The following is a 72,089-nucleotide window of genomic DNA, read 5'->3' on the forward strand; positions in this document are numbered from 1 at the left end:
ACTTCAATGGCCTACGGGCACTGTTGTTGCCTTCGGGCAGTGTTTTTAGCTTATTTGCTCTTGAATTTGTTATGTGGCTTTGGCCTTAGTGTATTCCCCTTTGGGGTTTCTTCTCAGCAATGAAATTTCAGGAGCTTGTTCAAAAAAAAAAAAAAAAATGAAACGTGTGAAAAGCAACATACTTGTATGGTTGTACCACTCGAGGTCTCATAACTTTTGTTAGATAACATTGAAATAATATTGTTGGTAGAGGTATTACAACTTTTACTATAAATTTTGAGTCTATAATTAATTATTTAAATGATTAAACAAAAATTTAAATTATAAACTCTCTAAATTAAACCATTTCACCAATTAATGTTTGTTTATTATTGTAGACAAGACTAGCTAGTCATTAAATCCTGGGCTCACTTTACCTCCGTGTCGTTAACCATTATGCAAGGCCTTTTCCATCAGATTTTTTTTCATCCTTTATTTTAAATAATATGGTAAGTGATCCTTTATATATTAAGGGTCGACAGTGAGCCAGCCCCCAAGTTGGGGTTAAATTAAAAAAAAAAAAGTTTTGGAGGGCCAAAATTAAAAAAAATAAAATAAAATTTGGGACAAAATTTTAATTTTTTTTTTTTTTTTAATTTTTTTTTGGGAGAACCTTGGGACTTGGGGGGCAGGGTGGCTCCGCCCCTGGTCGACACTGTTCAATGTTCATCCTTTAACTCCTAATTTATTCATTTTTCCCTCCTTTAACTTTAAAAGAACTAAACTTAATTTCTCTCATATCTCTATGATTCTTCATTCTGCAGGACCTATTCGATCTCCAAAATAAATAAAGAATGAAACTTCCAAAAAGCTTTGCACCGTACCCCAATTGAGCCTCTTCCATTTCTAAGATATTAATACTATATATGTAAGTTTTGAGCAAACTTTCTTCCCTTAAAGATGTCTTTTATGAAAAAGTACTAAGACTCAATGGACTCTATCTAACATAAACTCCAACTCTTAAACAATCACTCACTGGTAGGAAGGTCTCTACTAAAATGATTCAAAAATAGACTAGTCTTAACACTTCAGAGTTCGATCATTCCTCAAATGGCAAAGTTACATGAACGTACAAGTTGGGTCTCGTTGCTTTGTAAGTGGTCTTCAGCTTCCTGGTTGGTGGCCTAACCTTCTCGAACACCAACGGGAACTTGATTTTGGAGTTGTGGAACTGTTTGCAGCTCTCCCTCTTGCAAAGCTTTGCGGGGATGGTGGCAGTCTTGAATATTATATGGAAAATATTATATACTACGTACATTGTATTTAACTTCTTTTTTTTTCGGTTACCTTTACAATATTACATAGGCCGGTCTCTATTTACAGAGTAACAATGAGTAGTGAGCAAAAAATCCTAAACTACATATAGTAGGAAATAAAACTTATCAATTATTATATGCCTATATACAATATATTCTTTCATATATAACTAAACTAAATACGGTAGAATATGTGTCACACCTAATGAGCCGTCAATTCTGCTAACGTCGTTATTCCTCCTTTTTTTTGTTTCGATTAGTTTCCAAAAAAATAAAAAATCATAATACATTAGCATACGTAGCGTATTACATAAGGCAAATTAATGAACGAAAAATAAAATAGGCCAAGGCCTCTTAATTTTATTTATCTACTGTATGACATGTCACGTGAAGCTGACGTGCAAAAACTTGTTAGTTTTTTGTGCAATCAGTATGCTTGAATGAGAGCGTCATTTTTTCCTTATCATAACCGATCAAGTAATTAGCTTGAGCAAAGTTTCCGATTATTCCCATTCCACCCTCAGCAGGCCCATTATTCTGCACCGCAAAGCAGAAAAACCCAGCTTTCGGCGGTGGTATGAAGAAATTTTCGGGCGCTAGCTTCACGTCGGCACCTTCGAAATGCAGCGTCAATATTGGTCCTTCCAGATTCTTTTCACTTTTATAGCAAAGTTGTGTCCCCAAATCCTGGTCATCCGTAACGGCAGCCATCGTAATCTACTTCTTCACTTCTGCCTCCAAGCGTTCGTGAAACTCTTTTGGCAAAAGCATTGGCGGAGTTCCTGAATTGAGAAACATGTTTCCCTCGGAAACTGCACCAGAAAGGTCATACGACAAATACTTATCTCCAACGCTAATTCCTTTTACTGTCACAAAATATAATGTAGGGTCTCTTATCTATTTGTTGGCATCGTAGAAGGGAGATTTAACAGAGTCTCTTCGGATTAACTCAACGGTAAACCCACCATTACTAGCCGATGTAGCCAAAAATCCTACAAAATAACTACATATAATAAAGGCAACAACAAAGCGTGATTGAAAGCTGATTACATTACTGCCTGCCATGATGATCAGTTTACCCGGCCCTAATTCTGAAATAATTTCTCACATAAATCTACTACATATAAGGTCGTAGGTTTACGTTGGTTGCCAAATATAGAGAATACAAAATGTGATTCACTTGCCATATTTAGTATAATTTAGTTTCCACATACTGATGTGTTTGGCAACCGAGTGGAATAAATATTCCACTCGGATTTTTCCTAAAACCCGCCTACCCGCCCGAATACCCGAATTTGACCCGAATTTTGTTTGAATTTTAAGCTGATAATTTGAGTACTGGCTGGGCCCCACGCGCAGAACAAACTGTCTCCCAAAAAGCGCGTGGGTCCCACATATAAATAATAAAATAATACAAATTTAAATAAAATAAAAAATAAAAAAAACTTAATTAAAAACACAAGGGGTGGCTGCCACGCTGGTCGGGGGTGGTCCGCGCGGTCTCCCCCGGCCAGCGGGGGTGGCCGCGCGGCCTCCCCCGGCCACTGGGGGTGGCGCGCAGCCACCCCTGCATCATTTTTTTTTTTAATTTTAACTTTTTTTAAAAAAAAAAAAAATTTATTTATTTATTTTTTAATTAAATAATCAATATATAATAAATTATTATTATTTAAATTATTATTTTACACAACTTTTCAAAATACCAATCATTATACACAACTTTTTAAACTTCCAATCATTTTTTACCATTAAAATATAATATTTTTCAATCTCAAAATTCAACATCCAAACACAATTTTTTACCTCGATATTTGTAAATACAATTCTAATTCTCAAAATTCAATACCCAAACGCAAGATATGCTTATCCTTTGGAGTAAACCAAGAGATGACAACCATCAGTTTTCATATCTGAGTAAATTAAGGAATATATATATTGACTATAAATGAGGAGAAAATACTTAATTATAATATTACAACGATCAATTACATTGATTCAATATTTATCTGTGGTTAATTAGTAGTTGACTATCTATTTTCAAATTAATGAAATTCCATTACAAATATAGGTCCTTATAATCTTTCATGGAGCCGAGTATTTCTAAATGTATGTTAAGTGTTCATCAAATATCCATTAAAAAATGAGGTAGCTTTTAAAATCGCCTTTTGAGGTAATTTTAAAAGCCACCTTAATTTTTTATAAACACTTGATGTACATATAGAATTAGTCTTATGGTCCCTCCTATTTCTTCTCTTTTGTTTTCTTTTCATTTTTTTGAAAAAGAAACAAAAAAAAAAAACCGATCTATGATGTATTCAAATCAATATAACCAATAAGAGAGTTTGAGGACCTTCTATTTTCGGATGCCATGTTTTAAAAAAAATTCAAAATGTGAGGATTTAGTCAAGTGACTCAATCCTATTTTTATTAATCTTTCTCTAAGAGGAATGCTAGAGTTTTTTTTTAAGGGTGTACAAACGAAACGGTTATAATCGCTTATAACCGTTAACCACATAACCATATAACCGCTTTCAAAAGCGGTTATAAATAACTTCTAACCGCCTAGGCGGAGGTGGTTAGCAGTTATAGGATTTAAGAAAAACGGTTAATAATCGCCAACCGCTTTTATATATATATATTAAAAAAATAATTTTGGATTTGTAATGTTTAGGTTTTAGATTTGTTTGTAATTAGTTTTTTGGATTTGTTATGTTTGAGTAATTCTAAATGTTATACATATGTTATTCTTGTGTCCCTCTAAACATGATGTGGCTTTTAAAATCACCATATGATCAAAATTTAATTTTGATCAACCACAAGCCCAACGGTGATTTTAAAAGCCACCTCATTTTTAAATGGACACAAGAAAGGCATGGGTATGGTATCTAGCATTACTCGTTATGTTTTAAATTTGTATTTGTATTAGGATTTGGATTTGTTACTATTTTGAATTTTGGATTTAAAACATGCACTAAGACCGGCCTAAAAGTGGCCAAAACCGATCTAAAATGGGTCCAAAACCCAAATTGAAAGCGGTTATATAACCGCCGGTTATCTCCTTAATAACCACTAACCAACAATTATAAAACTAACCGCTTCTGCCTAGGCGATTAGCGGTTGCGGTTGGTAAAATGCAATAACCACCTAAGCGGTTAGCGATTAGCGGTTTTAGCCAATAACTGCCGGTTATAACCGTTTGTACACCCCTAGTTCCTTCTAGTATTCTTCTGATGTCCATCTGGAATGATATAAATGTAATAAAAAAAATTACATATATGTCCTCTTGGATAACATGAATGCAATTTTTTAATTTTTTTATTATATCTATATTATTCCAAATAATTACCAAAAGAACACTAGAATGAGTTATAGTATTCCTCTTTCACCAAATACTATACAAATTTCAAGATAAACCAACATTTTTTTCTTAACTCAACTTATAAAACTCGAATATCTACGTGTATTTGTGATATTGGTTTTTTTAGAGCAAACTGCTCTAATTTCCTGATTAATGAATGATATTCAAAAAAAATAAAATAAAACTTGAATACCCCATGAATGACACATATGATCATATAGTACTTGTTGGACTTCCCACATTTAACATCGGATCACCTGCCCGTGACACATATTAACATCATGATGTAAGACATATATATAGTACTGCGTGAACACAATTGCATATATAGTGCATATATACTATTAGCTCATAAGAAACAATAAAAAGAAGAGAAAGTCTCGTTTTCCTTAGCTTAGAGGAAGAAAGTTTTTCGGAGGGCTGCTTTTCTCCGGGGGAGGTGCCTCCCTCCTCCCGGTGTTGTTTTTCACCCTCTAGTTCCTTTGGGAGCTAGGGTGGTTTTTGTTTTGTGTCCCCTGGCTTGTCCCAGTGGGAGTTTTGTTCCTCCCGGCTAGTTTCCGGTAGAGGCTGTTGTTCTCCTAGCTGTTGGAGCTATGGAGTTGTTTATTTGTCTCTTTGGTTGTTGTTTTTATCTTCTTTCTGGTTTTTGACAGCGACTTTTCGTTTAAGTCGTCCATGGGAGTGTTCTTTGTTCGTGTGGTCTCCAGCAATCTTCTGTGTTAGATCTACTTCGTTTCGCTGGAGTTCTTGAGACACGACTCTTCCCGTGGTGCTCGCCGTCAGTCTCTGATCCCGTCGCCTCATCCTCCGGCGGTGTCGAACTTTCTCGCTCGGAGCGTGGCTTTCACGCGCTGAGATGTTGTTTGTGTGTGAGGGCCACGCGCCTTTCTCTGGCCATCTGGATGGAACATTTCGGGAAGATCTGTTTCAGGCTGCAACAGGGGAGGCCCGGATGCGGTGCGTTCTGGTTTCATTTGATGGTCAGGGAGGATCCTCCGATTGCCGACTTGCGATTTGTTACTGTCTTTGTATATTCTTGTTTCCTCTCACAGCTGACTTATGTAATGGGTTAAATTTACATGGGCATTTTGGTGGCTTCGTTTAGCTAGACCAGGCTCTTTCACATTAGGTGGTTTGTTCCTTATTGCTTAGAGAGGGTCAAATGTTTGTTCTTGTATTTTATCTTGTTACATTAGTTAGCTGCTTTAAGTCAGGCGTGTTACTGGCTTTGTGTTTAGGGATTCTTCATCCCTATTCACTACCTTGGCCCTTGGGGCTCTTGTTCAGGATTTGGGATGTTGTGTTGCCTTCGGACGTTTGTATTTGCCTTCGGGCGTTATGCTATTAATGAATTGCTCCCGTTCAAAAAAAAAAAATATATATATATATATATATATATATATATATAGGAAATGAGAAGAAAAAAAGTTGCTTGATATTTTTCTTAAAAAAAAAGGGGGAGGGGAACTCGCCTTAAAATTATGATAAAGAACTAATTAATATCTTTTAACTAATTAATTATGGCGTTATCTTTTCCAAGTTGAAAAGTGTTACATCGTCAATGTATGTCTGGGTTGTAAGCTTTATAAGTCTTGAGCAAACCTCTTTTTTTAAGGTACCTTTTGTGAAAGAGTAATGCTCAATAAACTTTATTATGGTATCAGAGTTTCAGGGTTTTTGACAATATTGAGCATTTCCTCTCGTTGTACATATGTTTGAACAATAATGTAATACGCGAGGAGGCGTGTTAAGAGTCCTACATTGCTAAGGCATATCTGAATTGTAGGCTTTATAAGCCTTGAGCAAACTTATTCATTTAAGGTATCTTTTAAAAAGAGTAACATCCAATAAACTTTATCCAAACGTCGGGTTGAATCCATATAAATATCAAGAGTCATTACATCTAATAAAGTTCATAATAATACAAAAGCTACCGTAACTGTTGGCAACTGCTACTCCGTAGCAATGACTGGTACCCACAAAATCCAGTCATACCTCAAAAGCTTAGGCCTGCAGCCAATCTCAAGGTAAGACCAGACACCAAAAATCAGACAGACACGTGAAATATTGAAACGTAAAGCACAACAGGATTCATCTTGATCAGCTCAAAGACACACACGTCTCCTTCTTCTAAATTATTGTCCCTCCTAAACTCTTCCCATCCATTCGTGATATAATATGATGAACGTGAATAACAAAAGTGAGAGCACCGGGCATGCCATTGTTTTCCATCACAAGTCTGAAGCGAGACAAACGGCCGCCCAATAAGATGCTTTTTAGCAAATCTAACAGGCACATACTGCACAAGAAATAAGGATTGAAATTAATATTTGGAAAACATTATCTCATCAAGTAGAATAATTAGAAAGCTAGCTAGGCTCACCAAACGACGTTGTTCCCGTATATGACATGGCAAGATGGACATGAACGAAGGACTTGTAGGCTTCAACATTTTGGCTGCTTGGACTGCTCTCTCTCTTCCTCTGGACACCATGGCTCTGTTTTCTTCATGTTTTCCGCCGGACAACTCATCTGAGTTAGACATTTCATTTTCTTTCAACTTGTCACGCCTTGATCTTTTTGCATCATCTGATTCCATTATGTCCACCTTATCTTCCAATTTACGCTTCTTGCTCCATGTATACTGAATCTCAGTTGCAGTGTTATCAAATACAAGAACATGGAATTTTGAACTTCCTTCATACCTGAAGACTAAAAAGTAGCCGTAAAGAATAGAATGGGATTCCATAAAATCCTGCCAACCATTTTGAAACCAAATCTCCTTGTTGGCCTTCTCCAATCCCACTTGCCAAAAATGACCATTATTGGGAACAGTGAGTGTAGCAACATCAGACAGTTCATCCCCAAATTCCCTTACAAACTTTTCAGGGATCCTCTGCAGCCACCAAAGTGAGTTTATATATTGTCTCAATTACAATATTGTGTAATCAAAGTACTACAAGTTTTCTAGCAAACTCATGACATATCAATCTATAATTATTTAAATGATTAGGCAAAACATTTGAATTGTCAATTATAAACTCTAAACAATTTCACCAATTAAAGTTTCTTTATTATTTTTTATTTATTGGTAGAGACGATTAGTCATTAAATCCTTGGCTCACTTTACATCCCTGTCGTTAACCATTATGCAATGTAAGAGCATCGATCCAAGGATGCTTTAATCCTTTTCCGGCCATCAGATGTTTTTTTTTCATCCTTTATTTTAAAGAATATTGTAAGTGATCCTTTATATATAGAAGATCACTAATTTATTCATTCCTAAACTTTAAAAAAACTAAACTTTCTCTCATCTCTATATGATTCTTCATTCTGTTGCAGGACCTACTCTCCAAAATAAATAAAGAATGAAACTTCCAAAAAGCTTTGCACCCAAATTGAGCCTCTTCCATTTCTAATATATATATTAATAGTACATATGTAAAAATTTTAAATTAAATTATTCGAATTTTGTTATATCAATATCTCTCATTTATAGCAATTGCTCTGAAATTCGTGACATATAATAAAATAAGATAAATATTGAAAAAAATAAAATCTGATTCATTTAATTTAAAATTAAACCAATGATTGAGATTTAAGAAATTACACCTCCCACGCACGATATATACTTCATAAATTTCAGAAGTGGTTTATTTTGCACCTAGCATATGTTAAAATATTGATTAAATGGTTAAATATATTTCCTATATAGTTAATTAATTTAGATAAACAAAATAATCTATTTCCATCATGTTTGAACAGACAAAAAATGTGTCGTAAATTGAAACAAACAAAAGACCCGTTTCTCTCTATTGCAAGTGCTAAAACAAACAAGAACTAAGCAACGACGTACCCCATCAATAGTTAACTGCATGCAACGGCACCTAGAATACTACAAAGAAATGAAACCTCAAAGAAGTACAAGCAGAAAGCAAGCAAGGTAGGGAGAAGGCATTACCAGTTTCTTGTCGTCCATGGTAGAGGGGAGTATAATCTTGAAGAAGTGCGAGGGTCTCCTACCCGCCATAGAACTCGACGGCCGGCGCTCAAAGCTCCGGTTCGGCACCACTCTGTCTGTCGAGCAATGCATTGGGATAATGAATACCGTATCTGAGAGGATGTGTGATTTATAGAGTGTGTAGGGAGAGGGGGAAAACGACGAGCCGTGTTGGAGGGAGAAGGAGAATAAGGGTCTTTCAATGCATGGAGGGAGTGGGGGAAAAACGAAGAGCCATTCTGGAAGGAGAAGGGTCTGTTTTGGGTTTGCTGAGTTCTATGCATGCATATAGGGTATAAAATAAACTGATTTTTAGCTGGTAAACATACAATTTTATGGAGGAAAAATAATATAAAAATACAACAAATCTTGATTTCTGTAAAAATAATTTCATTTTTATCATGGATAATTGTTAAGGTTGAATTTGGGATGAAATAGTAAAATTCAGTCGCATATGCAGTATCTTGTATCCATCATAAGATAGAAATCCTTTATTGATTATATAGGTGGTACGTTTCATATATTTATTTAGATTAGGTATCCAATCAATTTTATGGTTCTTTATTTTGAGGTAGAGAAAAACTAAGAGTTAATATATATGCATGCAAATCTTGTCCTTATCTTGAGATAAATTAAGAATAAGTTGAAGGTGTCGGTCTATCGCTTTTAGCTACTTGATATTGAATTAATTTTAAATTCCGCCTTTATAGGCTTCGTTTGTTTAAATGTAAAATAATTTTTGTTGTTGAAAAATATTTTCAGCTAAAAAATGTCGGTGTTTGTTCGTACAAAAAATCAGCGACAGGGACGACAGTGAAAAACAACCGACGATCGGTGGACAATGGCTTTCAATGACTTTCATCGGCAACCTCCAACGACAGCAAAAAATGTGTACAAGAAAGAGAAGTTCAAACTCAAAAAATTGTTTACGGAAATTAAAAAAAAAAATTGAAACTATTTTACGCATTTTACAAGAAAGTTTTCTAATCAATCGAAAATGTTTTTTGATCTGACCAAAATTTTCAATCACACTAAACAAATAAAAAAAAATCAATGGATATTAATCATGGAAGAAATCAAAATCGAGGATCGAGAGATCTACTCTTCTTCTTCTTCTTCTTCTTCTTCTGTCAACTCTTTCTGAAGCCGATCCAATCCATGTGAATTGGACCTCTTGTTCTTGGGCCTAGTATAGGTAACCTTAGACATGAGATTTGGGCCTGAGCTCGCTTCAGCCCAAACTCAAAGCAAACTATTAAGTATAAAACCCACTGGTATTTGTTAGATAACATCTAATGTAACAAAAGAATTCAAGGAGTAAATGAGAACCACCCTCTCTTTTTTAGCCTATTTATAATAGGTCAAATAACTCCTTGACAAAAAGAAAAGAATTGCAAATTCTCTACAACCAAATTTAAAACAATGAATAAAAAAATCTTACCTTTTTTTTAAAAAAAAAAAAAAAACAATAAAACAGCAAAAAAAAATTGCTCAGTTTTACATTTTTGTATGACCCGTAAGTCTAAAAATAAAAAATAAACAATAAAACTTCATATAGTTTCTATGAAGGGTAATAAGTCCTAACAGAAATTAATTATTATATTAATTACAATTTGGTAATGGCCAAGGAACTCTAAAACTAAATGAAATATGAAGCAATTGAGTAATTAATTAGTTAAAACAAACTTTCAGAAAACAAAAGATTATGCGATGATTTATTGGAGCTGGGCTTTACTTGCGCACATTAGGTAATCACTCACTCAGGTTGGCTTTTTATCCAAAAACAAAAATCAAAAAACATGAAAAGCTATCATCATGTGTCGGTCCAATGGCCATAAAATGGAGAGATCCTATGCATTCCATTGCTAAAGGAAGAATTATCATAAAATGGCCATAAGACGGCTGGTGTCTTCCTTGAATTTTCTTACACGAGTCTTTTTAAAATTGATGTAATTTTTAAAATTATTATTATATGTATAATAAATTATTATTAAATTTTAATTCAATGATAATTTTAAAAGTCATATCAGTTTTAGAAAGACATAAATCATTTTTATAAGATATATTACTCGTTTCTTACACGTTAAAAAATACGTATCACTTTTTTTTTTAGAGATTAGATCGTAAGAATTCTTTCAACTTTGTTCAAAACCAATTGTAATATCAAATATAATTAATAATAATGAAGATGGTGCGCTAATGTCAATAACCAATTAAGAATGATGACAGCGATGACGACCAGGATATTAATAAAGTCTAAATAGCCTATTTCTCTCTGGGATCTAGCAAAGTAATTTAAGTAAACCAAAGAATTAAAAAAATAAAAAATAAATAAATAAATAAAAGGCAGGTCGCATGCTCTTCTTGTGGTTTTTCCTTGGCGTGGCACGTTTTCTATCATATTTTCATGTCATGCCCAGTTCGGCAAAATAAAATGTTATATGTACTAAAATTTTTACAATAAGAAACTTACAAATTGACGTGAAATCATATAGCTCTACATCAGTTTGATGGTCAAATATTTTTTAATTAATAGACAAAAATGCCCTGCCCTTCCCTGTTAAAACCAGCCCCGACCACCAGCGAGCTTCCAACACCGTCGGAAACCCGCACATCCCGACCCACCAACCCACGCACACCGGCGTGGGTTTGAGAGATCCAGCCGGATCTCTCAAAAAGAATCCACCGTGCAACAGAAAGAGAGAGAGAGAGAGAGAGAGAGAGAGAGAGAACCAGAGACCGGCCGGATTCTATGTCGCTGTCGCATTCCGACCCACCAACCTATGCCAATGTGTGTGGATTTTCGGCCGGAAACCCACGCACACCGGCATGGGTTTGAGAGATTCTACCAGATCTCTAAAAAAAAATCCACCATTCAACAAAAAAAGAGAGAGAGAAACAAGACACTGGCCGGATTCCATGTCGCCATCTCTGTCGGAGGTTCGCCAATCGTCGAGGGGTCGGGGTCGTGGCTGGATGACCCGCGGAAGTGCTGTCTGGAGTTTTCTGACGTTGCTGGGTTCGGGTAGATCGACGGGATCGGCATTTCTTGGGCTGTAGCTTTTTTTGAATTTAAAAGGCATTTTCGTCTTATGTAGAATACCACGTCAGTTTGTAAAGCTTCATTTATAAAAAAATTGGTACATATAGCATTTCTCGTTCGGCAATGCACTAAAAAGACCTCAAAAGGCATTCAACTAGTTGGATGATTTTTGTCTATAATAACATATGATCCCTAGCTTCTTCTTTTTTTAATTGTGCTTCTCGAAATTGAATAGTCCGTTGATCACATTAGTTGTTAACCAGTTCTCACTATATTAGTATATTATTATCCTATGGTAGGACGCATCAATTCACTGTCAATTAATGTTCTTCAAAGTAATTTCGGACTTTCAATAAATTTGGTACCAAATGGTTCACGAACTCTGCAGAAATCAGTAAGATATATATAGTATTCATGACCGGTAGAAAATGACTCCTTTTTATGGATTAGGATCGCCTATAAATTATAATTATTTGTCTGAATTTAAGAGAATTTGGATAAGTGATTGTGAGAGACCACTTATAAGACCCATCTGACTGGATAAGTAGTTGGGTAGCTCCATTTTTATTTGGTCAACTGGATCCCATAAGTGATCTCTCACAATCACCTTCCTAAATTCTATCAAATTCAAAAAAATAATTGTAGACGATCTTAATCCGATAGAGAAATAATACACTTACACCTCATATACATCACGTATACATCTACATATAATCAAGTTTCAAATCTACTCTTGAATTTATGGAGTCCAATGTAGGTCCCATAAATCCAAAGGTAAATTTAAAAATGAGATGTACAAGAGATGTATAGAAGATGTAAAAATATAATTTCTCAATCCGATATGTACCTATATACTTTATGATTAATTTGTGCGATCACTTTAATACTTCTTTTCCTTATTCCTACGAAAACAGGATAACGATCGTTTACAATTATTTGTTCGAATTTAAAAGAATTTAGGCAGGTAATTATAGACGATCCTGGTCCCTATATATCTCTCTTACTCTTAGCTTTCTTTTTCTTTCTCTTTTTTTTTTTTTTTTTTTTTTTTTTGAGTTTGTTTAACGAAATAGAAAAATAAATACATAATAAAATGGATGGACTGCATCTTCCCCGTATGCCACTGACGCAGGGCAATAATCTCATTTTTTATTTAAAAAATAAGGTGGCATTTAAAATCACCATTGGGTATGTGATTGATCAAATGATGATTTTGATCAAATAGTGATTTTAAAAGCCACCTAATTTTTTAATGAACACTTGATGGACAATTTGTGTACTATTAGAATTACTCTTTTTCCCTACCTCAACTCATAAAACTCGAATACCTACGTGTAGAATAAGAGAAATGATAGGGGTACCAAATTCTTTTACCAAAAGATGGGTACCAAATGATGTGGAGTTTATTCATTGGTACTTGTAGCATTTCTTTTTATTAATTGTTTTGATCATCTCCAATGAATAAGCTCCACATCATTTGGTACTCATCTTTTGGTAAAAGAATTTGGTACACCTAGCATCCCTCGTAGAGTAATTCTATTAGTATATTAAGTGTCCATAAAAAAAATGTTGTGGCTTTTAAAATCATCATTGGACGTGTAATTAATCAAATGATGATTTTGATCAAATGGTGATTTTAAAAGACACCTCATTTTTTTATGGACACTCAATGTACTAATAGAATTACTCGTAATTCTAGGAGTACATTAAGTATTCATCAAAAAATGAGGTGACTTTTAAAATCACCATTTGATAAAAAAATGAAGTGGTTTTTAAAATCACTATTTTTTTAAAAGCCACCTCATTTTTTATGAACACTTAATGTACTCTTAGAATTACTCCTACACGTATATGTCATATTGCGTTTTTTTTTTTTTTTTTTTTTTTTTAAGAGCAAACTGCTCTAATTTCTTGATTAATAAATGAGATTCAAAATTTTATTAAAAAAAAAAAATTAATATAAAACTTTTTGAATACCCCGTGAATGACACATATAATCATATAGTTGTTGGACTTCAAACATATATATATAACATCGGATCACCTGCCCGTGACACAATTGCATAGTGCATATATACTATTAATTCATAAGAAATAACAAAAAGAAATATAGGAAATGAGAAGACAAAAAATTGCTTGATATTTTTCTTTAAAAAAAAAAAGAAAGAAAGGAAAACTCGCCTTAAAATTAAGGAACAAAACTAATTAATACCACAACTTTGCATTTGGCATCTTGTACAATATTTTATTATTTAGGCTAATATATCATATGCTAGAAACTTCAGCATTTTGGTTACTCCCTGAATTATGGGCCCGGCCCTGGCCTAAGTTAAGCCTACAGGGCCCACTCATGTCCGTATTGCAAATAAGCTCGATCAGGTTGAGCCCAAGAAAAGGAATCCACCAAGCTCAAGCCACGTGTAGCCTTAACCCTCATGATAATCTAGCTCGGGTGTGACCGTGTGAGGGAACGCTTGTCTAGCGGAGGAGAGGATTATGATAATTTCAAATTATTTATTTGAATTTAAAAAAATTCGAGTAGATGATTGTGAGAAACTACTTATGAGAGTTATTTGATCAAATAAAAATTTAGTTGCCCATCTACTTATCAGGTCAGGTGGGTCTCATAAATCGTTTCTCATAATCACCTGTTCGAAATCTCTCAAATTAGGATATGAGAGGATGCCGATTCCTAACAAAGCGAGTGTAAGAGCATGCACATCAACTTCTCTTTGATTTTCCTTAAATTTAAGGAATAAAACTACTTTTTTGTTTTCCTATCCAAATGCATTCCATAATAACTTCAATTATATTTCTCTATATCAATTAAATATTTTTTCTTTACAAATATAAGCTCATACCTACCTAGGCTACCCTCACATTTTTTTTCACAAAATTTCAACACAATATCCAATAAAAGACAGAGATGAGAAATAAATATTTTGTATTAAAATAATAAATAGGAAAGCTCATTTGATTCCTTACATATTGGTTAGAACTGTAGCATTTTCAATGTTTAAAGAACCGATATGATATCTATTGTAAGTATTTTTTTTGGCATTTTTTATATATATATAGAGAGAGAGAGAATAAAATGAACTATAAAGAAGCTGCCGGAAATGCTATAACACCTGCCCAATGTTAGAATGGCAAAACTGAAATATTCACATCTTTGACGTGGCCCTAGCTAGCTACTACAAGTCTACAATAACTGCAGCGAAATAAGCATGTATTTTTTTATTTTTTAATTTTTTTAATTTTTTTTTCTTTCCCTTTTAAAACCACAAATTCACCCTCCTAAAACGACAAGTGAACATGAGAGCTTTAACTAAACAGACATCTTTATATAAAAATGTAGAGTCATTACATCTAATACAGTTCATAATATATAATACAAAAGCTAGCGTAACTGTTGGCAACTGCTACTACGTACGTACTTACCTTGACTAGTCCCCACAAAATCCAGCCATACCTCAAAAGCTTAGGCCTTCAGACAATCTCAAGGTAAAACCAGACACCAAAAATCAGCCGATCGATCCAGAGTTTGGATTAAGTTATAATTAAATTTAATTAGTTCGCTGCTCAGATAGACACGTGAAATATTGAGACGTAAAGCACAACAGGATTACTCTTGATCAGCTCAAAGACACACACGTCTCCTTCTTCTAAACTATTGTCCCTTCTAAACTCTTCCCATCCATTCGTGATATACCATGTTGAACGTGAAGCACAAAAGTGAGAGCACTGGACATGCCATTGTTTTCCATCACAAGTCTGAAGCGAGACAAACGGATCCCCAATAAGATGCTTTTTAGCAAATCCAACAGGCACATACTGCACAACAAATAATTAATGATTGAAATTAATATTTGGAAAAACATGAGATCTCATCAAGTAGAATTAGAAAGCTAGCTAGTTAGGCTCACCAAACGACGTTGTTCTCGTATATGATACGGGCGCAAGATGCCCATGAACGAAGGACTTGTAGGCTTCAACATTTTGGCTGCTTGGATTGCTCTCTCTCTTCCTCTGGACATCATATCTCTGTTTTCTTCATGTTTTCCATTATGTCCACGCCTTGATGATCTTTTTGCATCATCTGATTCCATTATGTCCACCTTATCTTCCAATTTACGCTTCTTGCTCCATGTATACTGAATCTCAGTTGCAGTGTTATCAAATACAAGAACATGGAATTTTGAACTTCCTTCATACCTGAAGACTAAAAAGTAGCCGTAAAGAATAGAATGGGATTCCATAAAATCCTGCCAACCATTTTGAAACCAAATCTCCTTGTTGGCCTTCTCCAATCCCACTAGCCAAAAATGACCATTATTGGGAACAGTGAGTGTAGCAACATCAGACAGTTCATCCCCAAATTCCCTTACAAACTTTTCAGGGATCCTCTGCAGCCACCAAAGTGAGTTTATATATTGTCTCAATTACAATATTGTGTAACCGAAGTACTACAAGTTTTCTAGCAAACTCATGACATATCAATCTATAATTTTTTTCATCCTTTATTTTAAAGAATATTGTAAGTGATCCTTTATATATAGAAGGTCACTAATTTATTCATTTTTCTCTCCTTTAACTTCAAAAAAAACTAAGCTTTCTCTCATCTCTCTATGATTCTTCATTCTGTTGCAGGACCTCTCCAAAATAAATAAAGAATGAAACTTCCAAAAAGCTTTGCAACCAAATTGAGCCTCTTCCATTTCTAATATGTTAATAGTATATATGTAAAAATTTTAAATTAATTATTCGAATTTTGTTATATCAATATCTCTCATTTATAGCGATCGCTCTGAAATTCGTCAAATATAATAAAATAAGATAAATATTGAAAAAACAAAATCTGATTCATTTAATTTAAAATTAAACCAATGATTGAGATTTAAGAAATTACACTTCCCACGCACGATACTTCATATATAAATTGCAGAGGTTGTTTATTTTGCACCTGGTATATGTTAAAATATTAATTAAATGGTTAAATGTATCTCCTATATAGTTAATTAATTTAAATAAACAAAATAATCTATTTCCATCATGTTTGAACAGACAAAAAATGTGTCGTAAATTGAAACAAACAAAATACCCGTTTCTCTATCTCCATTTGCAAGTGCTAAAACAAACAAGAACTAAGCAACGACGTACCCCATCAATAGTTAACTGCATGCAACGGCACCTAGAATACTACAAAGAAATGAAAACTCAAAGAAGTACAAGCAGAAAGCAAGCAAGGTAGGGAGAAGGCATTACCAATTTCTTGTCGTCAATGGTAGAGGGGAGTATAATCTTGAAGAAGTGCGAGGGTCTCCTACCCGCCATAGAACTCGACTGCCGGCTCTCAAAGCTCCGGTTGGACACCACTCTTGTCCGTTTATAGAGTGTGGAGGGAGAGGGGGAAAACGAGGAGCCGTTGTGGAGGGAGAAGGAGAAGAAGGGTCTTTCAATGGATGGAGTGGGGGGAAAACGAAGAGCTATTCTGGAACGAGATCGAAGCCGAAGGGTCTGTTTTGGGTTTGCTGAGTTCTATGCATGCATATAGGATATATAATAAACTGATTTTTAGCTGGTAAACATACAATTTTATGGAGGAAAAATAATATAAAAATACAACAAATCTTGATTTCTGTAAAAATAATTTCATTTTTATCATGGATAATTGTTAAGATTGAAATTGGCATGAAATATTAAAATTCAGTCGCACATGCAGTATCTTGTATCCATCATAAGATAATCCAACTGCCACTCAAGGTCAGAGCGAGGAATTACTAGGGCTCATAAGAAAGCCTTTATTGATTATATAGGTGGTACGTTTCATATATTTATTTAGATTAGGTATCCAATCAATTTTATGGTTCTCTATTTTAAGGTAGAGAAAAACCAAGAGTTCATATATATGCATGCAAATCTTGTCCAAATCTTGTCCTTATCTTGAGATAAAGATTAAGTTGAAGGTTTCGGTCTATCACTTTTAGCTACTTGATAATGTATTGATATTAAATTTCACCTTTATACGCTCTGTTTGTTTTAATATAAAATATTTTTTGTTGTTGAAAAATATTTTCAACTAAAAAATTTGTTGGCATTTGTTCGTACGAAAAATCAGTGACAATGACGACAGCGAAAGAAGATTGACAATCGGTGGACAGTGGCTTTCGATGACTTTTGCCGACAACCTCCAACGGCAGCAGAAAATGTATACGTGAAAGAGAAGCTCAAATTCAAAAAATTGTTTACAGAAATATTTTTAAAAAAAAATGAAACTATTTTATGCATCTTACAAGAAGTTTTCCTGATTAATCGAAAATGTTTTCGATTTGACCAAAATTTTCAATCGCACTAAACATTGAAAAATAAAAAATATTTTCTCTGAAAAGTTTTATGGCGAAACAAATGTAGCTTATGAAATCGAAAAGGACTTGGTATTATAAATTTTAGGGTTAAATACCCTATTGATACCTGAATTTTAAGTTTTTTTTTAAAATTTAGTACCTGAGTTTTTATTTGTTTTATAAGTGGTACCTAAGTTATGAGTAAAAACTTATTTAGTACATCTATTATATTTTCCGTCTAAATATTAACGCCCTCCATGTCCAAATATTGCGATTAGGACAAGATCAGCAACCGAATTACGACTTATTGGCATGCTGGAGCCATGACATGATGTTGCATCGAGTTACACACGCATTTGCGATTAGGACAAGATTGAAGAATAGTTATTTGTTGTACCCACTGCCCCATTCCCAATATTTTTATATAGTCGTTGTACTGACACATTAGTTTTTCTAGCCCAGTCGGGGCCTATGGGTTTGAGCTTGATCAAGTTGGCCCAAAATGCGAGCTTCTAAACTTGTAATTTTGACCTGAGTTGGTCGAGTGTACAGTCGATATATCACGTTATACTTCAAAGTTCAACCAAATAGATATAAAAAATAAAATAAAAAAATCAATGGATATTAATCATAGAAGAAATCAAAATCGAGGTTCGAGAGATCTACTCTTTATTTTATTTTTTTTCTTTTGTTTTTGAGATAAAGAGATGCACTGTTTTAAGTGGTATAGGAAAAAATTTTGATTTGGGCAAATTACTGTCAACTCGTTCCGAAGCCGTCCAATCCATGTGAATTGGACGCATTGTTCTTGGGCCTAGTATTGGTAAACTTAGACTTGAGATTTGGGCCTGAGCTCGCTTCAGCCCAAACTCAAAGCAAACTATTAAGTATAAAACCCACTGGTATTTGTTAGATAACGTACATCTAATGTAACAGAATAATTCGAGTAAATGAGAACTACCCTTTATTTTTTAGCCTATTTATAATATGTTAAATAATTCATTGATAAAAGAAAATAAATTACAAATTCTCTACGACCAAATTAAAATAAATGAATAGAAAATCTTACTTTAAAAAATAAAATAATAAAACAGCAAAACAGTAAAAAAAGATCGCTCAGATTTACATTTTTGTATAACCCGTAAGTCACAAAAAATAAAAAATAAAAATTCCAATAGTTTCTATGAAGGGTAATAAGTCCCAACAGAAATTAATTATTATATTAATTAAAATTTGGTAATCGCCAAGGAACTCTAAAACTAATTGAAATATGAAGCAATTGAGTAATTAATTAGTGAAAACAAACTTTCGGAAAAACAAAAGATTATGCGATGATTTAATTTGAGCTGGCGGGGCTTTACTTGCGCACATGAGGTAATCACTCACTCAGGTTGGCTTTTTATCCAAAAACAAAAATCAAAAAACATGAAAAACTATCATCACGTGTCGGTCCAATGGCCCATAAAATGGAGAGATCCTGTGCATTCCATTGCTAATGGAAGAATTATCATTACGTGTCGGTCCAATGGCCATAAGATAACTCGTGTCTTTCTATGAATCTTCATACTCGAGTCTTCTTAAAATTAATACAACCTTCAAGATCATTATTAAATGTATAATAAATTAATTTAATAATAATTTTAAAGATCATATCAATTTTAAAAGGACATGAGTCATTTTTATGAGATATATTACTCGTTTCTTAGGCGCTAAAAAATACGTATCACTTTTTTTAGAGATTAGATCGTAAGAATTCTTTCAACTTTGTTCGAAACCAATTGTAATATCAAATATAATTAATAATAATGAAGATGGTGCGCTAATGTCAATATCCAATTCAGAATGATGACAGCGATGACGACCAGGATATTAATAAAGTCTAAATAGCCTATTTGTCTCTGGGCTCTACCAAAGTAAAGTTTTAGAATTAAAAATATAATAAATAAATAAAAGGCAGGTCGCGTTCTTGCTGTGCTTTTTCCTTGGCGTGGCACGTTTTCTTTCGATCTTATTTTCATGCCATGCCCAGTTCGGCAATGCACTAGCTAGAAGGACCTCAAAAGGCATTCAACTAGCTGGATGATTTTTGTCTATAATAACACATATGATCCCTAGCTTCTTCTTCTTCTTCTTCTTTTATTTTTTTTATTGTGCTTCTCAAAATTGATTAAGCCGTTGATCACATTAGCTGTTAACCAGTTCTCGCTATATTAGTATATATATTATTATCTTAAGGTAGGACGTATCACTTCACTGTCCTTTAATGTTCTTCAAAGTAATTTCGGACTTTCAATAAATTTGGTACCAAATGGTTCACGACCTCCGCAGAAATCAGTAAGATATATATAGATATTCATGACCAGTAGAAAATGGCTCCTTTTATGGATTATCATCTTTTATAAATTATAATTATTTGTTTGAATTTAAAAGAATTTGAGTAAATAATTTTGAGTAACTATTTATAGAAAATACCTGACTTTATTTTTTTTTTTTGACATGTCCATACAAGGAGGAGAAGGAGATTCGAACTAGTGACCTCCATTTGATTGAGTTACCTCTTGGGGACATGACTTACCTGACTGAATAAGTAGTTGGGCAGCTCAATTTTTATTTAATCAAATGGGTCTCATAAGTAATCTCTCACAATCACCTTCTCGAATTTTCTCAAATTTAGAAAAATAATTGTAGACGATCATAATCCTATAGAGAGATAATACACTTACATATCTTATACATCATTTATACATCTACATATAATCAAGTTTTAAATCTGCTATTAAATTTATGAAGTTTAATGTGGATCCCATAAATCTAAAGATAAATTTAAAAATGAAATGTACAAGCGATATATAGGATATGCAAAAATATCATTTCTCAATCCGATATGTATCTGTATATTTTATGATTGATTTGTGCAATCACTTTAATACTTCTTTTCCTTATTCTTATGAAAACAATATAATGATTGTTTACAATTATTTGCTCGAATTTAAAAAAATTTAAGCAAGTAATTATTATAGACGACGTTAGTCCATATATATCTATCTTACTCTTAGTTTGTTTTTTTTGAGTTTGTTTAACGAAAAAGAAAAAAACAAATTAAATGGCTGGACTGCATCTTCCCCTATGACACCGACGCAGGGCAATAATCTCATTTTTTATTTATTTATTTAATAAGATAGAAATAATATCATTGAAGTTATAGGTGAATGTCAACTGGCCGGTGTATTTAAAAATTAAAACTGAGTTAACTGCGTGAGCCATGATTGAAGCATTGGCATTTATGGGTAAGCTTTGGATGTGGAGTTTCCCACCAAACACATGATATTTCTAACAATTATTAATTAAACAATGACCCGTTAAACCCGCCCACTTCATAGTGTGGAGTCAGACTATGCTTTAGTTGGGGCTAAACCTACTTATTGACCATTTTTGTGCTTATTCTATGATGCCCATTTCGTTAATTACTATGAGGCAACGAGTGATTGGGTGGAAGCACCCTCAGGGTCTACGGTCCTAATTAACCAACGTCATTACTGGTTTCTCCGACCTTTACGTACAAACAAATTTTTTGTTATTGTGTACACGACTAGGAGTCTAGGATCGAATTGGCTAATCCCAAATTTCATAGAGATTAGTAACCTTTCTTGTTTTATTTTATTTTATTTTTTAAAGTCTTAATTAATTAATTGTTTTTCAGTTAAGAGCATTTTTTGTTTCCTTTGAAAAATGTGTTATACAGGGTGAAGTTGATTAGGTAGTACTAGGAAATGGCCCAGTAATCGCCCACTGTCAATCTGTCATTAGCTGAAAAAACAAGGAATTAAGATTGAAAAGACCGCGGGAATTGCGTGTACACCTATCTCACATTTTTCCCTACCAATAAAGTTTCTTTCGAGTTGTCCTTTGAAAAATAAAATTTACTTTTAATTTATTATGTGTACGATAGTGTACAATAAAATATTTAAATCGTAAAATTTAAAAGAGATAAATATTTTAGTGACGAGATGAAAATTATGTAAAGAGAAAAACTACTCTGGAACAGCTAAATTCAGAATATCCACTATTCAGAAGATAAAGATAGTACATATAAATTAACACTCACATACTCCGATGCAGCGATCGTCCTTATGACCTTGATACGAAATTCATCGTGAACGCTTCTCAACCAAGTCTCCTACTTGAAGGGGTCTTCAATTGAATCATTTACCTTATGACCAACCTCTAAGATAAACTTCACACAAACAGTTAAGCACACACTGACAACGGCTAGAGAGCTAAGAGAGCTAGCGGATCCTTAATTCTCCTTAAACACCATCTCTAAGCACTATGGAATTCTATACTGAATTCTTGCAAATTACAAACTTAGAGCCATCTATTTATAAGCTTATAGAAAACTTAATTCTGCTTAAAATCTGACTCGATCTGGCAAGTAGTGTCCGGATGGTCTTCCGCAACTGCCTTTTTAGAATAGGGCAATTCTTCTCAAAACAGGACCGCGTCCGGACGGCTTGACCGAGCATCTGGACGGTCAATGCTGTCACTCATTTCCGCAACCGTAAAGGAGACTCGGAATATTCTAGAACACTGTGTAGTGTTCGAACGTGTTGCCACGTTGTCCGGACGTCTGGCAGAACCTTCCCAAATAGTGTCGTCTGAAATCCAACTCCGTGTCGAACTCGGAGTAACCTGACCTAGTGTCCGAACGGTGTAGCTCGATTGTCTGAATAGCTGCAACACTTAAGCTTCTAGACACTACGGGGTGTCCGGACGCCTTCAAAGGCTCGTCCGGACGATTGCACAGGAACCGACTGTTTTGACTTGGAAATTGCATGAAATCTTTATGGACATCTTCTAGAAACTTGTGACCAACAAGTGGCATGAAATGAGACACTGTCCAGATTACATGAAGAATCTAAATATAACCGATAATCCTGTCAAAAAGCAATCGTTACATAAAGTGTTTTTGTCAACCAGAATGTTGTCAATACAAAATACTAACACACTTTAAAAAAAAAAAAAAAAAAAAAAAAACTCCAAATTGAATTTGAGCAATTTGTTAATTTAATTTATTTAATTAATATGTATTTTGAACACATAATTTTAATATACTAAAATTGAAGAAATTCTTCCAATTTAATTTAGATATTTTTGTTTATTTATTTATTCTAAAAGCGCGAGTGACTTTTTGATAAAGCAATTTTATCTGCTTACAATTCCTACAGAAGGCAATCAAATCTACGTATACCTATACTCTATCATCCATACGTTTTCTCTCCACCTTTACCGGTATACTTTTGTCCACTCTATGCATGGCTCTTGTCCTTGGCACACTTGGGCTACACACGTCTCTACCACCGTGGGTCTTTTGTAATAGATCCATCATCCATGTCCTCCTCCGGATTTTTTCAAAAAGCACTTATGCCCATATGGACTGCATCATGAACCGCAACCACCAGTTTTGCTGGCTTTATTTCCACTCTACTTTTCACCTTTCAGGTCTTCCTTCGTGTCAGTGAAGTGCTAGGCATATGTTTAGATTGGGTTCTTTTGTTGATTTACTTGTATTTAATTTTGTGTTTTTTTAATTTTCGCTGCTCTAATGTCTGTTGCCTATCGTTCGTTTATTTTGTTATACCTTAAAAAAAATAAAAATTCCCGCTGAATGCATTCAGTTTCATTCTTTATGTTGATGTGACAAGATGATTGACCAACCTTTAAATTTAAAATTTTATTTCCAATTTGCTACTTTATTCCTTCTAATATTTTCTCTCCCTCGTACATGTACATAAATTAAATTATCACTTGTGAATATATGCCTTTTTTAAAAAAAATAAAAAATAGTAGATGTCTAAAAACTTATGTAGTCGAAGCGTCATTTAAATTTGATATCTCATTTTCTAAAGTCAGTATTCAATGCTTAGCTTTTTTCGCGAATTTGAAACAGGTTATTTTATCCATTTTTACAACCACTGTTAGTATCACATCAATATTTTAGCCACATCATTTTAAAATATTAATTTTTTATTTAATTATTAATTTAAAAACTTAAAATATTATATTAAAAAAAAATAAAAATAAAAAGAAAATAGGGGGTTTGAGGTTGGGGAGGGGTGGCCTGCAAGCCACCCCCTAGATCTAGGGGTAGCGTGCAGCAGCCCCTAGGGACCTGGGGTGGTTGTGCTGCCATCCCCAGGGCCTAGGTGGCCATCGGGCCACCCCTAGATCCATCTAGGGGTGGTGCGCGGCCGCCCCCAAGAATCAGGGGTAGCCACGTGGCCACTCCCCAGTGATCAAGAGTGGCATTCGGGCCACTATCCATCTAGAGGTGGCCCAAAAGCCCCCCCAGGTAGCGATTGACCAATATTTTGAATATCAAAAAATCACAGAAAGGAAAATGGGTATGAACATCAACGAACAAGCTCACGGCCGTTGATTTCTTCGTTAGAAACCGATCAAGGTTTTTCACAATGATGATAGACTTGTTCGTCGTTTGTAACAAAACAAAATTCAAATTAGAATCATTCATAACCTTTGAAAGATCAATATCATAGACATCGAAGGATAGGAAATTAGCCATGTCCACGTTCGGAGAGGTGGGAACGAGTTCGCCGAGCTACAGGCGTGCATCATGCCCAACAACAATGCTGGAAAGAAGCAGTACGTCCTCTGGTCGATCGCAATATTTTTTAAAAAATCAAAAAAATCAAAAATCAAATTTTAGTTTTTTTAGTTTTGAATTTTTTGATTTTTTTTGAATTATTTTTTAATTGAAAAATGATACGTGACAGTGGTATTATGGAGATATTTCGTCAAAATTGACATTTTTCAAAGGTTTTGGTAATTTGTGGACCAGAATGCAAACCTTAGTAGTTTGGGGGCCATCCGAAAAAATGATAGTAGTTTGAGGGCTAAATTATATTTTTCCCTAAAATAAATATGTTGATTCAGCTAGTCTTTGTCTTTTTCGGTTTCAAAGATAATTATTGAGCAAGTTTTTTCATATGTAAATATTGTCAAGATTGAAATAAAATGAATGATGATTTTTTTTGGAGATTATCCTGTGAATAATGTTAGAAGTCACTCTTTTATTATTTTTGTGTCCCGAAAAAAAATGATGTAACTTTTAAAATCACCATTGAACTTGTGATTGATTACTATTGAATTTTGATCCAGTTGTGATTTTAAAAGCCACATTATTATTTTAGGAATACAAGTATGACAAAATAGTGACTTTAGAATTATTCTTATCCCGTTGTCTACAATGAGAAATAAAATTGTTGAAATATTTGAACCATATTGGCAAGCTAAAAACTATTGAATCATTTTTCAAGAAAAATGTGTTGATTCACATAGTTTTGACTCTTTCTTTTCAATGGTAATTACTCGGCCAGTTTTTCATTTAATTTTATTTTTTCATATATAAATATTTTCAAGGACACAAATTTTTTACAAACTGATTTATAAAAAATTCATATAAACCAGTGTCTAAAAACGACATGTGTTCTTTAAGCTTTAAAAAAGTACGTGAGAAGCATATACAATTAAAAAAACATGTGCAAATGACATATGTCATTATTTGAAATTTATTTGTAATAAATTTGGTACAAATTAGTTTGCAGAAAATTTAATCTTATTTTTATTTTTTTAAGACAATACTTTAAAATTGCTCAAAGATTATCTAGCAATTTTCAAGACTAAGACTTTTGCATCTATGAATGATGACTTTCATGGAGATTATCTAGTTGTCTAATTGTGAAATAAAATTGCTGAAAGATTTAGAATAGATATGATAATTGACGACTTTTACTCGTCCAAGGCGTACGGCGTACGTGTCGAGTTCAATCAGCATAATTGATGTTATTTTTTACTTTTCTTTTTTTTTTTTACATATAAACTTGAAAATTTACTTCATGTATTTTGAAGGTATATTATACTTTTTGGACATGAATATATTATATAAAGCATAGTTTATATAAATTTTGAAGGCTTAGTCATAAATGAATAATTGAAAAATATATTTTTAATTTTATTTTAGAATTATATCCGATCTCTAAAATAAACGTCGTGATTTCGTCCTGGGTTACACTAAATAGTCATTACCATTATAAATGAGTAAATGACCACATAATTAATCATATAAAAATTTGTAATATATATCCCTAACATCACTCTTTTTAATTTTTCTATAAATTTCTCCAGCAACATTGAAAATTATCATTAAATTTTGAATTAATTACTATTAAATTTTAAATAAAATAATATTTTTTTCTGTCGCATCAAAAAATATACATTTCAATAAAAGTGTGAATAGTATTTCTCAAGTAAAATAATTCATTTGTAAGTCGAATAAATATTTAGAGATAGACGTCGAAGAATAAACACTGAACAAGTATTTGGTAATGGCTCCCGTCCTTTCTATCATTATACACAACAATATGATAGGAGAAGAAGGTGCTTTCTAAAAACGCGTGGTTGACGGACAGACGGAATCTTGAAAATAAGCACGAAGATTCCGTCAAAACTTAACGGAAATCTAAAAGAAAGGGAGATTGAGTGAGAAAAGAAGGAAGGTAAAGGGCGTAAGGTGTGGGTACCGTTAGGTACTACTAACACGTACGGGGTAGGTGCGGACCGAGGAAGCGAGGCTGTTGGGGCGGTTAACGTCCACGCGCACATTATTTAAGGAGTTGGGCGCAATATTGCGAACAGAGAAAGTTACCGCTCCCTCTCGCACACTATCTGGCTCTCTCTACTGCTCTTTCCCTTGTCAGGTTGCATCATTGTATGGCCGCCAATTCGAAGAACCGAGGGGTCGCTCTGAGCTTGGGCAAGCGAGTCGTTAACCAGATCTGGACCTCCAACTCGCCCGTTCCCGCTCTCTCCTCTGCTTTCACTCTCAGGTTTCTCTCTCTCTCTCTCTCTCTCTCTCTCTCTTCCTTTCTTTTTTAGTGAAGCTCTTGCGTGTTCCTTGGGCTACTGTGTGTTTATATTACGGCTTGTATTGGTCCTTTTTTTTTTGTGGTTTGCTGCGAAAATTTTCTGTGTTTGGTTTGCTTTGATTTTTCTTGGGAGATTTTCCGACGCACTGGTTAATTTCTGACATGATTAGAGCGATTGATCGTTGAAAAAATGTACTGAAAGTTCGTTTGAAACTCGGGGGCTATCTTTTTTCATCTGTAGTGCTCTTTGTTGAGATCTGAGATGCTGAGGATTGAGGAATGAGAGACTATGGAAATTAAAAAAGTCTTTGTTTAGAAATCTTTCTTGTTGACTGTTTTATGGTTCATTTCCTAAGACCGACGTGCCATTTCCTGACTAATTTCTTGCAGGCCTTGTTCGTTTTGTAGTTTAAATAATAACAACTCGTAAGAAAGCCACTCATTTAGATGGTTTTTCCGAGATAGTTTGGTTGCCGGAATCAGGATTTAGGAATCAGTTTAGTATCTCTGTAAATTTGTTGGTAGCCGATTTTTTTTTTTTTTTTTTTTCCAGAAAATTCAGTAAAATTTCTTTTAACGACTTTTAGAATTAATTGTATGTTTCCTGATCTTCTGACCGACGGGTGAGAATCTTTTGCTTGATTGCTAAATCTCTCACACTTTGCCTTCGTCTTCCGCCATCTGCATCTTTAATGTCTTCGTGGATAACTTTTGATTTTATTTTTTTATTCTTTTCAAATCTGTTGGCGAATACCTTTTTTTTTCTTCCGAAAAACAACGAAAACGACGTCATTTCGAATTGTGTCGCTATGTTTTCGCACCCCGAGCTCTTGGGGCGGTATTTGCTATTCGGTGATTCGGTGCCCGGTGGATGAGGACAAAAGCTTACATGATCCGTATCGGTATTTTATAGTACAAAATCAAAAGAGTAATCCAATGAGTCTTACAAGATAACTGTGCATGGAATATAATTTTTTTTTTTATGAATAAGTAGGAATATTATTAATCAAAAGAATTGAATTAGTACAAACAAAACTTCAAAAACAAACAGGACACATTACACACCAAGAACCACCCAACTAAAATTTATTTGCACAAATATATATATATATATTCCAAACCACCCATGGGGCATGGATCATGATAGAAAAAAAAAATTGTTTTGGAAATATTGTTGTATACGATTATATATATACTCACTTGTTAACCACCAAGACAGCTGTCCTATGCCTTGACCGTTTCCTAGTTATTTATGCTCATATTTATTCATATTTCGAACTTTGGTTGAGATCATGTCTAACAGTTGAAATTAGATCCTTTTTTTTCTTTTTTTAAATTATATATTACCTATTTTTTTTTTATTTTCTTTGAGGAACTTTCCTGCTCACGCGTACTGGCGTACGCTTATATGGTTTAACAATTGAATAATTATTAATTCCAAGATTTGGGTGGTTTGACTCTCCCTCCACCATATCGCTTATCACGCACATGTGTGCGAAGTAGATACAATGGCCTGCTCTTTTCACTGCTTCTTCCTTGGACCTTGTGCTGCTCTTAAGCTTAATTAATATATCACAAAGCAAGACAAGATAAGCTTAATGTTCATTGGGGTCGTCTAGTCAGCACTTCTCCCTTGGATCTTGGGCTGGCCTTATCCTTTCTCCACTCTTCTTACAATTATTTAGTAAAAATGAAAAGATAAAAAAACAACAAGAGAGAAAAAAAAAATATTAGAAAGAATTATTACTCTAAAAAAAAAGAAAAGAAAAGAAGTTGTTTCTGACCATATTATTTATGAACAACGCTATTCCCTCTCTCCTACGAAGATAACCTGACTCTTTTTCCTAACTGCGGGGAAGGAGGGAGTGGGAAGGAGGGAGTGGTTTTCACTCCTCCCCCTTCCCCCTTACTCCCCTCTTCCTCCTTTTCCCTCCCCTCCTTGTCTCTTTTGAGGCTCCACCAACCTCTTAGGAGATCTTATCTATCGCCGATGGTGAATTATCCTAGATCAACACCTTCTTTGGCTTCTACCCCTATGTGGAAGGTCCGTTTCAACCTCGACACGCTGCTCTCAGCCTCGGATCTTCACCTTCTTAGTGGATTTGATAAAAAAATCTATCCACTTCAAGAAGCTTCACCACCTCACGTGCCTCACCATTGTGATCTGAGCTTCCTCCATTCTGCTTTGTCGCTAGCTGATTCCCTATCCGGCCACCACGCGCTGGAGCATGTCCAACACGTACCTGCGAGTAGATCTTACTCGTGGGTGTGTGTCCCACTCGCCGACATGTGAACACTGCAGAACCGCACGTGATAGCTTCCTCCGCCTTCCACAGCTGTCACTGCCCCCCGCCCCCCAAGAATTTCTTGCCCCATTGCCGGTCGCCTGACATCAATCACCATCACGCGCCAGCGAGCAATCATCGACCCATCAGATTATTTTTGTGCTTTTGCTGTTTTTATTTTATAGTTTGGATTACCGTCTCTCAGTTCCTTTGAAGTCTGACCTGTTAGATATTAGATCAGAACTGGACACTTCAGGGATGATTTTAGATCATAATTGCACTTTCTTAGATCCTTTCTTGTATTTCATGTGAAGAAAGAGGTAAATTATATTGTCTATGTTTTAGCAAAGACAACTATGTTTCTAGTTAAGGAATAAACTTGGTTGGAGAAAACTCTACCTCTAATCTCTTGGCACTGTTTTTAGGGTGTCTTTGTACCTCTAATTTTTTGACCCATGGGTCTCATATTTATAAGAATGGTTCTTTGTAAAAAAAAAAAAAAATGGTTTGACAACTGTGACGGCAAATGGACACACAGCAAAGCGTGACAATTAACTCTCTCAACGCTCCATCACCATGTGATGTGTCTTATGGCTTTGCTTCATGCTTTTGTCTTTTTTGGCTTCTTTTGATACAAAGCGTAGGAAATGCGCAAACCGATATCCAAATAGCAAAAAAAACTGCGCCGTCCTTATCCTATTAGCTCATATGCCGGTCACGTGATTAGGAATGAACCGTGGCCTTATAATGATGGGACACGCTGGGATATCTTAAAAGATCAACCGGTGACACCTAACACCGTGAATGCCACCCACATCAGAGCGATGGTTCGATTGTCTCTTTATCATTCCGTACTCGAAAGCCTAGTGGGACTGCGACGGGATTATAGAGTATATAACAAAACACATGGTGGGACATGTCTATCCTTTACACTTGACTGTAATGAAATAGGTCCAAAGTCCAAACTAGGCCCTTCTTCTCTCCAGAAATGCCAAGCATGCCCCTTCCCCCTTCTCTCTCTCTAATACGTAGGGAATTGGCATATGTTCAACGCGTCTGTTCTCTCTGAATTAAGATGTTTATAATTATTTATTTGAATTTAAAAGAATTTAAATTCAGGCCGTTGATTATGAGAAACCACTTATAAGACTTACCTGACTGAATAGTCGTCCAATTTTTATTGGTTATTATCTGTTCTCCTTTTTTTTTGGGGCTTTGCTTGATGTGCCAAACATGCTCCACCGTGCAATCTCAGCTACTTTGCTAGACGCTATTAGTTTGATTGTATGGATAGAATATATGTTCTGAATTCTGATTGTAGTGTAACTGCTAATAATGTGTACAGGAAAGCTGCGCACACCTCAGTGTATGACAAGAACCCTGATGATCATCACATTTCCAACGTGGTGCCAGACCATGTAATCCAGCCCCAATCTGAAAACTACTGGGAGCCACACCCAAAAACAGGGGTATTTGGACCCCCTGCCGACGAAGCATCGATCGCAGCGGGCAAGCCCGGCTTCCAGCCTTCAACTGTGGATGGTGCTGACTCTGTGCTGGAGCAGAAGGCCTGGTACCGCCCCACCGGTCTTGAGGACTTGGAGAAGCCTCACGCTCTCTGAACGCAAAGCACAAGGTGAAGGGAAATAGCTATATAAATAATTGTAGGCGTACGTGGCTTTCGTAGCCTACGTAGTAGTTTGGTGTAACAAATAACAGTGGTTTTATGTTCATAGTATAGCTAGTGGAGCTGGGAGTGAAACGCATTATATATGTATATGCGACTTGCATATCCTGTTAAGAACATAGGTATGTGTATATGGTCGTGGTTTATGTTTCCACGCTACTTATTTGCTATAAAAGGTTTGGTTTTGTTTAAGTGCTTCTCTCTCTCTCTCTCTCTCTCACTCTCACTCTCTCTCACCTATAGCCAATGCATGTTTTAAGGGTTGCCCACCCAAGGAGGGTTTCCACGGCAGCGATGAGGGTAATCTGCCCTAATCACGGAGGATAAGGATCTCTAGCTACGACTGCTGATGAAATCCCCCTCTGGCCCTCCCCAAAACCTTTAGGCTCAGAAAGCTATCAATAGCAAGTTAAATTGAAAAATAAAAAATCAGTTGTTCATAACAATTTTAGAGCAAAAGTGGAAGCCTCTAATTTTAAGGCTCCATATTCTTTATTCCTCCCGACCCCCTTTTTTTTTTTTTTTTTTCATTTTTCTTTATCTAATTATACTTTTCCACTTTTCAAACTTCACAAACTAAACAAAACTGTGTATAAAACAAAGAGCCAAGCCCAGTAACAGAACATCTGAGCCACAATTAGATTAAGTAGAAAACCGTTAATGCCGAGTAAGAGAGAGTTGACAAACATTGTTCACTCTCTCTCTCTCTTTCTCATGAAAAACTTAAAATTAAATTTAGACGGTAGAAAAAATTACAGGAGAAATATTATAATTTTTTTTTACAGCAACTAAGCCAAATTCCTTCGTGACCATGTTAAGTGATGCCATAAAGGCTGAACTCATCTGATCAAAGCTCCTGAGACATACAGTGACGGCTTTAAAGTGTCATCCAACACATGCTCTAATGAGTGTCAAACTCATCTCTTGCCCACGCGTCCAGGGTTTGTCTAAGGAAATAATCTTATTCTTTCCAAGTCACTCCTATTCTTCTCCAAGCAACAATGACTTACCTTGGGGTAACTCAAACTTCAAAAGTTCATGCAGTCATTGCAAGCCTTTTATATTCATATGCCATTTTCTAGGTCATGCAGATCTGTGAAGCATCTGCGAGTCTATTCCTCATCTCCTTGATAAGGTCTTTTACCTACCAACAATTTCCTATTCCATCAAAATAACTGCCTCTACAGCAAGGCAAGCCTCAATAAATTCACAGTTATCAGCTGTATCGAAGATGATATGCCGTGTGGATTTGAACTTGAATAATCCATGTTTAAAATTCTGTCTAAAGTCAAAGAAGAGAGCGATTTAAGCTCAGCATAACCAATTGGTTCAAGAACCCTTTACGGCTTTACCCAGCATAATCCATTATCCAGGTCAAGGTCAATCCACAATAAGCATCCATCTTTCCCTTGGTTTCCACTCCAATTGTAAGTGTTTTCCACCACATCTATCAATCTGCAGCTCTGTATGCTCTTTCAATATTAAACCCAATTCTTTTTTTCTTTTTCTTTTCAGATTTCTTACAAGCTTAAAAACCTGGTTGAAGTAATCAACACATAATAAAAGTCCATTAGAAATTGCAAATCAGCTGATATTTCCCTATACACTGTGTCTGCATATCAGCCTCAGATGATCACAGCAAGCACAGATATAAATCTCTTCATGGAGTGTAAGGGATTCTCGAATTAATTCTGCAGGGTAAAGAACAGGAAATGGCTGGCTTGAGCCCCTAAATTTCTGACTAAAAAATGTCTAGGTCATATATGGATGATTGAGACGAAGCCTCCAAAACCCTCAGAATAGTTTCAGCTAATATAATTCACTAGAGAAGGAACACTTCAGGAGATCCGCTGCCTAAATAACTCCTGCTAACTGGAGCATCCTTCACCAGTTGTTTACACTACTACGCAAGATTCAGCACATTATAATTCCAACTGTGGACAAGGTTTTGAAGTCCCAGAGAAAATATTAGTTTCCATAACAAGTGTCAAATCCCCATCATTCTGAAAAATTATACAACAACCATGTCAGGATAATAGTCGGCAAGGTTTTCAAATGTAAAAGCAAGTCTATCCAGGTATAAAGTCACAACTGGAAGTGTAAGACATATAGAAAGACAAACATATCATGAGCAAAAAACAAATCTATGACATCCAATCTCTAAACTAAGAGGGGAAAAGAAGAGATCACCTCAGCTCAAGCAATATTCATTCCATTTGCGAAAGGATTGTGATTTACAGGAGTATCACATGTCATCTGGATTATCATATTATCAACACCTTACCAAACATGAGCACATTGAATCACACAAGAGTCCAGACCGGCCTAATACTTATGATGTCTCTGTTCAATAACCATCAATGCAACTTGTAACATCTCTCGAGCCTTCCTATCTGGAGTACATCCAGCATATTCCATTTCCTTGTACATTTCAGGCACCTGGCCAATAAACCATTACATAAATTAGGCAAAGAGATAGAGAAAAGGAAAGAGATGGAAAATGATCTAGATTATTGAATTGGGATCAATGATATCCCTCTCAAATTCGGAATTAATTAGAAGTTGCAGAACAAATAACCTAAAACAGTGCATCAATTTTCTTATCTTATATGGATGAGAAAGATTAATTGGAAGTCACTGAAGGACAGAGAGTACGCACCCTATCAAATTTCTTTGCTCTAATATATGCCTTCATAAGCGTACTATAAGTTACCACATCAGGACTAATACCCTTCAGAAACAATACGAAAATTACCATTAGAACCATTTTAAATAAAAAAAATAAAAATAAAATAAAAAATTCTTGAAGAATGAAGATGACAAAGAAAGTGAAGAGTCTACAGTGTAAATTATCATGCCTAACTATATAAATGAAAAGCTACAGAAAAAGGCTTACACTTTCTTTCATATGTTCATAAATAGATAATGCCTCTATTTGTCTCCCAGCAACACCAAACGCATTGATCAACACATTCAACATTATAATATTTGGCTCAATTCCCTCTGCTTCCATGAGCTGAAGCACCTTCAGTGTCTGTTCACATAATCCCTGCCAAAAATAAAATTACTATTAATGCTGAAAAGATTTTCAAGTGTTATATATATATATATATATATATATATTAAAAAAAAGGCATCAGCAAATGATCTTGAAAAAGTAGCAAAATTCATTTGTATTCTACAAATCAATCCTAAAGAGTTTTTATTTGTCATATTTAATTAATAAGAATGAGTTGGAAGTCCATGCCTAGACACAAAGCCAATAACATGAAGAGATACAGATATTATTATAGAAGTATATGTGTAATTGCTCTGAAAAACAGACATGCTTTGAAAAGTAACAAGGGCAGCTTATGTACATGGAGACGACAAAGATTAAGGATCTTCCACTGTAAGAGGCAGCAAAAGGAATTGTATATCAGTCCCCAGTTCATAGTGCTTTCTCATTTTCTCTCTTAAAACAAAGCTTCGCAAAAGTCTAAAACCGCCATTTGGGTTTCATCATCATCTCAATTAAATAGATTCCAACTACTCACTAGACATTATCTTAGAAGTTGTGACACCCCTGAAAAGTTTGTCTCACATCTGGGTGGGTGATTTGCCCAAAGTGGGTGGATTGTAAACGTGTTGTGTGGATGCTAAGTCTCAGATTAGTTCTTTAATAGATGAGATTGGATAGATTTTAGAGAGTTCCAATTGCAACTTAACTAGTCATTTTAAAGCAAAGCGTAAATGTAACTAGCGCTTTCTCTATGTCACTACAAATGTTATCATAGCAACCTAGTAATTCCATGTGACGCTTGGGCATTGCAGCATGATACGAGCTCTAACAAGAACATCAGGGATTTGAGTGGAGGAGATTGTAACACCCCATAAAATGTTAGTCCCACATTGAATGGATAGATTATAAAGGTGTTGTGTGACTGATAAGTCTTACATTGAATACTTAATAGGTGAGATTGGACTTTATAAGTCATTCTAGAGAGCTCCAATTGCAACTTAGCTAGTCCTTTAGGAGTGATCCCCCCCCCCCCCCCCCCACCCCCCCCAAAAAAAAAGAAGAAGAGGAAAACAATAACGGTACAAGGAGAGAGTAAAAACAAAGGAGGTGTGGAACAGAAGACCTGCTGAGCATAAGCATTTGCTATGATACAAAACATGCTAGCTGAAAGTTGAACACCTTCTGACTTTAGAGCAGATATACACCCCTCAGCATCATGAAATCTCCCATATTGCCCATAAATGTCAACTAAAACTGCATAAATGGCGGCACTTTTTTTATGTCCTCTATATTTCATAGTCTCAAAATTCTTCTTGATCACGTGCCATTTTCCCTGCTCTCCCAAACGACTAATAATGGTAATAAAGATCTTTGGGTCAGGATATAACCCTTGTTCTTGCATTTCAGTGAACAACTCAAGGGCCTTAGATAGATTCCCAGCCCTACAGTGCCACCGAATTAATGAGTTCCATGTTGTTATATCAGGTATTATACCTTCTTGTTTCATTTTCTCAAACACTTCCAATGCTTCATCTAACTCGCCATATTTCCCAAACGTATCTATAATGCTGTTATAAATCTGTTTATCTAATGACATCCCCATCTCCCTAATCTCTTCTACAATTCCCATTGCTTTCTTCCACATCCCATTATCCCTGTAAAGACCAATAACTTTGCTATACACAAATGAGCTCAGCTGAAACCTCTTGCACCTCATTTCATTGATTATTGCCCAAGTATCTTCCAATCGCCCGGCATTCACATAGTAATCCACAAGAACCTCATATGTTTCTTGATTCTTATGAATACCCAAATCGCCCATTACCTCTAATACCTTAACTGCAACTCTCAGGAGGCCTTTCTTTAAGAAAACTCTTAGCAAAACATTGTACATTTTCACTCTAGGCTTAAACCCAGAACATATCATTTCTTGAAATACTGCTTCAGCTTCTGAAGTCCTGCCAATACTTCCAAGAGCTTCAATCAAATGAGTGTATGATATTAAGTTTGGATGAAAGCCCAAAGCCTCCATTTGCGCAAGAAGAGCCAAAGCCTTGTCAATATCTCCTACCCTGCAACAAGCACATATTAATTGATTGTATAGCTCACCAGAAAGTTCCTTTCCATTTCCAGGACCATTTTGGCACTCTGTAATCAATTCCTTATCGTCAATTGCTCTTAAACTGACTTCTTTGACACCCTTGTGCTTCAATGAATAATCTAAGGAACTAAAGATCTTGTATTTCCTATGGCATTTGAGACAACTTGGGCAGAAAAAGAAGCAAGAGGTGACACCACGGATGGATGATAGGGAAGGCAATTTGGGACAGAAGATTGACTGCATCTCCATGGCCATATCATATGATTTCTACTTCTGCAACAAAGAAATCACATGAGATGAGAATTGGAACAAGAGATCTGAACCAGGAACTTTATGTAAGCAAAACTGAAAGTAAGCTGTTAACTTTTTGAGAAGTGCCAAAAACAGCACCCCCATCCTACTGGGCAGATGTGCTGACGTGGCAGTACCCAACAACCCTTGATTTTTTTTTTTTTTTTTTTTTAACAAGGGCTTATGTTGGCCAGTGGGATGGGGGTAAAGCATTACTCTTAACTTTTTCTATAACCATAATCAGTACATTGATAACAAATTTATATATTTGCTGAATCATGAAGCAACCTTTTTTATGTTTTTATTTTTAGGTGGTTGGGGAGGGGGATGCTAAGGAATATCCCACTCTAACTCAATCCTTGAATTTGAAATATAATATTCTTTCTACTGATTTTCAAAAACCATATATTACAGAGACATAAATCCACATGTGGATTTCACTAACATAAAGGAATCTATACTAGTTAAACCTCATTCAAGCATTTTAAGCCCCGATATCCCTTCCTCTTAATTAAGAAATTTAAAAACATCATAGAATTTGTACCCGTTACTCTGAAAGTTCTATAGATACCTGGAAATGTGATATGTCTACCACAAAGGCCCAGTAACTACACGCTCTACAACAGTCATTATCCATTCACATCAGAAGAACTACTCAAGATATAAAGAGACCCATTATAATCCACCATATCTAGGGTACATTTATCTATCTTATAAAACTAATAACAACACCCAAGAATCCTTAGTTTTTTAACATTTGCCATACCCAAAACAACATCCCTCATGTAGAAAAAGAACCTTGAAATTGCCACTTCCACCTCTCTTCTCCCCACCCCACCCCAAACGCATGCTGGTGCAAACAGGCCACGCTCCAGGAATTAAAAGGCTAAAAATTTTACAACAAAGATAAGTCTCAAAATCTTCTTTTTAATTCCAGTGAAGTTTCCATATAATTTATTATTCAAAGAATCGTGAATGCTCCTGATTTGGATGAAGATTTGGCAACTGACACTCTGCCACAACAAGAACAAGGACCATAGAAACAAGTTCCACACGTCTTGCAGTTGCCTCTAGTTTCTCAGCAACAAAACCGAACAAAAATGAGGTAAAGAAAACACGCATGAGAGCAACCACTTGCAATCAGTATATGTACCTCGTTCTATGCATTTTGTCCACTGTATAGAATTGAAAAGCTTTCCATTTGTTTTTCTTTTCTTTTCTTTTTTTAAAAAAAAAAAAAAAAACTTTAGTCCCCGTTTCCTCCAGCAGATAAGCCTTGATTTTCAACTGGGTATATCCCATATTCGAAATAAATAAATATCACAGAGCAAATAGATAACAAGAGAGGCCATTGAAACAAGATGCACATAATATACACCATACACATGACAGGCAAATTGAACAAACAACAATGGAAAGCAAACCCAGCAAAAAGTAAGCATATTCACCGACCAGTTCATGCATTGAAAAAAAAAATGAAAACAAGTAAATCAAAGATAAAACTCACTGATAGGAAATGGTGAAAGCAAGGGTATGGAAACTGCGGGCCTAATTCAAAGGACTGAAGAAGATATCTTTTTTGGCATATGAGATTATGGGTTAACTTTTCTGGTTCAAGGAGGATAGCCATTAGCCAGTGTCGAGCAAGTGGTAATTTGTGGCTCCGGGCTTGTGGGCTACTCCATACGAAGGTCCCATCCGCGGCCGCGCTCCTGAGATCCTAACAATAGGCCCATAAAGGTCTCCAATTTAGTACTTTCATACCCTTAGATATGATTTCAAAATTATTATTGGATGAAAAATCTAATAAGAATTCATCATAAATTTAATAATAATTTTAAAATTCAAATAAAAAAACTATAAGAATAAGAGTATAGGGGTGCCGGTATGTGTAGCCTATTCTTTTCTCATTCCCCAACCCTGTATAACTTGGCTCATATTTAGTGAGTCGTTGACATTCTTATACGCCTACTTTCGAATAATGTTCCGTTTGTTTTGGCGTAAAATGATTTCTGAAAAATGATTTCGACATTTTTCGCTGTTTGGTAGGGGCGAAAATAATAGTTAACCGGAAAATGATTTCTGTTTGACCAAAAATGCTTAGTAAATTTCGGAAAATGATTTATGCTTTTTAAAAACGTAAATCATTTTCCGAAGACGCCAGACGCAGTCGATCTATTTCAAACGGTACAGTCGACCTTCACGTTTAAGCAGCTGACCACTATCGAAATATTGCCGGTATCGAAATCTAACATCCGGTTAATGTCGTCGGAATCTGGCGACGAAATCCGGTCACCTTCGCCGGAATCCGGTCAGCCAGATTCCGGATCTGGCCAGAAAGGCCGGATTCCGGCCATCTGGCCGGATCTGACCAGAGAGCTGGATTCCGGCCGGCTGGCCGAATCTGGCCAGAGAGGCCGGATCCCGGCCGGCCTTGGCCAGAGAGGCCGGTTCCCGGCCAGAACAGTAAACTGGCCGGACGGATCTGGCCAGATCCGGCCACTTTCGCCCGAATCTGGCCAGAGAGGCCGGATCCCGGCCGGCCTTGGCCAGAGAGGCCGGTTCCCGGCCAGAACAGTAAACTGGCCGGACGGATCTGGCCAGATCCGGCCACTTTCGCCGGAATCCGGCTATCCCAGATTCCGACGAAACTGTCCGGATTCTGGCCTTTATCTCGAATTCTGGCTATATTAGCCGAAATCAGGTAAAAATAGTCAGAATCTTGTCGGTCAGTGACCGAATCTCGTCATCGATGATTTTTATATTATTTTACATTAATATTTTTATGTTGTGAATAAAAATTGATTTTTATAAGTTAATATGATTGAATAAAAATATAAAAAAAAATATTTGCGATTTTTCGTACGCGCCAAACACCGAAAAATGCTTTCGACGAAAAATAGTTTCCTGAAAAATGACTTCCCTGAAACCATTTTACGTCGAAACAAACGGAGCATAAGATTTAGATTGTCCGAATATTTATTCACACAAGTAAGCCTTACGAGGCCTTTTTATAATTGTTTGGTTATATTATAAGCAAAATATATATATATATATAGCCTTACAAGGCCTTTTTATGATTGTTTGGTTATATTATAAGCAATATATATATATATATAAAGAGTCTACTCGTAAATAATTCAGAAGGATCTGACTTAAAAAAACAATTACATATGTAGAATCTCAAATTTCACTAAAATTACAATCAGCCCCCTAACAAAGAAAATTTTAGTAAAACTTGAGCCACATATAAGCAACTGCACCTAGAAACAAGAGAATACACAAACACATCTAGCAGAAAATACAATCCAAAAACGTCAGAGGGGAACACTGTCTTCGCCTGAGACCGGCGCATGTACAACACGCGCCTCCCCCGAAACCGCCAGCCATCAGATCAGCCACCCAGTGCCCGACCGCCGCCTTTGCACGGCGAAAAAACGCCGGAACGAGACCTCCACGCGCCGGTTGAAGAGAAAACTTCACTGGCGCGTGACAATCACGCGCCGGTCACCGATGATCCCGATAGCCTGAACAAATAGCGGCGAAGCAAGAAGACGCCGGTGAACCCATCTGAGCGGCGCGTGTCTCTAGAAAGCCGATGGAAAAACGTAGATCTAGCATCAAAAGTTGAAACAATTTAGGCACAAATACGCTCCACCGGCGAGACAAAACGAAAACAAGAACACTCCTCCGGACGCCTCGGGAAGGACCTCCTGCCAGAGAACGAGAATAATAGAAAAGAAAACAAACACAAATAACACAAACTCCAGAGCCCAGAGGACTCGGAGAACAAAACTCCACAGCCTAAACGACTGGGAGAAAGACTACCATCCCCATGGTACACACCATGGAGGAAGCAAAAAATTCCACCGAGGAAGGGAGGCTTCCTGGACGGCTTGGATTATCCATAGACATACATAGATATATATATACATATATTCTACCCTTATCTCGAAGTCCAGGAAATGGGCAGGATATGTATGGGCCAGGGTTTTTTTTCGAATGGGCCTGGATATTCATGCTTCGAAACCAAGCCATGGTTTCTACTGTCTAATTTAGGTGGACGGATATTTTATATTTTGGCCATTTCCCTTTCAATTAAGGGAAATCCTCACAGCAAAAGCTCTTTGGCGTTGAAAGGGTACTGCTCTCTTACCTCATTAAGAATTGATTTTTTCTTTTTTTTTTTACCGACAATTAAGCGGATTCTGGGCTCTACAAATATATATTTTTTGCAGTAACATTTTATTATATCTTTCGAAGTATAATAACATGATCGCTGCAACATACACTGGTCCATACCACTTCAAGCTTAGTCATTGGATCAATCAATAAAATGATGTTTGCATGCATGCGTAAATTAATATTATGTTATTAATATTTGTAGAGCCCAGAATCTGCTCTCTTACCTCACAGCAAAAACTCAAGGAATAATTCTTCATTTTCCCTTTATTTAACAATTATAATTAGGGTTAATTCGATCGGCTACTTCAAGCCTTTATTGAGAAGAAACTTTGTTTACAACTGTTGTGCAAAAGTCTTTTCTCTTCTCGTAAACTAGTTACGAATCTGTGTTTTAAACTAATTACAGAATCTAATACTTCTCCATGCTGGAACTTCTAGATGCTCCAGAATATATATATATATATATATATATATAGGTGCTTTAACGCTTTACAAAGAAATTTGGGGATAGGGAGGGAATATAGCTATAAATCATAATCTCGTAAACAAATAAATAAGTGAAAAGTCTTTCTCAAACTTTTGCAAGGAAAGAAATTCTTGTGTCTCTTTCTTCCTTTTGCCTGTGTGAACTTGTGTTTGCAGAATGAGAATAAATAGCTTTCGCCTCCAAAAATCTTATCTCAGAAAAACAAAAGTAGATATTCCAGCCAGGGAACTTGCAGGATTAGAAAGATTAATGGAATTCAGATGTAAAAAGCTTTTTCGTCCACACAAAAAGTGCCTACAGTTAAGTAACGAATGCAATTAACGCTGTCTTTTGAAGGCCTTCCCTAAGATTTTTGTTTGACTCTTCTTCTGTAAGTCATCTTCAAGCTTGCATAGTCCGAGGAAAATTAAACAAGAAACCATTTTTGTCTTGGCCTGATCATGGCTTGAAAGGAATTTGAGAACCATGGGAATGATTAAAGTGTGCGTGTTAATGAAAAATATCGGGAAAATGATGACAAGTTGACATATGACAAGCAGGAAAAAGCTTAAGCAGCATTGATCCGTTGGTTTCCTCCTTCTTCTTTTTTTTGATTTTGATGTTTTGTTGAGGGAAAAAAACAAGAACAATAAAGCAATAATGGAGCTTGGCTGGCACATCTCGATCAAAATCTCGACTTTCCTTTACACTCAAGCTCCTCCCACTGCCTTTAGGATCTGGAGAAGGTATTCTTCGAACTAGGGATATCCTTAAGCAAGGTCAGTGCCTTCATAGTAACAGATGCCGGCGTTGCCGAATTCCAAGGTCTGGGCATAGTCATCGATGTTACGATTCAAGTCATAATAACCGTTCTTTAATCACTCATTCGATGCGCAAGATTGTTGGAGAATAACCATCCCCAAGACCCAATTGGGTTTTAGAACATCAAATCGGATTAAAGGTCTGACACGCCGTCGAGGCCAGGCAGCTCGCCTGACTTAAGACGTCATTTCGGGTGACTTCGTATCATATCGGGTTACTATGTGCATTCTTAACTATGACGAATGGTCATTAATGCAACGATTTTAGCGTATCTTCACAACACGAGGGAAGAAGAGTAGAACTATAAATAAAAATAAACATAGGTATACCTAATAATATAGCATTTACTTACTCTCTTAAATTCTTCAACTGACTTAAGCATCGGAGGAAGCTTCATCGGCCAACTCCCGGCATGCCTTTTCTGTTTTCCAGGTCCTAATTTTGTGAACTAGTCGAGAGTGGGTCGTTGCTCCTAATTATGAAGGTCCAACTAAAAGTTGATGTGCCATCATACTGAAAACTGTATCAACAATGATCAACTATCATTAACATACCATTCATCTTGCAGGGACATAATAATGATAGAAATTTTTTGTGATTAATGTTATAATTGCCCTAAATCAAATCGTCATCAAATCTTTGGAGACCGAAGTATCCAATACCTCTCTTGTACCATTTGTACCTCAACACCTAAAACTTAGGTGCACCTTTTTCTCCACCGCCATTTTTCTATAAATCTTTGGAGACTCACTCTCCTTGGCCGTTGAACACTCTCAAACTCGAGGGTTCGACCATTGTTAACTGGATCAAGAACATCATCTGCCCTTCTCCTTTCTTAAAATAATTGTTCATTCCCTCATCATTTCCAACTCTTTGCCTCCAAAGCTCTTGATATAAAGGTCGTTTGTGCTTGATAACATCAACACCTCAATGCTTGGAACACAAAAGTAGCTAGGACCGTCACTTCCACCACTTAAATTGTACGTTATTAGATTGACGTTACAGTGAATTTTCTGGATTTTCCGAACTAAAATTTTTCTCTAGAAGAAATGAACGTTCTAATCTTATGTAATGATTTTGGTTGAAGCTATACCACCATCTCTAAGCGATCGGGATTTCCACTTTCTTTTTGTCTTTTTTCTTTTTTCTTTTTTCTTTTCTTTTCTTTTCTTTTCCATATTTTTGTACCATGCAGCTCAAGCTTCACAAACTGTTGAACCCCATGCATCAAAATCCAATCAGAACCACTAAACATGATTCAACCAAAGATATAATAAGCATGCTAAACATGATCCCTAACCACAACAAAAAAGCAAGAAATTATTTAAAGCGAAATCTAACATGGTTCATAATGATAATAAAATTCAATTACACGACTAAAAATTTTCAATAACACCAGCCATCAATACATATCATAATCAAGGTACCCACTCCCCCGGCCTAGCAAGAAAAAAAACCAGCTGACCAAGTTGGGAAGATTTACATAATAAATTATCCACCTACAATAAATCCCAAATTAAACCACTACATCATAAACAAAATCCTAATTAAGGTAGCCCTGCAACTGCCAAAAACTCCATTGCAGCAGCCACTGGAGACACCAATATCTAACCCACTACCATAGACAAAAGAGACTAACCCAAAAGGGAAGAGACTAACCCAAAAGGGGGGGGGGGGATTACAATTAGGAGGACATCTATATAAACATTGAAATTAAGATAAAATAGAATCCCAGTCAATCTCGTACGAAGGGTACTTCTGCAACGTGAAATTCTCCGAAGCAATATCCCATTGTGGCTCGTCGGAGTCGGGGAACGTAAGATCCGACAAAGGCGAAGACCCTGCCGACCCGTCGCTCTCGGTCATCACCGGCGACGAGGATGTCTCCACCTTAACGCACTTCTCCGAACCCTTGGACCCCACCTCACCAACCTGCTTCGACGACTTCCTGTTCGAACGGACCGGCTTCTCAGACTTGCCTTGTTTCGGCGAGCTGGCCAAGCTTTCACAAATGGCTTGGAGCTTCGCATCCACGGAGGCGTGGAGAGGCTGGTACTGGGAGTCGCCGTGGTGGCGGAGGTTGGGGAAGTTGAGCCTGGCGAAGTCACCGCGGAGTTTGTAGGCGGCCCTGTCGTAGGCCAGGGCGGCCTCTTCGGCAGTGTCGAAGGTGCCGAGCCAGAGCCGGGTACGGTTCTTGGGGAGGCGGATCTCGGCCACCCATTTGCCCCAATGTCGCTGCCTCACTCCTCTGTAGAGCTTGGTAGGTTTTGGGGGTGACCCCACTTGCTTCATTGGGATGGGTTTGGGACCCAAAAAGCCATGTTGCTGGTTTTGGAACTGGATCTGGGCTTGGATCTGGTGGATCTGAGATGGGGTTAGGTGGTTCAGCCTGATTGAGCCCAGTTGCTGAAAACCGATTAGGTTTTCCGTCGAGAACCCGTCTGAAAACATTTGGGTCGCCGAGGTTGAGCAACCATCTGGGTAGAAAGTGGGCTGGGCTGGGGCTGAGGGAGAGAAGGAGAGGTTGTAGTTGTAGGGAGAAGAGGAGGAAGAAGGAGAAAAGGGAGATTGGGTTGTTGAGGGAGAGCTGGTTGTGGTGGAGGTTGTTGAGGAAGCACCTTTCATAAAAGGTTCAAGTGCGTCCATTAGCTCACCCCCATAGGTTGCTGATTCAACAGGTCTGCTACTGTATAAATCCATCGTAGCTGCCATGCCTTCAACACTAATTATAGATTAAAGGAGAAGAAAGAAAGATCCTGTGTCTTACCAAAATTAAAGAACAGGCTTTGGAAAACAAAACACAGAAAAAAAAAAAAAAAAGTAGAAATTTCTCTACAAAGAAGGATCAAAGAGGTTTAAAATACACAACCTCTTCTACTCCCAGAACCCAAAAAAACAACCTTGAGGGAACCAAAAATAACCCTCCAAGCTGATTCAAAGGAAAAGAGAAAAATAATTGAAAATAAAACAGAAAACCCACCTAAAATTTTTACTAGAAAATGAAGATAATAGCTTTTGATAAAAACAGAAAAAACCTGGATCTCGATTCTGAAAACACCTGGCTTTCGAGAAATCCTTCTTAAGTTTGCTTTTGGAACATTTGAAAACAAACCCAAAAATCAGAACCTGAAAGACAGATGATTAACAGAAAGGGATTCAGAGAAGCGGGGAGTTACAGAGGGGGAGAGGGATTAAGAAGACGATGAACAATCAGACTAACAGCTGCTTTTTCTTAGAAGAGTTGTTTCTGTGAATATCTCTCGGCCTCACTTTGTTTTATGCTTGCTGTGCCACTAGCTCTCGGCCCATTATATAGGGGTCCCGGACCTTGATTATCTCGCTTAACCTCGCCTTAATATTAATAATCTCACTCTAACCTCACTTCCATTTTTTTTATTGTAACTTCCCTCTCTCCTGTAGCCCGCTCTATTTATTACGTAAGCATCCTTCAATCAACGCTCTACTGCCCATAACATATTGACACGCACCAGGGGTTCGTTTACTTAACTGACACCTGTCTCGAGCAACCGTCAGGTGTCAGTACCGTTCTAGTTCTACTGGGCCTTTGTTGACCATTATCTTTGGTGTTCACACTTCACACCGTCTGGTTGCCTGCCGTTGATGCCTTGTTCTCCTTTACCATTTCCCTTTTGACAAATGCACCGTGCACAGTCGAACGTTTCAGCTCAGTATAAATTAAGTTATATATATATATATTTTTTCTGTTACAAAATGAGCCATCATATCGTATCTTATCCGCACGATGAGGTACTGAAGGGAAGTTGATTGACGGCTAGTGATCGATAAATGGGATACCCACTCTCCCTCTCTTTTTTTTTCTTTTTTTAAGGGGAAAAAATTATTGGCCATATATTATAGGTTCAAAGTGGATTTAGATCCTCTCTATTTTTTTTTATTTAGTGTAAAAATGAAAGTGTAATTGTCATTTCAAATTCTATAAAAATATAAAAAAGATAATTATATTTTTACTGTTACACTAAATGGACAGGAAAATGGAGAGGATCCTTGTCCGTCAAAAGTAATCTTTCCCTTCTCTTCATTTCTGTTTTTGGTATAAGATGACTCAATTTTGAATATTTTATATGAACGGATAAATTTTTTTAACTATATGGAGTGAAATGCAACACAACCATCTTTTTCATTTTAGCTTGACTGGGAAAAGAATAGTATATATGATTATTGCTAGATTACTAAGCTGCTATTTAGGTTATTAGGGCAAGCGTTGATACCCGGAGGGATCCTTGCTAGAGAATCTTCGGTGCATACTCTTTCAAAGTTAATTGGGATGCAATTATAGATATATAAAAAAGGGAAATGGTATTTACGCAACACAATTTATACAATATTTACACAACACACTTACATGGGGTAAGACCCGTGTAAGCGGAACCCACCACATGGATCGCACCCCATGTAAGCCCATTGTGTAAATTGTGTTGTGTAATGACCACTTTCTAATAAATAAATAAAAAAAAATGAGAGTCGGTGTGATAGTTCAAGATAGAGCGGGCGAGATGCTGGTAACCTTATCGGCCTCCCAAAATTATATCATAGAACTAGTTGTTTCTGAAGCCTCAGCAGCTCTAAGAGCTATTATTTTCTATTGAGCACTGGGGTTGCAGAAGGTTGAAGTGTAAGGTAATGCTCTTCAGGTGGTGCAGTCACTACGAAGAGATAACATTAATTGGAGTAGGTTTGGCATCCTTATTGAATATCGATGATGCTCGTAAGGCTTTAAGTTGTCAAAAGAGATAATAGGTATCACTTCAAGCATATACGAAATGAAGCGATTCATTGGCTTGCAAATGAAACTCTTTCATTTAACGAGGAACATGTCATTTCAAAGAAATTCTCTCATGTATCTTTAATGTTGTTGTTGTTGAGCGTTAAACTTAAGGGATAATTGTACCGTTGGTCCCTGTGGTATGCCATAATTATTTTTCACTCCCTATGGTTTAAAAAGTGCATGGAAGGTCCTTGTAGTATGCAATAATTACAAATCGATCCTTGGCGTCAAATTCTGTTAAAATTTTTAACAGATTCCATCAAATACCACATCAGCGACACGTGGCGCTGACATGCACATCTTAATAAAATAATATAAATTTATTAAAATATAAATAAATATACTTATTTTTAAAAAAAAAACTGCCACCCCCTTGCCCCATTTTTTGTTTTTTGTTTTTTAAAAAAATAATTTTACTCATTTATTTTTTAATAAATTTATATTATTTTATTAAGATGTGGTATTTGACGGAAGAGGAATGCTACATATCATCCACTTGTCCTCCTTTTATTCTCCCAAAATTGATGTGGCTCTTAAAATCACCATTGAATTTATGATAGATCATTGTTAGATTTTGATCCAATGGTGATTTTAAGAGCCACATCAATTTTGGGAGGACAAAATGAGGACAAGGGGATGATATGTAGCATTCCTCTTGACGGAATCTGTTAAAAATTTTAACAGAATTTGACGTCAGGGATTGATTTGTAATTATTGCATACCACAAGGACCTCCTATGCACTTTTTAAACCATAGGGAGTGAAAAATAATTATGGCATACCACAGGGACCAACGGTGCAATTATCTCTAAACTTAAATTGAGTTATTTATGAGAAATGCATGAAAGTTTTTTTTTTTTTAAAAAAAAAAAAAAACCTTGGTCTAATTAAGATTTATAAACATTGGTTTTTTTTTTTTTTTTCTCTCTTAAATTTCTTCAAAACTAGGTTTAGGCTATAATGTAAAAAGCACACAATTTTTTAATAGAATTATATTAAAATAATAAAAAAAAAAAAAAAAAACATGTGAGAAAGGATAATAATATTTTTTATAAACACCCAATTTGGAGGAATTGTCGTGGTCTGTTTGGCAACGAAAAAAAATTTGTTTTATATCCGGACTATTTTTTTTTTTTTTTTTTTTTAACTGGGTATTTGAATAATAATCCGGTTTCAACTCGAATACCTATCTTATTTCAAAAACTACCGGACTCCAAAAAGGGACCCACTTGGGCTAACATGCGATGAAACATAAGTTACAAAAGCAACCTATTAATAATTAAATAATAATTATTTAAATTAAATAATAATTTTCATATATATTTTTTTATAATAAATTATTATTATTTCAATCATTATTCCACACTACTTTTTATAACACTAATCATTATACACAACTTTCCATAACTTAAATCATTTCCTACCATAATTATCGGTGAAAAAACAATCTTATACAATTCTCACCCAAACACGATTTCAAATAAAATTTGAGGATAATTGTATCGCTGGTCCTTGAGGTTGGCCTAAATTACAAATCACTCTCTATGATATTATAATTACAAATCACTCATTGAACCCGTTTTTCATCTACCAAGTAAACAAAGTTTATTAGTAGATTACAATACAAATTATATTTAGAGATTGTCTCACTATTTATATGACGTAGCAAACTAATGGATTTTGTTAACTTGGTGGACAAAACTGAGTTTATGGAGTGATTCGTAATTATAGTTTACCACAATGACCATTCATGAACTTTTTGTACCACAGGGAGTGATTCGTAATTTAAGCCAACTCTAGAGACCAGTGGTGCAATTATCCCTAAAATTTAAATTTTACACATCATCTAAACACATTTTCTTTGCCTTGAAATTCGCAAATTAAATAAGAATTTAATTTTAATTTTAAAAATAGAACACCTAAATAGACCATTAATGTGTTTTTTTTTTTTTTTTTAATGTGACAATGAAATTTCGTCTGTGTATTTACGAGTATTTTGAATGGTTCGTTAACAATTTTGTTTTTGAAACATTAAAAATAAAAATACAAACATAAACAAGGTATTTTAGTATATGAGCTACCTTTTGACAAAAAGGTAGGCTAGGTAGCTCACATCATGAGAGCACTAGTAGCAGTTAACTTATATTGGTTCCCTTCCCTATATTTAGAGAAAATTTCATGAAAAACATCAAAAAACCTTCCACAGCAGATGCCCTATATTTAGATGAGGGGGTTGGGAATGAATAGTGATTCCCTATGTATATATGTCTACTATTCATTCCCTATGTATTATTTTAATATAAAAAAAATATAATTAATTGATATAGGGAAGAGAGAAAAAGTAAGAAAGGAAGAAAAAGAATAAAATAAGAGTAAAAAAATAATATTTAATTGATATAGGGAAAAGTAAGGGAATTTATTGTGGGGTATTTTTTTATAAGGAAGCAAAAAGTAGTTTTGTTCCTTAAATATAAAAAAAATGATTGAGAATCTGCTGTTAGTGCTATGAAGGGTCGAGGACTCGAGAAGAAGAAGAAGAAGATAATCAAAGCATATGATAACACATAATTGCGACCCAAAAAATATCAAAGTTGTACGCTATAATCACCAAAGTTCAAAGACAAATCATTAAAAGCTACCTATATCCCTAAAAACGGTTACTTGCATAGGGTCACTAATGACTTGGTCGAGACTCTAGAAAGGTACTCCACAAGAATCCCATGCCGAGAAGGGAAATGCCAGCCGTTGGATGGATATGAGTTCCAGCTGAGGCGAGATCCGACGTCATGATTACATATCCAACGTCTGATGTGGTCCCTGTCTACGAGGATCCACGTAGATACCGCGACCAAAATTATTGTGTGCAACGTGGAGTGACAGAGAGAAAACTCTAAAGCTTAACCATGGTTAAATTCGTTGACCGTAGTTTGGTTACGGCGGGGTTTACGGCGTTGAACAGTAGTGTGGAGCACATGTCACGTGCGTGGATCGTGACGGTCTCCACTCTCTACTATGCAGGGGACCTCGATGCGCTCTACTATTGTGGCGCGTGATGCTGCACAAAATTGTCTTGAATTCTACCACTGTCAACGTATTGACCCACGCGCATAATGGCGTACATATTTGCACTAGGACATTATTTAGCACGTGATTTTACTCAGACGGAAAGTTATATTCACGCTCGGGGGATTCGCGTCCCTGCGGAAATTTTGAATCGTACAAAATTATTTTGTTCCAGTGAGTGACCAAAACCTGAAGTAAGGGTTAAGTTAGTTGACCAAATACGGTTAAGAGAATCCAGAACGAATCTTGGATCTTGTCCGGCGGGAGCCTACTCTCGTGGTCTGGCTTTTCAGCGCCTTTGCGTCGTCTGATCGAATTCGCTTTTTTTTTTTTTTTTTCGTTTAATAAAGTTTATATATATATATATTAAGAAAAATCTGACTGGGGAAGTTATAAGTTTATCAGTTTTTTTTTTTTCTGAATTTATGTTTGAGGTATGAATTTTAAAAATGAAATAAGGATTTACGTTTTCGAATGGTATGCTTTATCTTAGTCGATTTTCCCTCTCTCTCTCTCTCTCTCTATATATATATATATATAAAAGATTATCCTTTATATTATTATCACAAATAATTTTTTATTATTATTGATGATTTTTACAAATTTTCAACGGAACATTTAGGACGACCAAAATTAATAATATGTAAAAATTGATGTCATAATTATTGAATCACTTTTTATTTGATGCATAACTTATTTTCTTTTTTTATCCAACCCTCCATAAGAGGATGTCATTTAACATACTTACTCTATAGGATGTGATATTATATGAAAGAGAGAAGAGAGTTGAATTTTTTTTTTTGAAGAGCCATGCTGCTTTGCATTAATCTGTAAGAGACTTTTCAACACTTATAATATTGAGGATGGGAAGAGGATACTCGAGAGAAAACTTAAGAAACCGCTAGAACTACGTTTTGAACATATAAAAATATAGTAAATTGTATTACAAAGGTTTGAATTTATAGAGAAGCTATTACACCATTTTTTTCTTTCTATGCAATATAAGGGAAAATATCGGTGGTGTTTGATAACTCTTTTTAATAGATATTTTGTGTTTTTAAAATTATTTTGATGTGGTATAAAGGTAAAAAGAGTTTTAAATTTGTTGCGAGTGTTTTGTAAGAAAATTTGTTTATTAGTGCGTTTACTTTTTTGGGTATAAATAAAAAAAGAAAAGAGGAAAATAATCAGGAATTTATTAAATTTATCCATTTTTTATCAACTTAAGCCGTTAATATAAGTAGTTATTTAACATGGTATCAGAGCAGAGGTCTTGAATTTGGACCTTGTCTCTATCATTTCACTTTCCATTTCAATTAAATATTTTATGTATTGAGCCTCATATTATTAAGAGAGAGTTTTCATCTCTTCTTATAAGCTTTAACTTTTTAGACAATTTGTGATTTAACATAGTATCATAGTCAAAAGATTTTGAGTTCGAACATTGACTCCGTCAATTCACTTTCATTTTTTAAATATTTCATGTGGTAGGCCTCCACCTATTAGAAATGAGCTTAAGCACAAGAGAAAAAAAAAAATATTATGATATAAATTAAATAATAAAATTATCTCTTTCTATTAAATTTTTGAAAGAGATGAACACACTAGAGATGCTTCGTGTGATGCACAGCCGGTAGATAATCTATGTTTGAAGATAAGCAAATTTTGTTGCCCATAGTCCATTCAAAGTAGTAGTTAAATAAGTCATAGATGAAGTTTGAATAAAAAAACCTCTAACTTTTAATATCTATAATAGTGTTTCTATATACTTAAAAGTTCTACCTAAAAAATTATCATGAAATAAATATTTTATCTAAAGTAGTTTTATTGTGGTATTTGTATACACATTGAAAATGTGTTATTTACACATCACCTTGGTGTACACTGTACACTACCAAGGTAATGTACAAGGATCATTAACCGTGTAAATAACACAACTCCCCACGTATATAGGTATCGCACTCAATGTAAGTGTACGTATAATGTATGTACAAATATCATTAGCCTTATACTTATATAATTGATTGGCTATACTTTCGATGCTGATTTAGATATATCTACCATATTAACATCATACTTTCGCTAAATCACAAATTGTATCCTAATTCACTATAATAATTATGGTAAGGGTTTTGTTTTGTATTCAATTAAATTATTTAAAATAATTTAATAACATATATTTACCATAAAATAAAAATAAAAACAAAATCTATATCTTATGCCCACACCGGAAATAAAAGATTGTATATCAATCGATTCAATCCAATTATCTGACTTAACTTTGATATTTTTGTAAAAAATGTATTTGGTGTGATATTCTTACACATGTTTTTTTGTAAAATTATCATTAAATCACTCGAACCCACGTTTGATTACTAAAATTAATGATAAATATATACGCTTTTTATACGGACATTAACAAAACACAAAAAAAAAAAGAAAAAAAGAAAAAAGAAAAAAAAGAGAAGGTGTGTAACATAATGAAATCAAAAATTTATTTTTTATTTTTATATAAAGAGAAGAAAAAAGTGAAAAAGTGATCAGAATGGGGGCTTAAAACCGTAAAAAGAGGGGTAAGACGTCATCTCACGAGATATTGGCGGTGCAAAGGAGACATAAGCGTGAGGAGGAAGCGAAGTCTGTCCTGGAATGTTTGATGGGACCCGCCGAAAAGCTTTTAACGCGGTTTCAGTCGCTCTCTTAGTCACGCGGCCGTCTTTCTTTCAATCAGGGAACCGCTGAGACGCCGCCACGTGTTGGTGAAAGTGACGGGAATGCGAGAGCGATGGTCATCCCCTACTGTTGTGGACCGACGGTGTAGAAGCGTTGGATCGAGTCTATTTTGACCGTGTCAGAATGGTTTTAGGTATGCCCCACAAACCGAGTCGATCCTCATTTAAGTGGCTTCAAAGCTATGTTCTAATATTCAAAATTATATAAACTATTAAACTTATAATACATATTTTAAATTTTTTATCTCTATACTACAGTTGATTTGCTTTTAGGAAAAAAAAAAATTGTTTTTTTAATAACGCAAACAGTAATATAAATATTTAATAAATATAATTATTTTAAAAGGGACATCTATTTTTGGATGTCTATTTAAATTGAAATAGACGACAAAGAAGGTTATTATACTTAATAAAAATACTAAACTTACAAATTTTTTTATAACTTGTTGACTCGCGTAAGCATGACAACCTGTAATTGGAATTAACCCGCTAACAATGTAAGAAAATTGTACTATAAGGCGAATAACATTAAAAATAAAAAAAAAAATTGTATATATAAGTATATAAAATTAAGATATTTTGATAAACAAATGGAGTGGAGGGCCCGTTAAGCTTGATTTTTTAAAAATCATACAAGAATGAGTTTGTGTTCGTTTTAAGATATGGTTGTCGAGATCATGAGGTGCTTGATGGGCAAGAAAAAAACACATGATACAAGCGCTTAAAAGTCAACAAAAAACTCTGCCATTATAATGAGTCCATGACTCAATATAGTAGGAGAGGCACCCAATCACAAGGATAGAGATCTCGAAAAAAGATTGAAAAGAATTATGACAGATTTATTATTGAATTTATAGAACTTACGCGATCTAGTGTATAGAGATAAGCGAAAAGAAAATGTATAAGATAATAAAAACAAACATTTCTCTTATTAATTAATTTGTAATTACTGAAGGTTTTCACAAGGCCTATTGGCCCAAGCCACTAAGGAGACCCCAAAGCAAAAGCAAAATCACCCAAATAAGACTATTATAAATGGAAAAAGGCTCTCCTTGTAGGCTGGAGGTCATGTTACCAGATTTCCAAGGCAAGAAAGGGTGGAGAAAATTTGAGATGGAAAAGTTAGGCCAAATGTCTTTATCATACTCAGGAATAGGGTGAGAGAAATAAGGTTGCAAATTGGCCACCTGAGCCTGAAGCAGGCATAGAATTAGGACGCAGGAGGAGGAGCAGAAGTAGAACAAATGATTTCGCCCGCAAGTTAAAAAGAGGTCAAAGTGAATTAAAACTTCCCTTAGAATTTCATGCAGGAATCTTCTTCCCACTTTCATGACTTTAAGCTGGAAAGGTGCTAATTGATGAAAATGATGCTTTTTTTCTGGACCAAGTGTCAATTAAATTTTGTCATTTTCAGAGCAGTTCCTTGTCGTAGGTGGCTTAAGATTTTTGTGATTTTGTGGGGGATATCTAATCGAACCTTTTTCACGACATTTGCACATGAGTCATGACCACCACCCCCCCCCCCCCCCCCCCCCCCCCCCCCACTTAAATTAATTATCAAGCTCCCTTTTACTGTTTCTTTTCTTTGTATTTATTTCCTGAGTGGGCTCAAACCAAGTTCAGCTCAACCTACCCAAAGAAATATCCGTTGAATTAAATATATATTAAAAAAAAAAAAAAAAAAATTAGGGCCCAAGTTGGAATGTTTCAAAAGATGTGACCATATCAATCGCCCCACACGGCCACACGGTAGTTTCTTTTATCTTTCTTTGTTTTATGTCAAGATTAATCGGTACTTTTTTTTTCTTTTTTTCTTTTTTAAGAAGAAACAACTCTCTTGTTCTCTAGTATTCAAATGGAGAATAATTGGTGAAAATGGTTTTTATTCTATTTGATTTCTCAGATTCCTATGTGAAATTTTTTGAAAGGAAGGTTGGTAATATAATATAATATACCTATGATCACAACTTACAAGAGTCATTCTTATGTGATGGGCTTAAATTTGTGTTTAATAAAATATATGTTCGGTTTGTTAATGTGTTTTTAGTTTTTTTTTTTTTAAAAAAAAATATATATTTTTATGAAATAAAAGTGATTTTTTTTTTTTTTTAAGAGTCTTTGTGTTTTGAATTGTTTATTAATGTTCTTGTTTTTAAAAGAGAAAACAAAAAGAAAAATCTACAAATAATTTACTTGCCCATCCACTGTACAATTTTTTTGCAAATCAACCATATGGGTCTCACAAATTCAATGATTGAGTTGATTTCCAAAAAAATATGGACAACAGATGGATAGCAGAATGATGTGTATCTCTTGAATGATGATTTCTATATTTGATTGATAAATTTTTCCTTACTAAAATATTTATTTGGGTGTCGGATTTTTAAAATAAGAATTGAATTCTTATTTGGTTTGCAAATTTCGAGGCAGAGAAAATGTGTTTGGGGTGATGAGTATAATTAAATTCTTTTTGAAATTGTGTTTGGGTGTTGGATTTTTGAGATTGAAAAGTAGTGTTTTTTAATGGTAGGAAATGAAAAGTAATGTGTAATAATAATCGAAATAATAATTATTTATTATGAAAAAATATTATTTAATTTAAATAATTATTATTTGGGATTAGTGGGTGTACGGTGTTGATGACTTGACGTCCAAGTGGGACCCACGCGTAAAGCCGATTGAACTTGAAAAACGCTTGATTTTTGAGTTTTTTTCCCGGTTGAATTCAAATACCCAAAAACCGGGAAAAAAAAAAAAAAAAAAAAAACCCGAAGAGAATTATTTTCTCTTTCGTTCCCAAACACATTACCCATTTAAGTTTGATTGTAAATTACCTTTATGATATTCTTTCTACCTACTCAATTTTTTCTATATATAATATTGTAAACTTCAAGTCAATAAAAGCAAAATGTAGTCATAAAAAACTCTTTTCTAGCTGTGAATGTAGACCTCCGATGCCAAATCAATCGAAAATCTTGTCTCCATTTTTCCTTTTACTTGTATTATTTTTCACATTTTATATTTCATCACAAATTTCTAATCCTTGACCCGAGTAGGGTTGAGCTTCTTCATTATCATGGTAAGTCTTAAAAAAAAAAAAAAAAGAAAAAAAAAAAGAAAAGAAAAAGAAAAGAAGGAGGTTAAGAGATATGAATTAGTGATTGATGAGCAAGTCATATAATTTGATTGGCTAAGTGTTTTTGGAGTAGGTGAAAAGAAGAAATAAAAAAGTTTGTTCATAGGTAACCCCGTTGAAGTGAAAACGATGGAATAAGAAAAGTGTGATATATTTTATGTTCAAATCTTGTGAAACAAGCAAACAGCAATGATCGATGATCACATCAACTTAAAGTTATAAGAGGTGAGTTAAGGTGAGATTTGAGCTTTGAGCTTGGAGCTTTTCACACTAGAGCTCAAATTTTCCTTGATTTCTATACTTCGAAGTTTGAACAACCTTACCTGCCGACACGTTTTTTGTTTTTTGTTTTCTTATTGTTAACTGCCGACACACAGTTAATTGTTTCCAGAGTGATAGTCCAGATGGCCTCAGCTTTTGGGCCAATCTACCCAACTTTCGCTCCTACTGGACCAGACGAACCACTAAGGAATTGGGCCTCACTTTGGGCAAAACTGAAATCAACAACTGATGATTTATTGGTTTTTTTTTTTAATACAAATTGATGTGGTAATTTAGATTGTTAACTATTAGACAATTAGGTTTAATTGTAGTTAATATATTAGTGTCACGTAAATTGTTATGCCAATTTGATACAAATTACACCAATCACTAAATAATTAAATTTATTTTTAGTTAATTGTCACATCAATTTTAAGGTGCTGAAATAAAAGAGGCACTGCCTCAATCATTTTCTGACTTCATCAAATCAAATAAGCTTGAAATCCAGATAAAGATCTTCAATAATTTTGTTGTCTGAATTGTTAGTAATTTGAACAATAAATTGCTGAAAATTAAAATCTTCAAAACCATTTTATTTACAATAATCGGAGTAGCAATTTGCTGGAGATTGGATCATCCAAATAATACTGTTTTCATACAAGTGCTTGAAAGAATTATAGATGTAGGTGTGTTTTTTTTTTTTTTAAAGGAAAAATGTAATCATTTCATTAAAACACCCAAAGGGTAACAAAGTTACATCCAGAGACAAACTCAGACCATAAAGGGACTCAGAACAATACAAATATCCCATTACAATTACCAAAAATCTTAGATCATATCGATAGTTGCTACAAATAAACTTAGTCAACAGAAAGGTGCCTTTGCGTTGACATATGAACTTCTACTTGCACTATGGAGTCAGTTAGTACAGTTACAAACAATCTGTGCTAAAAAGCAAAGACCAGGCTAAATCTAATACAGAGCAAACTATCAAATACAATCTGAAAACAAGAACAAGAAAATTCCAAAAACAGGAGATGTAGGTGTGTTTGGCAACACTCTTCCCATTTGTTTCATTTCTTAAAAATAAAAAATCCTATTATCAAACAACTCTTTTCACTTTTCTCTTACAAAAAAAATAAAATATTTTTTTCGCCTTTATATCACATCAATTCACTTATTATTACTACTCAATCGCTTATTATCATTGATATAGTGTCTATCCACAGCCGTTTGGTCCAACGACATTCCCCTTTGGATGCCTTCAAAGAACTTTCAATACTCTTGGAAGGATACTTGTGTGGCTATTAGAGGGAATTTCCCTAAAGTTCGTTGGCATAAGCTAGTGAGGTATTCTCTTGCTATCTCTAAACACTCATTTTTATTGTGGTTAGCAATCAAGGATAGCTTAACACACAGGATAAGATGCTGAAATGGGGATTGGTTGGGGGATATGAAGTGTTTATTTTCTCACCATTCTATTAGGAGTAAAAATGCAAATACGGATATAGATGTAGTTATTAGAAATATTCGCATCCGCAAAACGCGGTTATCACTTTTAGATACCCGCACCCACATTATATGATTACTATCCGCAAAAAGAAAAAAGAAAGAAGAAAAATGATCATAGGATGTATGAGACCTGCTACTTCTCAAATTCATGTCCAACTCTAGTTTAATTTTTTTCAAACTAACTATTGAATGTGTTTTCTTACCTATCAAATTGTTGATTTTTATTTTTTATTGTTTTGGAGAAATAGCATTTTCTCTACCTATCCAACTTCTTCATAATACAATAGAGCCCAAAAATTATGATGATTGATTGCCTTGTATATAAAATGAAATCAAGTCTGAACACTTTCAAAGATTTTATTTTTATTCTAGCAAGGAAATTACTGTTCTGTACTTGAAAAAAGAAAAAAGAAAACCTACTAAACAAGATTTTTTTTATTTTTTTAAAAAGGATCCGTTTGAGAGAGAGAGAGAGAGAGGCCCATCACAAACACAACCACGATGATTTAGCGGAAAATAGAAAAGAAAGATGACTTGTCAACTAATTAAAAAATAATATTGCCGACAAGGCACCATTTTCTCGCAGGTAGATTGAAGTTTGAAAATATAGTAAACATTAGTACTGATGTTGATATGAAAATTTTGATACCTTTTATATATAGACCACTAAGACCAGACATTGCCTTTAAATGAAAAAAAAAAAAAAAAAATTGCCTTTAAAGTTCGAATGCTCCGTTTTTACCGACTTCGTTAAATCTGAAATCAAGGAAACAGAGTCCAACTTCCTAGGAAAGTTGTTCGACTAGCTAGGGCTACTTTCAAACCCAACTGCCTATTAAAAATGAAAATGATTTTGTGGCACAAAGGGAAGGACACATGTTAAGCTTATGTTCAAACTTGAAAAGCAACTTTGGATGTTGTTTTTCAAGCCAATTCCAAAATTATAGGAGACAACAGCCAAAATGGGCTGTATCCTAACTCCTAAGAGACATGACACATTGGCACTCGCAGCCCGCAGCCCATTCACTTCTTGTCCTTGACGCGTACCAATATCAACAAGCGCCACATTAACACGTTCATTTTACCTCTCTCTAATGTCACGTCCAACGTGATGCTAAGAAAATGAGTAGAGTTCAATCAAAGGGATGAGAAGATACCCGTACATATATATATATATATATATATATATATATATATATATATATATATATATATATATATATATATATATATATATATATTTATATCATTTTTCTTTGTTTAAAAAAGAAAAAAAGGTTTTATGTTGGAAGAAACGCAGCCTTAATCAACATCTATATTCTTAGGGTATCTTCTCATCCCTATATATATATATATATATAAAGCTTGCCAAATAGTTTTTGTCTTCCATTATCTTTTATGGCAAAAAAAAAATGCTGTACATTGTAGGGGTGTAAATTCGGACCGGATATAACTGGCCGGAAAACCGGATTCAGGCATTAACCGGCGTCGGGAAACCGGGAAATCCGGTTAGTACCTGGGTACCCGAAGCCGGAGCCGGAGCCGGAGCCGGGTATTTATTTCAAAAAAAAACCCGGTTATACCCGGGTACCCGGCTCCGGGTGGTTAATTAATTAAAAAAAAAAAAAATTACCCCCTGCCCTTTTATCCTAATACTACACAGCTTAGGTGCTTAGGAAGGGGGAGGAGCATATCGTCATTTTCATAAAAGCTTTGTTGCCCTATCAAATTCAAGTATCAAAACTCAAAAAGTCAAAGACCCTTCAAGTTTGCTCAATGCCGCCGCTCAAGAGCCTCAAGTTCACCTTCAGGCTTCAGACAAAAATCCATTCAAATTTTTCAAAAATCAAAACTCTGCCGCCGCTCAACTTCTCCGAATCATCTCTTTCTCCATCACCTTCACCGATTCACCACATCACGTTGAAACTGAAAAAGTCTACCCTTTCACTTGTTCAGCCCCTCGCCGCTCATCGCCAACTCCTCGCTGACTCGTCGCCTACCAGGTAACCAACCGGTCCAGCCTTCTTCTTCTTCTTCTTTTTCTTCTTCTTATTTCTTCTTCTAACCCATCGCTCACTGATCTTCACGTTCACTCTGTTTCTATTAAGATTTGGTATTTTTGAAGCAGAACGAGCAAATATTTGAAGGATATTTGTCTATTTGAAGGAGATCCTCAAATCAGATTTTTTTTCTCTAATTTTATTTTTTAAGTATGATATTTCATCTACTTATAATCTGTTTGATATTAATAATCAACTTTTTTAAAAAAAAAAAATTGCATCATTTTAAGGTAAAACAGAAATAAAAAAAAACAAAACAAAATAAAATAAACATTCATTGTACCATTAATATTAATAAAATAAAATAATTATAATGATTATTCACAAGAGTTAGGATGAAAGTGACAGTATCTACGGCTAGAAATTGGTCTTAATTTGCCATGATATATATATATATATATATATATATATATATATATATATATATTTTCTCCTGTTGACTGTGTCCCTTTCTTGCTCATGTTGCCATTTTCCTATTTGCCGGCGAATACTGTGATGGTGCTGTCACCTTGTTAGGGAATTTGAGGTTCACATTGGTAGCGGGTGACATAGTAAGCTGTATTTCTCAAAAAAAAATAATAATAATAATAAAAAAAAAAAACAAAACAAAGGAGTTCACATACAATCATTAGGATGAAACTGAAGCAGAAAGGAGGGGAATAAGAAAACGGTAGAAAAGAAAAAAAGAGTAAAGCTGCAAAGATCTTTTGCTAGTAATTGTTGGTAATTGTTGTTGGAGTCATCTCCAAGTAATATAATTCATCTTTGAATTTCTAAGATATGGATAGACAGATCTTTGGTTGCCTAGTGAAATTCTTGATGAAGTTAAAATGATAGAATATAATAAGCTGTATTTATATGGCACCTTTAATAGAATAATTGTTAGAACAATTCTGGTATGGTAGCTGAAGAATTGAAAGAGCCTACTCTGCTATCCTGCAAAATAGAGGACTACATCGGGGGGAGTCCGACAATCCCACTCCGATGATTTTGTCAGTATTATCTCAAGTGTATATCACTCTTAATCACGATGAGCAATCTAACCTTTACCTGTTTAGTCGTGAGGTATTTATACATAAAATGTTTAGAGCGATCCGATTCTTCTATTGGACCACGTGTCAGATCCGGAGAGTTTGTCGACTATTTCGATTGTGGGATTGAGGTGTACTTCCCACGATCGTTGCCGAGTCGGTCTTTAACCCGCTTGGGATCGTGGCGTCGTGGTTCAGCCTCCGCAAAGGTTGCAAAGTCAATCCTCAACCGGCATTAGATCGTGGGGCCACCTCTGTTTCATGCGGATTATGGGACTGAGAAATATTCTCCACGATCATTGCCAAGTCGGTCCTCAACCGACTTGACATCGTGGGGTCGCCTCCATTTCGTGCGGATCATGGGACTGAGACATATTCTCCACTATCATTGCCAAGTCGGTCTTTAACCGACTTGATATCGGGGACTCGTGGAACTTCCTTCATGGTCACTGTAAGTTACCAAGTCGGTCTTTAACCGACGTGGGACTTCTTTCATGGTCACTTGTAAGTTACCAAGTCGGTCTTTAACCGACATTGGACTTCCTTTATGGTCGTTGTAAGATGTCAACTTTTATCCCTCCTTAATCTTTACGTAGTTACAGCAGATCTCTGAGCCTGTTGGTAAGTCTTAATGGGCCACGATTCTGGCTCATTTGGGCAGAATCGGATTTCTTTCCTAACAGTTACCCCCCAATTCCTTTCGTCTGAAGTAGTTTCAATGAAAGAAATTTTCTTGCGCGGTTTTGCCGAGTTTTTGGATGCAAATTAGGCTGACTCGTTTTTCCTGGAAAGAACCGGGAAATCTTGTATGGAAATATTTTTGAAACTCAAAATGTTTGAATTTAAGTGCCCTTGGAAACGGGAGCGCCCAAAATATAGACTTTGGTTATGATGAGATTCGGAATCTGTTGTCAGATAGATTCGTACCCTCGCGCAGCGCGGACACTATTAGGTTGATCCTAACTTTTCATGTTGTGTGTAATCACGCTTGTTGGACCTTTGGCCGTGGAGGTTCTTTCACACGCGTGTAACTCGTCTCTCGAGGCCAGCTGTGCGTCCAACGGTTCCAAAACTCTGACTCGGCGCATTCAATGAACATCTTTTCGGCTTCCTGAAGAAGGACTATATAAACCTCCCATTCCTCATTTTTACTTTTTATCATTCACTGTTCTGTAAAAACCTCTGAGTTTTCCTGCGAGGATTCTCTTATTCGGCCAATCTTTTCCTGTTTCCCGATTCTCTTCAAACAGCAGACCGATCTTCTTCAGACCTTTGATCGATTTTCTCCAAAAGACCGATCTTCTTCAAATTTTTGACCGACCTTCTTTAAATTTCTGACCGACCTCCTTCAAATCTTTGATCGATTGTTATGGCTTCTGGTTCTGATTCTGATGGTGCTCCCGTCGGTGGCGGCCCAAATCTCGTTTGTCATGAGAACAGGTTTAGGTCTTTGATTCCTGCTTTTGAGGAAGGTCGCCTCCGTCGGAACTATAATATCCCGGATTCCGTGACCCTCCACTTTCAGGAGCCCGGCCAACTTTCCATCACGGGCGGTGACGTGGCAATTACCGAGCGAATGCTGATGGCGGGATTTCGATTCCCTTTCGCTGGGATTGCCAGGGAATTGTTAGTGCAACTAGGGGTGGCTCCATCTAAGATAAAACCGAACGGGTGGAGATACATGTTTGCACCCTTCGTCCTTTGGAGAATCAAGCTTCAGAAAAGGATGTCTGTAGCTGAATTCCTCACAGTTTACTGAGCTGGCTTCCGAAGAGATGGCACGGTAGAATTTACCGTCCGCAAAAAACCGTCCTTCATCCACTTGGCTTGGAGATACTCCAACAACAAAGAATGGAAGGAGCAAATCTTTAGAGTATCTGGCCAGTGGGAGACAGCCGAGTCCTCAACGTCCCAGGATCGAAGGGTACCCCGGGAATGAGCCCGCATGAGAGTCGGGGCTGCGAAAGCCCCTGAGCTGACTAATGAGCAGGCCGACAATGTTGACGCCATGCTTGCCTTTGCGAAGGCTACATCCGCCGAAGAGGCGCCGGTGGTGCTTGATTTCGACCACCTTGTGACAAATGAGAATATGCGAAATATTCTCGACTACGACATCCCCATTTCAGATCCTCCCCTCTTGAAAGTGAGGAAGGGTAAATCCCAAAAACCGAAGGAAGATCCCGCGCCTGCTACACGGAAGGGCAAGGGAAAGGTTCCTGAGGGACTGCAGAAGCCTAAGGAGCATGAAAAGGCTCCAAGCACTGTCAAGAAACTCCTTGCTGACGCCCAACGGATTGGTGCCGAGCAAGACAAAGCCAAGAAAGCGGCCGAGAAGAAAGCCGTCGAGAAAAAGGCTGCCGAGAAGTTGGCAAGAAAATCAAAGGCTTCCCAAGAAAGACCTCAATTGGGCAAGGAGCCTGAGGGGGAGCCTGTTAAGAAAAAACCAAGAATTGAGGTGGCACGATCGTACCTTAAATCAATTGGTTCGACGGTTAAGGGCATTCCCATTCGCGCTGAACCTTCGCCGACGATCACCTCCGAACGCTTAGTTCAGAATGCCAAGGAGGAGGCTACGCCTCATCATCCATTACCAAGCGAATTACCAGTGCTTCGTGATGAGGATGTGCTCAGCGCGCAGCCAGCGGGCCATGATGTTACTCTTACGTCCATGGCTGGGGAAGAAGTGGCCCAGACCATTCTTTCTGAAAGTGGTCCGGCCTTACCCGAGTTGCTGAGTGCACGGGTATAAACCAACGTCGAGACCCTTCAAGTATCGCAGCCAGAAGTGGCCGCTGAGGTCGGTGATGAAGCAGGATCCATTCCGACCGAAATTGACAACACAACCGTTGGGGTAAGTACCGGACCCTCTGTTCATAATGTAGTCGATGAAGCAGGGCCAAGTTCTGGCAGGCCCTTTGTCAGCCTTGGGACCGATCAGGTCGGTCCAACGGCAATGTCTACTCATGATTCCATCGGGTTTTTTAGACCAGCCCAGGCATACGAATATGACGAGTCCTCACTGGAAGAGCGCTTGGCTGGGCTGATAATGGATGCAATACGGGCCTTGACCCCGGCCGATTACTTAGGGCAAAGTACCGCTGGGTGCATTCCCTCTGAGCATATGATTGCTGCGTTGGTCCGACTTTAGACCATGGTGAGTTTATTTTGATCTCCTTTTTTTTTTATTAACCTTTTCCTTGTTCCATAACAATTTGTGGACACCCTTGCCCTGTTTGACCAGCACAGGAGTTTCCACCGGGATCAGGTTCTGGTCATTGCCGGGCTTCAGCACTGGATTTCCGAGCTTGAGCTTGAATTGGCTCGGAGACAATCCCTTGATTCGGAGGTGGCTAGGCTGAATAAGCTTCTTGCCGAGCGAGAATCGGAGTTAGCCAAATACGATGAGCTAGTTGCTGACGCCAAGCTCAGGCGAAATGCGGCCAAAGAAACAAGCCGAGGATTATCCGTTCAGCTGGAGGAGAGGACTCGCTAGATATTCGCGCTTAAATCTCACATTGACAATGTCGAGGCGAGGTATTCGGCTACATCATGCAGTAATACAACTCTGCGTGCCAATCTAAGTGCTGCGACAGCACAAAGGAAAGTCGCCGAACAAGCTCAGCGGATTGTTGAGAAGCTCAAAGAGCTGCTGAGGAGAAGCTCAAAGAGGTTGAATCGGGTTCACAAATAGCTCGGGAAGATTTACAAAAGGCGAAATCCAAGTGTCACGAGCTTCGGAAGAAGTCCAAGCACTATAAATCAAAGGCCACTTGCTACAAAAGCGAGGGCAAATCGGTATCATGATCAGATCTTGGCATTTACAAAGGTTCGAGACCAAACCTGGGTTAACGGATTTAGGTGGGGTTTTGATTCCCTTAAATAATTTATGCTTAACCCCTCGACACCTTCTCCAAATTTCGCCGAGCTGAACTATACTGAGTTTATGGATGTTCCCGAAGAAGCTATCTTAGAGCTGAGAGGAATAGGGCGAGACCTGATTCCTGATGTCTCGGATTGGGTTGATGATGACACCGACCTTGTTGGTGAGGTTACTGAGCCGGCGAATTTAAACGCTTCGATTGAGGCCGTTGACATTGAAGCTTCTTTTGTTCAAGTTTCTGGAGAAACGAATACCGAGAATCCTTAGCTTACTGCTTCTTCTTTTGTTTTTTAACTTCGCCGTCCTCCGGTGTTTTTGTAAGACTTTGGCTTTTCTATTATAAACATGACATTCGGCATCTTTGCATCAAATTTAATCTTATCCAATTTATGTGTACTAGTACCGTCTGAGTTTTACACTTAGCCAATTTTGGCTAAGTGTAGATTTTGGTATATCTAGTATCGTCTTAGGATTATTCCGATTTGAACCCTCTCAACGTGTTTCAAATCTCAGAATTTTTTCGACTTGAATCCCCTCAACGTGATTCAAGTCTCAGCATTTCTGCGACTTGGATTCCCTCAACGTGATCCAAGTCTTAGAGTTTGTCCGGTTTGAATCCCCTTAACGTGATTCAAATCTCAGAATTTTTCCAACTTGAATCCCCTCAACGTGATTCAAGTCTCGGCATTTCTGCGGCATGGATCCCCTCAACATGATCCAAGTCTCAAAGTTTTTCCGACTTGAATCCCCTCAACCTGATTCAAGTCTTGGCATTTCTGCGACTTGGATCCCCTCAACGTGATCCAAGTCTCAGAGTTTGTCCGGTTTGAATCCCCTCAACGTGATTCAAATATCGGAATTTTACGACTTGAATCCCCTCAACGTGATTCAAGTCTTGGCATTTCTGCGACTTGGATCCCCTCAATAGGATCCAAGTCTCAGAGTTTTTCCGACTTGAATCCCCTCAACGTGATTCAAGTCTCGGCATTTCTGCGACATGGATCCCCTCAACGTGATCCAAGTCTCAGAGTTTTTCCGACTTGAATCCCCTCAACGTGATTCAAGTCTCGGCATTTCTGCGACTTGGATCCCCTCAACGTGATCCAAGTCTCAGAGTTTTTCCGACTTGAATCCCCTCAACGTGATTCAAGTCTCAACATTTTTTGCGACATGGATCACGTTAACTGTTAGGAAAGAAATCCGATTCTGCCCAAATGAGCCAAGATCGTGGCCCATTAAGACTTATCAACAGGCTCAGAGATCTGCCGTAACTACGTAAAGATCAAGGAGGGTTAAAAGTCGATATCAAGTCGGTTAAATACCGACTTGACATCTTACAACGACCATAAAGGAAGTCCAATGTCGGTTAAAGACCGACTTGGTAACTTACAAGTGACCATGAAGGAAGTCCCACGTCGGTTAAAGACCGACTTGGTAACTTACAGTGACCATGAAGGAAGTTCCACGACTCCCCGATATCAAGTCGATTAAAGACCGACTTGGCAATGATCGTGGAGAATATGTCTCAATCCCATGATTCGCACGAAACGGAGGCAACCCGACGATGTCAAGTCGGTTGAGGACCGACTTGGCAATGATCGTGGAGAATATTTCTCAGTCCCATAATCTGCATGAAATGGAGGTGGCCCCACGATCTAATGCCGGTTGAGGATTGACTTCGCAACCTTTGCGGAAGCTGAACCACGACGCCATGATCCCAAGTGGGTTAAAGACCGACTCGGCAACGATCGTGGGGAGTACACCTCAATCCCACGATCGAAATAGTCGACAAACTCTCCGGATCTGACACGTGTTCCAATAGAAGAACCGGATCGCTCTAAACATTTTATGTATAAATACCTCACGACTAAATAGGTAAAGGTTAGATTGCTCATCGTGATTAAGAGTGATATACAGAGACGGAGGGAGGGGGGGGCTGGCAGGGGCCATGGCCCCCCCCCCCCAAATTTCCAAAAAAAAAAAATTTTAAGGTGAGAAAAAAAAATAATCTAAAAAATTAAAAAATTTAAGGTAAAAAAGAAAATTTAGCTTACTTGGCCCCTACCCAAAAAAAAATTTCGGCCCTTGGCCCCTGCCCATAAGAACTTCTGGCTCCGTCCCTGGTGATATACACTTGAGATAATACTAACAAAATCATTGGAGTGGGATTGTTGGACTCCCCCCGACGTAGTCTTCTATTTTGCAGGATAGCAGAGATAGGCTCTTCTAGTTCTTCAGCTACCATACCAGAAACTGTTCTAACAATAATGAAAATTATCATTACATATTTAAAAGAATAATGCTATAGAAGTCTTGCATATATACATATATATGAGCGAATATTCATTATTTATGGGGCATTTGATGAAACAAACATATGCCTCGAGAATCAAATAATTTTTTGATATGGGTCTTCTACGACAATAAATAAACTGATCTATTGCGTGATGGATGATGATTCATACACTACATTAAATTGTTTAGGTTTTGTGGGTAAACGGTATTGAAAAAATGCTAGTTCAATTTGAAATTTAGGTTTTTTTTTTTTTTTTTTTAAACAATTAAATTTATGCATGTTCTACATATTATTAATGAATATGACTGCAAGAAACTTTGTATTATTATGTTATTAATGTTGTTTTATATTATTATGGCTCTTAATTGTATGGTCAGTACTATTAAGTGTAATATTGTTTTTATGCTCCAACTAGGCCTACTATGAAAAATGTCAATGAGTCACATGATAAGCCTCCAACTATAAATGTTGAAACCTCCCCGTCTTCCTTACAAACCGAATTGGATCCCTCCAAAGACAAACCACAAGCTATGAATCGGTCAAAAGTATGGTTGCGCTTTACAAAAGTGACACCAATTGACAAGGAAAAGCCTATGGTAGCATGCAATTATTGCAATAGGGTGTTAGGGTGTCACTGGAGACATGGCACTTCGGCTTTGAAGAACCACCTTACCTATAACTGTCCAACCTCTCCACCTTACATATATGCCAAATTAATATATGTTTATGATTCTATGAACTTTTGGTTATGAACTTTTTTAATATGTTTATGGACTTTTTGGTTTAAACTTTTTTAATATGTTTATGGACTTTTGGTTATGAGCTTTTTTAATATGTTTATGGACTTTTGGGTTTGAACTTTTTTAATATGTTTATGAACTTTTGGTTATGAGCTTTTTTAATATGTTTATGAACTTTTGGGTTTGAACTTTTTTTAATATGTTTATTGTTCATGAACTTTTGGGTTTGAACAAATTATGCCTCAATTTGCAATTATTTGAGGATGCTGAGAGAAGTGCAGTAGATTACTTTGTACAATATTTTGGTTGTAGTGGTCAAGTTCAAGGCTTCTTTGTACAATATATTATATATGTAGATTACTTTGATGTGTTTTCTTGTTGTAAATTACATGAAGTAGAATTAATATATGTAGATTTTTAACATGCAAGTCGTGGGAATTTTTGCTGTAGTTTTGAAAATTTCAGTCTCAATTTAGTAGATCTGACTCTTTAATCATTAAAAGATTTTCTTTGATTTTGATAAAGGAATGATTTTTACCCATAATGAATAAGCCTTTTAAGGGATTAAACCTTGGAAAAAGGAGGTAGAAAATTATTATTATTTTTTTAGACCTTGGAAAAAGGAGGTTGAAAACCGGGGATTAAAATTGGGCATTACTAGTACAAAAAAGTTTAAATGAAGTTTTAAAAAGTAGGCAAAAAATTATTTTTTTTTTCAAAAAAAATGTACCACCCTAACCGGATAACCGGTTATCTGGGTACCCCGGGTTCGGGGCTGGGTGTTTAAAACAAAAAACCCGGGGGACCCGGACCCAGTTCCCGATTTTTACCCAATACCTGAAAACTCACTCCGAGTTTACACCCCCAGTACATTGTGGATAACAGAAACCAATAATTTTAGACGCAAACTCATTCTTCAATAAAACAAAAATGATGCGGACCGCGCTTCATGAAATAGAAGTTACTAATTTGAATTTCCATTTGTGTGGACATGTCAAAAAAACAAAATAAAAAAATAAAAATAAAAATGATGCATTGTGGATCCAGACACAGCAAAACGAAACTGCTCACTGTACACATTCACAAATTTCTTAAAAGTACCTTACGATGAAACAAAAGCATTTGCTTCTGTGTCATGTTTGATGATCAATAATAAGAATAACAGAGAACAACTACAATAAAGGATGAAAAGCAGTTGATTAATGAATTAACCATTACTACTTCCATTATACAGAGCAACCGCAAGACGCTTCACGTAGGCAAATTTTATCTTTCAGTTTCTGCGAGCCAAAAGCCACTTGCACATACACGTCTCCCGAAAGCCACAAAAATCTATAACCTGCTCCCCAATAGCAGAACGGGAATCCCAATATACCAGGGGATTCCAAGACCCAACTTCAAAATACCCAAAAACCTCTGCAAAATATATATATATATTATAAATGCACACCCATCTTCTACGTTGGTGGACTGGTTGGCTAGGAGCTAGGAGTGCCAGCCACTAGAATATGGAGTCTATATATTGGTTATAATGCCTCCTGTTGAACTCTAATAAGCTGCCGTAAGTTCGATCTGAAACTCCTACAAAAAGAGCTTCACTGTCTGGGCTAAAAGATACTCCAGCAATCTCCCCAAATAGATCAATCTCTTGCCCATGTACATATCCAGACTGTGTGTCAAAGATATGCACGAAATCTGCTGGCTCAGCCATAGCCATAAACCGGCCATCAGCACTGAACTTTAGACCTCTTATTGCCCCCATCCTTCCCTTTAGTATATCCAAGGACTTGGACAGATTCCTTATGTCCCACAGCCTGCAGGTAGTGTCTTGGTTCCCAGTAGCCAAAATTCGTCCATCTGGGTGCCAAGCGGAGGCAAAAGAGTAGTCCAGGTGCCCTTTGAGGTTCTCAATGACCTGCTTGAACTCCATATATCAGAACTGTACATATATCTTACAAAGAACAAACCAAGTAAAAAAGTACCAACCAAAAAAAATGACTTACTTTTCCAGTCTGAGCATCAGCAATCAAGCACTCAACATTGTCACCAAGAACTGCAAGCAACTTACCATCCGGGCTAACTGAGGCGTTCTGCAGGGAAGACCATAAAATTAGAGTGGGAGAATGTGAGAAGTAAGGCTAACGATTAACACCCAATTGTAAAGCATTGTTTTGGCAGATGGCACTCACATTTACAGACCAATCATAGGAGAAGAGGTTTAGTAAAGCAAAATTCTCAGCATCGAAAAACCTGACTTGAGCATCATTGTTTGCAGTCATAACCCTCATTGAGCCACTGCAGATAGAAGGTTCAATTGCATGTCTGAACAGAGACGACAGATTTCAAGATTTGCTTTGTAAAAAGGAGCGACTTACTTGGGGTGACGGAAAACATCCACTGCATTGGTGATGGCATTCTCATCTGTCGTAATTTTTGAGCAGAATGCAACTCCAGGTTGATTCAAGTACTGGACCACCACATATAAAAAGCAAGATAGATATTAGGAAACACACTGCTGGAATGGATTCAACGTTCACAAAAGTGGGCCGGTCATCAAGTCAAATCACATACCTTGCAAATTAGTTCCCCCTGAAATCCGCCAGCCACCAGTAGATTCTCCTTAACAGCCATGGTGCTTATCTGCACTCTTGAGAGTGACTGGGGCAACAAACCAGGACGTTTCTGCAATAGAGACAACTCAAATTATTACAGACCCGTATCAAGTGGAATGCTGAGCTACAAAAATCAAGCTCTATCTTGGTCCAAGAAGTGGCTAATCACCAGGGCAGGAACAATCGGCTTTGCAACATTGAGCACTTCTTTGCCCCTCCTCTGCAACGAGGACCAATGCATCACTGAATAGTTCTGCATCAGGTATACATCATGCTTTGATGTCGCCCATAGCAAATTCCTCAGCTGCATCAGGAGAACCAGACACCATTGTCACACCAATAAGAACATCCAGCATTAGAAGGAAGTACATTAACTTGACACAATCAAATAAAACAAACTTCATATATACATATATAGTAGCTCAGAGGTGCCACACATCCATATAAAGGTAAAAAAATTGCCCCATTCTTATGTAGATATTCCAGTTAATTAAACACCTAAATCTGTATCAGTCCGTTAGTAGGGATCTTCTTCACTTTCTTTTTTTGCTATACAATATGCATCAAATAAATAGTACCGTATATTAGGTTCCCCGATTTAAAATCACCACTAGGTCTGCTATGTCGATACTGAATTTTAGGAACTCAAAACAAACTAGCTGTGCACTAGTATAAGTGACTAAAACTATGTGAAGAATATGACTCTGCAGACTGCAAGTAATGGTTGGACTTGGACAATTTAAGATATTTTCCAACACTACTGGAGCTTAACAAGACACGTTGCCAATGCCCCCACAACATTTAATCCCTTCTTTGCCTTCCTCACAAGATATCCGAACAAGAAAAAGAAAAACAGAAGGAAAACATTTGGAACCTCATTCATCCTCACCATACAAGTTCGGAGAAAACAAGGATGTAACAAGTGTAATGCCGTTTGACAGCTTGACTCCATACACTCAAGTGAAAAATAAAAATAAAACTGATGCATAAAGCATATTGTCTGAGAAGCAATATACAAGTGAAAAACAGTACATGTTTCTATTAAGTAGTAAGACAGTATGCAAAATTATTTACAATGACTAGTGCCCATTTTCCAAGGTAGTTTGGGAATTAGAAGAGGTGGAATTACAAAGTAAGAAACAAAAAAAATTCACAAAAAAAATGTTTTACTAATAAAGCTCACACATCCAACAAGGAAAGTAAGAACAGTAATACATGAACCCAGACAGAACCCCAAACCATTCTTCTTCCCCCATCACCAAACAAGAAAGAAAAGGAAAACAGCACATGTATGTCTGCACAAACAGCAGAAGGGCAACTGACTAAACAATCATCACAAATTGCATTATTAAGAGTTAAAAGAAGAGAATTACAAATTAATCAATATAAGCTACATTAACTTGCTTATGAGAGCCTCAAGAATTATATATGCTAACAGATCACGAAGCAACATGAACTTGGAATTAGGTAAGGTTCATATGTGAGAAAGTATTCAGTTATTTTCAAGGCCTACAATGCAACTAATAATTCTAAAACAATCCTGCATGAAGAGGTGCAAGATAGTCTAATTAGGCCCCTCGTCACCAGGAAAACCTATAATACTTAATTACAGGAATTGCTAGAGAGGCCTCTAAATGCTCAGATATTTTCCTATCATACCATATAAACAACGCCGCGCCAGCTGCTCAGATAAAACTTCCACCATGCTTTAAAGGCTGAAATAAAGAGAGAAATTGCAGTCCTAAATGCACAAAGGGGTTAATTATATTTGATAGTCAACAGAAACAATATATTCACAGCCAAATATCACATGCAAAGATTATGAAACTAACCACACGCAACAGCCACCACCTAAAATTTACAAGGAGAATGGGATAATTGTTAACAATCACCTCCCCAAGGCACACGGGTTTGGCAAAGCTATAGATTTGAACTTACTGCAGTTTTACTTGAAGTGACAAACATACACACATTGAAACGAAACATGCAGAGGGTGAAACTAAAAAATATTAACTAATGCGAGCATATGTGAACTATACAAACTTGGACAGGTGCATAAGTTTCCACATTTCATTCTCAATTTATTTGGTTGTTCAATTATTTCTTTGGTATTTCTTTCTTTGCAAGGAAACAGTTTTAT

General features: G+C 36.2%; 6 protein-coding genes across 8 annotated transcripts in view; 1 reads left to right on the forward strand and 5 right to left on the reverse strand.

The window, feature by feature from the left end:
- Positions 1–6,605: 6,605 nt before the first annotated feature.
- On the reverse strand, positions 6,606–8,746 carry LOC133860889 (B3 domain-containing protein At4g01580-like). The gene is made up of 4 exons (XM_062296544.1): positions 8,615–8,746; positions 7,037–7,549; positions 6,864–6,952; positions 6,606–6,663 (listed from the first exon to the last, which is right to left on the reverse strand). Exons 1-4 carry the CDS (start codon positions 8,744–8,746, stop codon positions 6,606–6,608), a joined length of 792 nt encoding a protein of 263 aa, XP_062152528.1.
- Positions 8,747–15,278: 6,532 nt separating this feature from the next.
- LOC133860895 (B3 domain-containing transcription factor VRN1-like) lies at positions 15,279–18,449 on the reverse strand. Its single transcript, XM_062296556.1, has 4 exons — positions 18,438–18,449; positions 16,962–17,234; positions 15,623–16,102; positions 15,279–15,530 (listed from the first exon to the last, which is right to left on the reverse strand). Exons 1-4 carry the CDS (start codon positions 18,447–18,449, stop codon positions 15,279–15,281), a joined length of 1,017 nt encoding a protein of 338 aa, XP_062152540.1.
- Positions 18,450–26,740: 8,291 nt separating this feature from the next.
- LOC133853630 (late embryogenesis abundant protein At5g17165-like) lies at positions 26,741–31,146 on the forward strand. Its single transcript, XM_062289622.1, has 2 exons — positions 26,741–26,943; positions 30,613–31,146. Exons 1-2 carry the CDS (start codon positions 26,828–26,830, stop codon positions 30,887–30,889), a joined length of 393 nt encoding a protein of 130 aa, XP_062145606.1. The 5' UTR covers positions 26,741–26,827; the 3' UTR covers positions 30,890–31,146.
- A 401-nt stretch (positions 31,147–31,547) lies between these two features.
- Positions 31,548–38,005, reverse strand: LOC133853615 (pentatricopeptide repeat-containing protein CRP1, chloroplastic-like). The gene is made up of 6 exons (XM_062289615.1): positions 37,855–38,005; positions 35,079–36,329; positions 33,851–34,003; positions 33,614–33,685; positions 33,145–33,393; positions 31,548–32,957 (listed from the first exon to the last, which is right to left on the reverse strand). The coding sequence occupies exons 2-5, from the start codon at positions 36,309–36,311 to the stop codon at positions 33,280–33,282; spliced, it is 1,572 nt and encodes a 523-aa protein (XP_062145599.1). The 5' UTR covers positions 36,312–36,329; positions 37,855–38,005; the 3' UTR covers positions 31,548–32,957; positions 33,145–33,279.
- A 5,183-nt stretch (positions 38,006–43,188) lies between these two features.
- LOC133853637 (ethylene-responsive transcription factor RAP2-13) lies at positions 43,189–45,109 on the reverse strand. Its single transcript, XM_062289634.1, has one exon. It carries the CDS (start codon positions 44,530–44,532, stop codon positions 43,534–43,536), a length of 999 nt encoding a protein of 332 aa, XP_062145618.1. The 5' UTR covers positions 44,533–45,109; the 3' UTR covers positions 43,189–43,533.
- A 23,283-nt stretch (positions 45,110–68,392) lies between these two features.
- The window catches only part of LOC133853648 (uncharacterized WD repeat-containing protein C2A9.03), an 8,051-nt gene continuing 4,354 nt past the window's right edge, over positions 68,393–72,089 (reverse strand). Inside the window, exons 3-9 of one of the 3 annotated variants that reach the window (XM_062289654.1) lie at positions 71,609–71,690; positions 70,119–70,253; positions 69,909–70,019; positions 69,713–69,804; positions 69,527–69,632; positions 69,341–69,427; positions 68,393–69,252 (exon numbers count right to left, since the gene is read on the reverse strand). In XM_062289654.1, the coding sequence (XP_062145638.1) occupies positions 68,839–69,252; positions 69,341–69,427; positions 69,527–69,632; positions 69,713–69,804; positions 69,909–70,019; positions 70,119–70,253; positions 71,609–71,611 (948 nt within the window). In that variant the 5' untranslated portion in view covers positions 71,612–71,690 and the 3' untranslated portion in view covers positions 68,393–68,838. The remainder of the gene's footprint in view (positions 69,253–69,340; positions 69,428–69,526; positions 69,633–69,712; positions 69,805–69,908; positions 70,020–70,118; positions 70,254–71,608; positions 71,691–72,089) is intronic. The other 2 variants (XM_062289660.1, XM_062289646.1) reach the window with 2 other exon arrangements.

The sequence above is a fragment of the Alnus glutinosa genome, chromosome 1 (genome assembly GCF_958979055.1).
Source record: "Alnus glutinosa chromosome 1, dhAlnGlut1.1, whole genome shotgun sequence".
In the NCBI taxonomy this organism is placed as follows: domain Eukaryota; kingdom Viridiplantae; phylum Streptophyta; class Magnoliopsida; order Fagales; family Betulaceae; genus Alnus; species Alnus glutinosa.

Coding starts and splice junctions, on each gene's coding strand:
- LOC133860889 (XM_062296544.1), bottom strand. CDS start 8,746: ATGCATTGCTCGACAGACAGAGTGGTGCCGAACCGGAGCTTTGAGCGC. Junction 6,953..7,036: donor TACGGGAACAACGTCGTTTG/GTGAGCCTAGCT, acceptor TTTCTTGTGCAG/TATGTGCCTGTTAGATTTGC. Junction 6,664..6,863: donor GGAAAACAATGGCATGCCCG/GTGCTCTCACTT, acceptor GATTGGCTGCAG/GCCTAAGCTTTTGAGGTATG.
- LOC133860895 (XM_062296556.1), bottom strand. Junction 16,103..16,961: donor CCATTGACGACAAGAAATTG/GTAATGCCTTCT, acceptor TGGTGGCTGCAG/AGGATCCCTGAAAAGTTTGT. Junction 15,531..15,622: donor TACGAGAACAACGTCGTTTG/GTGAGCCTAACT, acceptor TTTGTTGTGCAG/TATGTGCCTGTTGGATTTGC.
- LOC133853630 (XM_062289622.1), top strand. CDS start 26,828: ATGGCCGCCAATTCGAAGAACCGAGGGGTCGCTCTGAGCTTGGGCAAG. Junction 26,944..30,612: donor TCCTCTGCTTTCACTCTCAG/GTTTCTCTCTCT, acceptor TAATGTGTACAG/GAAAGCTGCGCACACCTCAG.
- LOC133853615 (XM_062289615.1), bottom strand. CDS start 36,311: ATGGCCATGGAGATGCAGTCAATCTTCTGTCCCAAATTGCCTTCCCTA. Junction 33,686..33,850: donor ATGAACATATGAAAGAAAGT/GTAAGCCTTTTT, acceptor TTGTTTCTGAAG/GGTATTAGTCCTGATGTGGT. Junction 33,394..33,613: donor GAGCAAAGAAATTTGATAGG/GTGCGTACTCTC, acceptor TTTATTGGCCAG/GTGCCTGAAATGTACAAGGA.
- LOC133853637 (XM_062289634.1), bottom strand. CDS start 44,532: ATGGCAGCTACGATGGATTTATACAGTAGCAGACCTGTTGAATCAGCA.